Genomic DNA, 72,089 nt, shown 5'->3' on the forward strand with positions numbered 1-72,089 from the left:
TATGCCATCATTGAGAAAGATTAAGTCACGTGTGCGTCCCGCTTTGTGTGTGTGATCTTTGACAATCTGCTTGAAGCCTAGGTGGTTGAGTGCTGAGAGTAGGATGTCACAGTTATGTGATAGATGGGTGTTGTTGGCATGAACATTAAAGTCCCCCATCAAGATGGCCGGTTTATCCTGGATGAAATGTTTACCTGTGAATTCAATTAATGGAGAAGGATCAGTGTCTAGGGTTCCTGGTGGTGAGTAGACTAGGGCTATTTGAAGATGGTTCGAGTTGAAAAAGGCAAGTTCAGTGTTATTTATTGTAGTGGAAAGTTGTAGTGAGAGTCCAAGACCTTTTTTTGTAGCTAGTAGGATCCCTCCACCTCTTTTTTTGATTCTGGGGATGGAGTGTATGTCGTAGAGATGGTTGGGGAGCTGGTTTAATAAGACTGTGTCTGTGGGTTTCAGCCATGTTTCAGTAATGGCGCAAATGTCAGGGTTGGTGTCCGTCAGGTAGTCGTTGAGTAGGTGGAGTTTCTTTGTAATCGACTGGGCGTTGAATAGGGTCAGGGTGAATAGTGTGAGTCCTAGCATTTGAGAGATGGGGGAGATCATAATAGGGATCAATCTCTGGTGTCGGATGCCTAGGGTCTTGGGTTTGTTGGCAGTGAGTTTGGGTGTATAAGGGATTGTGGGTATAGGGAGTGGGTGCATCCTGTGATGTTGGAGGGGTGAGTAGTGACCTAGGTGATGAGGATGTGATGACAGGAATCTTGTAGTCTGAGAGCATACACTAGGCGCTGGTGAGGTCTATTACAACTTTGATCTAGTGCTTCCCACTCTTTGATCTAGAGGTATTAGGGTTTTGATGGTGGTGTGATTCAGGAGGAGGAGGGCTTGATGGAGCACTCTCTTTGTTTGTCTTTGTTTGGCTGGTAGGTTGTTGGTATTTATGTTGAGGTTTAGATCTTTTATTAGGTGATAACTGCATATTAAGAGTAACTGGATAAGATAAATGGATAGGGTCTGACTTCAGGGGCTGCACGAAGGGGCTCACAAAGGGGCTGGCCCCTTTGTCGCGCACCTTTGGCGCGCGACGCTCGGCGCGCGACGCCTAGCAAGGGGTGGATTTAAATCCCAGCCGGGCTGTTGCTGGTTGGCTGGCTGCTAATTTTGAGGGCGGGCCTTGGCGCGTTTCTTTCTTTATTTTTTTTCCCTTTTTTTAGAAGGTATGGGCCTCGGTACCCGTCTGGCGTTGGGGCCCCCCGGGTGGGGAAGGCGAGCACTGACCTGACCTTCCCCCGGTGGGGCTCCGGCGCCGGTTGCACAGGTTTTCGGTCACGGCTGGGAATTAGCTGGACCGGATGGTAGTGGCCCGGAACCTGAGGAAGAAACTATTAAAATGGGCACACAATTCCTGCTTGGCCGGCCATCCTGAGCAGAGCCGCACACTCGCCATGCTCCAACGATACTATTGGTGGCTTACAGTGAAGGAGGACGTACACACCTATGTGTCTTCCTGTGCAAGACAAAAACCTCTTGTAAGACATCCCTGGGGCCTTCTACAATCTCTGCCAGTTCCAGAAGAACCTTGCATGTATATTGTGACCGACTTCATAGTAGACTTGCCACTCTCCAATGGAAACATTACAATTTGGGTCACCGTTGATCGCTTCTCTAAAGTGGCACACTTTGTGGTTCTGCCAGGTTTACCGTCTGCTGCTGAACTAGCAAAGCTCTTCGTTATGCACAATTTTTGCCTCCATGGGATGCTCAAACATATCTTGTCTGACAGAGGTGTCCAATTCACTGCAAAATTCTGGAGAGTGCTTTGTCAAAAATTTGACATTTCACTGGACTTAACCTCTGCTTATCACCCACAATCCAATGTACAAACCGAAAGAATGAACAGAACGGTTAAACAATTCTTATGATCTTATGTGAACGCAAGACAAAGCGACTGGGCAAAATTGCTACCGTGGGCAGAGTTTGCCATAAATTCACATCCTGCCATGGCTACAGGATCCACTCCTTTCCAAGTCATTTATGGTCATCAACCACTACCTCCTCTGCTATTGCCCTTATCTGTGGCCTCACAGCAGCTCAGATGATGCAGCGGAGTTACAACACTCTGGAGACAAAACAAGGAACTGCTCCTTAAAGCAGGACAAAGAGACAAGACCCTATGATGCCCACCATAGGAAGGCACCTCAGTTTCAACCTGGAGACAAGGTCTGGTTGAGTACAAATTTCTCCATCTCAAATACCCTTCGGCATGATTTACCCCTTGCGCGTCAGACCTTACCATCATCCGATGATTGGGAAATTTAATGTACACGCCTGAACTACCTCCCACAATGAAAATACATAAACACCTTTCATGTGGCTCTGCTAAGCCTCTTGTAGTTGTCTGAGTTTTCTAGTAAGACTCCTGAACCAGTAAAACCTGGATACTGAAGAGGATATTGAATATAAGGTTGACGACATCCTGGATGTTCACAAGAAAGGCAAGACTTCGGAGTATCTTATCTCCTGGTAGGGATATGGACTGGAGGAGAATTCATGGGAACCACTTGTCAACATCATCGACAAGGATCTAGTTCGTCGTTTCCATCAGATGCATCCTCGGAAACCTAAACCCCGGAAGGTGGCCTGGAGGGGGCCCTTTGAAGGGGGGTACTGTTGTGCCCGTTGGTCGCAGGCGGCTGTGCCCCCTCTGCCTTATTTCTTTTCTCTCTCTCTCTCGTCTCCTCTAGGAAAGATGGCTGTCTCTGCTTCAGTTCGCTGAACTCTCCGGCATCCCCGGACCAGCATGGGCGATTGCATTTTCCATGTTCCTTGAGGCCTCCTAGGGCACGCACATGCGTTGCCCTTCCTTATGAATAAGTCATGATGGGAACATCAGGGGCATCCCCATTGCATGATGTCACTACCTTTGGGTACTTAGCCTCTGATCTCCAACACTGCTACGAGTTAGCAAGGATTCCGGTCCAGCTAATGTCAGCCGCTTCTGAGATGCCTGCTCAGAACTCCTTCTCCTACAACCCTCCGGGGTTCACTGATTCCACGACGCTATAGGTATCCGCTCCTCGGGGGCCCTCCTTCTCCTATTTACCCTTAGGGGTTATCTTGCTCATTACACCTCAGGACACCCACTCCTCGAGGGTCGTGTTCTCGTCTATTCCCTCCAGGTATCCTGCCTAGCAGGACACCTTGGCACTCGCTCCTCAAGGGCCTTTCCTGCTTCTTCCTGGGTTACCTGCATCTCACGGACCACGGCATTAGCATTCGGCCAGCCTCTCTACCTTTCTTCTACAGAAGCTATCACCTGACAGCACTTAACCAGCTTCGTGAGTACCTCTTTCTTCAGTCTCTCCACCCTATCTCACCATTGACCAGATTCTTGGCGTACTCCATTCTGCGGACCACTACGGGATCTGCCTTCATTAGCTACATTCTCTTGGACTGGGTTCTCAGTGCATCCCACTCTGCGGACCACTACCGTACCCTCCGCTTCCCAGCCTTGGGTGAGATCAACTCGGCACTTGTGTTACCAGTATCTAGACTGAATACTTCATCTGAGACTACTCTGGGGTGAAGAGAGCTGCCCGTCCCTCGGGCAGCACTACATTACTGTACAATAAAGCTTCATTTCCTTGTGTTTGCTTACTCCAGAGTTTAGCCTATTGCTGTGGTTCCCCAAGGGGCCCCTCCCTGTGGGAGGAGTCATCGCCATAATAGCCAGGGGTCTACAACCATGCCTCAAACACAACAGAGGGATTTACGTATATGTGTATTATTTTTCTCTGAAAAACTGCCCATGCAAATTAGCAGGTTTAATTGTGTGTGGATGTTTTTCTTGGAATAATTTTCTGTGAAAGGACACATGTGTTTCCATTTAAAACTTAGGGCAATGTGTGGGTGAAAAGTATCCATGAACTTTGCATCAATGGAAGCAATTAGAAAATTAACTCCTTGAATGTGGCACTCTCTGAGTCAGGGAATGAGGTTGAATTTATTAAATGAAATAATAAAAACTAGATTGATCACTTTCCCATAGCTAAAGTGAAATACAAATTAACACATTGACCAAAGCAAACAGAAGCATTATAAACCCAATACATTAGAATAAACAGCATAAATAAAAGCAAATTATAAAATAGAATAAACCTAGGAGGTCACGTGATGTGGTGAGCCGGACAAGCTAGTCTTGTAGTGGCTCCGGGTGTTGCCCCCCCCAAAAGAAAAAAACGAAAAAAGAGCCTTTCAACCGGCTGCCCGGCAGTGGTATTTATAAGTGCCCAGCCTGTGAACCTCAGGAGCTTTCAAACGGTGAGTGAACGAATCTAGTGATGGCTGCGAAACCCGTTAAAAAAGATAAAAATAAGAGTGGAGAGCGAGAACCTAAAATGGCCGATAAACGCTGAGGAACAGATGGATCGGGCCTAGATGACCTGACAATATCCCAGCTCATGGAAGCGATGCTCAAGGGACTCGAGCCCAAATTTGAAGGAATCTTGGACAATTTTCAAGTTCTTAAAGAAGCTATGGGAGATATAGGAAAGAGAATAGACATTGCAGAAGGGTGGAATGCGGCAGTTGAAGAGGACACACAAGCGCTCACCGCGCGAGTGACTACCCTTGAAACCGAAATAAAAGCGGCAGTGAACAAAGTGGAAGACCTAGAGAATCAGGCCAGAAGGAACAACTTAAAATTCCTTGGGCTTCCTGAAGCAATCAGTGAGGGGGAGTTGAAAGGGATGTTGGAAGGTTGGCTACCAAAAGCACTTCAGATCCTGGAGCTTATCAGCAAAATTGAAAGAGCACACAGGCTCGGGCCAAGTTGTGAGTCAGAACGTAGGCCCCGCTTAGTAATTGCAAGATTTTTGGACTGGACCCAAAAGACAATGATTCTGACGGAGTTTCGGAAGCAAAAAGAACTCACCTACCAGGATCAGAAGATAATTATCTTTCAGGATTTCGCCACAGCGGTTGCTGCAAAAAGGAAATTATTTTCATCTACATGCAATGATTTATTTAACAAAAACATTGATTTTCTCTTCTGTTTCCCGCTACACTAAAAATTTGGAGAGACGGAAAGGTATTCACATTCGAGGGGCCGGACAAAGCAGCGGAATGGATGGCAAACTTGGGCGGAAATCGCTGACAGGACTGAGAATCATTTGACCTAAGCAGTAATGAACTACACGCAGTATCTTTAGTACATATGGCTGGCTGCAGAGAGACTGAGGAGGCAGCACGTGTCCTTTGGGTTTGTGTGGTCTATCTGTTCTAAAGTTTAATGTTTCATTTTAATATCTCAGAGTTTAACGGGGTGGCTTGGGGAGAACTGCTGTAGACTGAGAACAAGGGCTAATGGGGGCAACACCCGAGTGCATAGACACTGACCTCATGCCCTGTTTCAGAGGGGCCGTTGTTCTATTTTTGTTATTATGGGATTTGGGGGAAATGGGGGAAAAGGGCTTTGAAGCAGGGGAAAGGGGGCGGGGGAGGAGGGAAGGGTGGGAGGGCTGGTTCGGTGGGGAGGGTAAAGCTTGATGATTTTGATGGGAGAGGAGTTCTCTATTCACTAGCTGGATGTGTAATTATAAGATGGAGACTTTCCTGGGTATACATGATTCAAGAGGAGGGATGGCTGGGGGTCATGGCTGGGAGGCCAATGTTACAGGAAAATAAGTGAGATGATCACATGGGGGATGGGTAAGATACGCTTTTGCTCGTGGAACAGCAAGTATTGAGTGCCTTGAATAGACAAAAGACTGAAATTGTAACATTACAAGAAACACACCTCTCAGAACTTGAAAGTAAAAAATTAAAACGAAGTTGGGTAGGCCAATGTTTTTATGTACCTGCAGTGGATTGCAAAGCTGGCCTGGCTATTCTAATACATGAAAATGTCTGTTTTGAGCTCTTACAGCAAATTAATGATAATACAAGAAGAATCTTAATACTCATAGAGAAGTTGCAGGGAAAGGAGGTGACTATATGCGCTACCTATGCGCCAAATGTGTATTCCCACCCATTTTTCAAAGCATGGTGGGTAGGTTGCTCCCTATTCAAAAAGGTCCGTTTATTCTTATGGAAGATTTTAATTGCGTACATGAGCACAGCCTAGATAGATCTCAGGCACGTCCTAATAGTAAGACCTTAGGGGACAGGGGTATAGGGTATTTATGCACAGAACTTCACCTTTTGGACATATGGCACACTTTACATTCCACTGAACGTGATTATTCCCATGTATCGAGGGCCCATGCCAGTATATCCCGGATAGATTATATTCTTGTTTCAAAAACCCTGTTCCCTAAAGCTCAGCAAGCGCATTTTGGGAATATAGCAATTTCTGACCATGCTATGGTATGGCTTGATCTTCTGTGGGATAAGACTGAGGCAAACCAATTATGGAGATTCCCGTCACAGTTGGCCAATGATAAAAATTTTCATGACTATCTCAGGAAAAAATGGCACGAGTATGCGATCAACAATCAGGGGCACTTAGACGAACCAAGTCTATTCTGGGAAGCTAGCGAGGCGGTCCTAAGGGGGGATATAACGTCCTATCAGATAGCTCAGTCCAGGGCTATGCACAAACATATTTTACTCCTGGAACAGAGATTAGGCACTGTGAAACATAAATTAGTGCAACACAAGAAGCACAAAGAAGAATATTTGATTGAACTGAGGGAGATGAAGAAATTAATCAACACGGCAAAAAGTCAAGCGGAAGAGAGGATTGCCAAGGAGATAAAGAATGATGACAAAACATTTTTCAGATACATCAGTGAAAAGAGAAAAGTTTCAAAGTGGTATAGTGAAATTGAAATGTGGAAAGGATCAATGTGTGGAGAGAGACGAAGAAAATGGCAGAAATATTAAACAAATACTTTCAGTTCTGTATTCACTAAAGAAGACCCTGGAGAAGGACCATCTCTACTTAACAAGAAACTGTAGGTGGAATGGAGTAGATGAAAATCCATTCACAGTAGAAAATGTATGGGACGAGCTGAAGAATCTGAAAGTGGACAAAGCCATGGGGCCTGATGAGGTTCATCCCAGGATACTGAGATAGCTCAGAGATTGCTGGCGGGTACGCTGTGTGACCTGATCAATAGATCCCTAGAAACGGGAGTGGTGCCGAGTGACTGGAGAAGAGAGGGGTGGTCCCGCTTCAACAAGAGTGGGAAACAGAGAAGAGGCTGGTAACTACAGGCAGGTTAGCCTCAATTCGTTGGTGGGAAAAGTAATGGAGTCACTGTTGAAAGAGAGAAATAGTGAACTATCCTACAGTCCGGAGAATTTCTGGACCAGAGGGCAGCATGGATTCAACAGGGAAGATACTGTCGACAAATCTGATTGACTTTTTGACTGGTAACCAAGGAATTGGATCAAGGAAGAGCGCTCGATGTCATCTACTTGGATTTCAGCAAAGCTTTTGATACAGTTCCGCACAGGAGACTGGTGATAAAATGAGAAGCTTAGGAGTGAGTGCCAAGGTGGTGCCTGGATTGCAAACTGGTTGACAGGCAGAAGACAATGTGTGATGGTAAATGGAACTCTCTCTGAAGAGAGAGTGGTTTTTAAAGCGGTGTACCACAAGGATCGGTGTTGGGCCGGTCCTATTCAATATCTTTGTGACGACATTGCAGATGGGATAGTAGGAAAGATTTGTCTTTTGCAGATGACACTAAGATCTGCAACAGAGTGGACACACCGGAAAGGAGTGGAGAGAATGACTGGATTTAAGGAAGCTGGAAGAGGGGTCAATGATATGGCAGCTGAGATTCAATGCCAAGAAGTGCAAAGTCATGCATATGGGGAGTGGTAATCCGAATGAACTGTATTTGATGAGGGGGGAGGGGGGAAGGCTGATGTGCTCGGAGCAGGAGAGAGACCTTGGGGTGATAGTGTCTAAATATCTGAAGTCGGCGAAGCAATGTGACAAGGTGATAGCAAAAGCCAGAAGAATGGCTGGCCTGCATAGAGAGAGGAATATCGAGTAGAAAAGGGAAGTGATTATCCACTGTACAGGTCCTTGGTGAAGCCTTACCTGGAGTACTGTGTTCAGTTCTGGAGACCATATCTCCAAAGAGACAGAGACAAGATGGAAGCGATACAGAGAAGAGCGACCAGAAAGGTGGAGGGTCTCCATCAAATGGCTTATGAGGAGAGATTGAAGAATCTAAATATGTACACCCTGGAAGAAAGGAGGAGCACGGGTGATATTATTCAAACTTTCAGATACTTGAAAGGTTTTAATGATCCAAAAGACAATGACAAACCTTTTCCATCAGGAAAAAAATCAGCAGAACCAGGGGTCATGAGTTAAAGCTCCAGGGTAGAAGATGTGAATCGTGTCCTCGATCGTCTTAACGATCGATTTCGGCTGGGAGGGGGAGGGAATCGTATCGTCGCCGTTTGGGTTTTTAAAATATCGTTAAAATCGTTAAAATCATGAACCGGCACACTAAAACACCCTAAAACCCACCCCCGACCCTTTAAAATAATCCTCCACCCTCCCGAACCCCCCCAAATGCCTTAAATTACCTGGGGTCCAGCGGGGGTCCGGAACGACCCTCCTGCAATCGAATCGTGTTGTCTTCAGCCGGCGCCATTTTGCGCAGCCATTTTGCAAAATGGGCGGCGCAAAATGGCGCCGGCTGAAGACAACACGATCGATTGCAGGAGGTCATTCCGGACCCCCGCTGGACCCCCAGGTAATTTAAGGCATTTTGGGGGGGTTCGGGAGGGGGGGGGGATTTATTTTAAAGGGTCGGGGTGGGTTTTAGGGTGTTTTAGTGTGCCGGTTTTCCCGCCCTCCCCCTTCCCCTCCCCCTTCCCCCGATTTACGATTTTTTGACGATAAATCGGGGGAATTGTTATTGTATCGTGGCTCTAACGATTTTTGACGATTTAAAATATATCGGACGATATTTTAAATCGTCAAAAAACGATTCACATCCCTACTCCAGGGAGGAAGACTCAGAACCAATGTCAGGAAGTATTTCTTCAGGGAGAGGGTGGTGGATGCCTGGAATGCCCTTCCAGAGGAAGTGGTGAAGACCAGAACTGTGATGGATTTCAAAGGGGCGTGGGATAAACACTGTGGATCCATCAAGTCTAGAGGACGTGAATGAAGAGGGGGTGGCTCGTGGGAATGAAGGCTACTACCTGGAGAAAATACCCTTATTCAATATACATACACATGGTTAATGCGACTCCAACATTGCTCTAAAGCTTCAACGGCAAGAGGAAATGTGGAAAAAAAAAGGATTTACATTCACAAAAAAGCGGGGTGTAGCTTGCTTGTTACGTCAGTTAGTACCCCAAACCAAATAAGCCTGATACTTTACTTTCAATGTATATCTAGCATAGCTCTCTGCTTCAATGGCAGGGGAGAAAGTCTGATACTTCACTTTCAACACATATCCAGCATAGCTCTCTGCTTCAATGGCAGGGGAGAAATTCTGATACTTCACTTTCAACACATTTCCAGCAGAGCTCTCTGCTGGATATGCATTGAAAGTGAATGTAGAAAAATGGATCTATATGCAGACAACCAACAAGGACTGAATTACATAGTCTGGGTAAACAAAAGCATGGGTGTAGCTTGCTTATTGCGGCGGTTACTACCCCTAACTAAGCTAGATATTCACTTAGATGCAATTCCAACACTGCTCTCTACATTAATGGTGGTGTGGAAGGGAAATAGAACCAGAAGGTACTAAGAGCAAAGTGTAACAAGTATGAGAAAAAAATAAAAAGTGCATAGCTTGCTGGGCAGACTAGATGGGCCGTTTGGTCTTCTTCTGCTGTCATTTCTATGTTTCTATGTTTCTAAGAATGATGAGACCCAGAAGGATTATAATGATAGCCTGACCACGTTAAATACGCTGTTATACACAAGAGCGCAAAAACTGCTACATAAAGGTGCACATACATTTTTTCAATATGGAAATAAGACTGGAAGATTATTAGCTAATTTAGTACGGCTGCAAAGGGGCAAAACAATTATTGATAAACTGAGAAATGAGCAGGGTCTCCCCACTACATCCAGCTCTGAAGTGTGTGCGAAATTTAGGTCCTTTTATGAGGCACTCTATACATAAGAACATAAGAAAATGCCATACTGGGTCAGACCAAGGGTCCATCAAGCCCAGCATCCTGTTTCCAACAGTGGCCAATCCAGGCCATAAGAATCTGGCAAGTACCCAAAAACTAAGTCTATTCCATGTAACCATTGCTAATGGTAGTGGCTATTCTCTAAGTGAACTTAATAGCAGGTAATGGACTTCTCCTCCAAGAACTTATCCAGTCCTTTTTTAAACACAGCTATACTAACTGCACTAACCACATTCTCCGGCAACAAATTCCGGAGTTTAATTGTGCGTTGAGCAAAAAAAGAACTTTCTCCGATTAGTTTTAAATGTGCCCCATGCTAACTTCATGGAGTGCCCCCTAGTCTTTCTACTATCCGAAAGAGTAAATAACCGATTCACATCTACCCGTTCTAGACCTCTCATGATTTTAAACACCTCTATCATATCCCCCCCTCAGTCGTCTCTTCTCCAAGCTGAAAAGTCCTAACCTCTTTAGTCTTTCCTCATAGGGGAGTTGTTCCATTCCCCTTATCATTTTGGTAGCCCTTCTCTGTACCTTCTCCATCGCAATTATATATTTTTTGAGATGCGGCGAACAGAATTGTACACAGTATTCAATAGGGATGTGCAGAGCAAAATTTTATGTTCATATTTTTTATGTCCGAAAGGGGGTCCCACTTGCGGCCAATATGGACATAAAAAAAATCCAATGAGTTGGGTATATGTTGGGGCCTCCTGACCCCCCCAAGCTGGCCAAAAGTTCTTTTTGGGCCGAACGAGCCGTCCGGCGAGAACGAGCCGGGAATCATGTGGCGCCGCGTCACTCAGACGCGACGTCACGTGATTCCCGGCAAGTTCGCACCGGACGGCTCGTTCGGCCCAAAAAGAACTTTTGGCCAGCATGGGGGGGCCTCCTGACCCCCTCAAGCTGGCCAAAAGTTCTTTTTGGGCCGAACGAGCCGTCCGGCGCGAACTTGCCGGGAATCACGTGACGTCGGCGTCACGTGATTCCCGGCTTGTTCGCGCCAAACGAGCCGTCCGGCGCGAACTTGCCGGGAATCACGTGACGTCGCATCTGAGTGACGCGGCGCCACGTGATTCCCGGCTCGTTCGCGCCGGAAGGCTCGTTCGGCCCAAAAAGAACTTTTGGCCAGCTTGGGGGGGTCAGGAGGCCCCCCCAAGCTGGCCAAAAGTTCTTTTTGGGCCGAACGAGCCGTCCGGCGCGAACGAGCCGGGAATCACGTGACGCCGGCGTACTCGACGTGCCGCCGACGTCACATGCTTCTCGCCAAGGATTGCAGAAATGGCGTCCTCACTCCTCGCTCCATCACCAGGGAGTTGTGGTAAGTCGGGGGGGGGGGGGATTAAGGAGGGTGAGGGGGTTTATATTTTTATTTTGCCTCAACAATCGCGATTTCCCACATATCGAACATATCTATGTTCGATATGTGGGAAATCCGATCGTTTATGTCGAATCAATTTTTTAAGTAAAAAAAAATATGAGTTGCGTTTTACTAATGCGGTCAATCCGAATGCACACCCCTAGTATTCAAGGTGCGGTCTCACCATGGAGCGATACAGAGGCATTATGACATTTTCCGTTTTATTCACCATTCCTTTTCTAATAATTCCCAACATTCTGTTTGCTTTTTTGACTGCCGCAGCACACTGCACCGACGATTTCAATGTGTTATCCTCTATGACACCTAGATCTCTTTCTTGGGTTGTAGCACCTAATATGGAACCCAACATTGTGTAATTATAGCATGGGTTATTTTTCCCTATATGCATCACCTTGCACTTATCCACATTAAATTTCATCTGCCATTTGGATGCCCAATTTTCCAGTCTCACAAAGTCTTCCTGCAATTTATCACAATCTGCTTGTGATTTAACTACTCTGAACAATTTTGTGTCATCTGCAAATTTGATTATCTCACTTGTCGTATTTCTTTCCAGATCATTTATAAATATATTGAACAGTAAGGGTCCCAATCAGATCCCTGAGGCACTCCACTGTCCACTCCCTTCCACTGAGAAAATTGCCCATTTAATCCTACTCTCTGTTTCCTGTCTTTTAGCCAGTTTGCAATCCACGAAAGGACATCGCCACCTATCCCATGACTTTTTACTTTTCCTAGAAGCCTCTCATGAGGAACTTTGTCAAACGCCTTCTGAAAATCCAAGTATACTATATCTACCGGTTCACCTTTATCCACATGTTTATTAACTCCTTCAAAAAAGTGAAGCAGATTTGTGAGGCAAGACATGCCTTGGGTAAAGCCATGCTGACTTTGTTCCATTAAACCATGTCTTTCTATATGTTCTGTGATTTTGATGTTTAGAACACTTTCCACTATTTTTCCTGGCACTGAAGTCAGGCTAACCGGTCTGTAGTTTCCCGGATCGCCCCTGGAGCCCTTTTTAAATATTGGGGTTACATTTGCTATCCTCCAGTCTTCAGGTACAATGGATGATTTTAATGATAAGTTACAAATTTTTACTAATAGGTCTGAAATTTCATTTTTTAGTTCCTTCAGAACTCTGGGGTGTATACCATCCGGTCCAGGTGATTTACTACTCTTCAGTTTGTCAATCAGGCCTACCACATCTTCTAGGTTCACCGTGATTTGATTCAGTCCATCTGAATCATTACCCATGAAAACCTTCTCCATTACGGGTACTTCCCCAACATCCTCTTCAGTAAACACCGAAGCAAATAAATCATTTAATCTTTCCGCGATGGCCTTATCTTCTCTAAGTGCCCCTTTAACCCCTCGATCATCTAACGGTCCAACTGACTCCCTCACAGGCTTTCTGCTTCGGATATATTTTAAAAAGTTTTTACTGTGAGTTTTTGCCTCTACAGCCAACTTCTTTTCAAATTTTCCTCTTAGCCTGTCTTATCAATGTCTTACTTTTAACTTGCCAATGTTTATGCTTTATCCTATTTTCTTCTGTTGGATCCTTCTTCCCAATTTTTGAATGAAGATCTTTTGGCTAAAATAGCTTCTTTCACCTCCCCTTTTAAACCATGCCGGTTATTGTTTTGCCTTCTTTCTCCACCTTTCTTAATGTGTGGAATACATCTGGACTGTGCTTCTAGAATGTATTGTTTAACAATGACCACGCCTCTTTTTTACTTTGTAGCTGCTCCTTCAGTTTTTTTCTAACAATTTTTCTCATTTTAATCAAAGTTTCCCTTTTGAAAGTTTAGCATGAAGGAGCCTTGGATTTGCACACAGTTCCTTTTCCAGTCATTAAATCAAATTTGATCGTATTAATGATCACTATTGCCAAGCGGCCCCACCCACCGTTACCTCTCTCACCAAGTCCCTGTTGCTCCACTGAGAATTAGATCTAAAATTGCTCCCTCTCTCATCGGTTCCTGAACCAATTGCTCCATAAAGTTATCATTTATTCCATCCAGGAACGTTATCTCTCTAGTGTGACTCGATGATACATTTACCCAGTCTATATTGGGGTAATTGAAGTCTCCCATTATTACTGCTCTAAACCAATTTGGTTTAGCTTCCCTAATTTCTCTTAGCATTTCACTGTCCATCTCACCATCTTGACCAGGGTGGACGGTAGTTACCCCTATCACTGTAGTCTTCCCTGACATACAAGGGATTTCTACCCATAAAGATTCAATTTTGTATTTAGTCTCATGCAGGATGTTTTATCCTGTTGGACTCTATGCCATCCGGATATAAAGCGCCATACCTCCTCCGAGTGCTCCTCTCTGTCATTGCGATATAATTTGTACCCCGGTATAGCAGTGTCCCATTGGTTATCCTCTTTCCACCATGTCTCTGAGATACCAATTAAGTCTATTTCATCATTTACTGCTATACATTCTAATTCTCCCATCTTACTTCTTAGACTTCTGGCATTAGCATACAAACATTTCAAAGTTTGTTTTTTGTTTGGGTGGGTGCAAAAGAGAGGAGGATGAGTTTTTTTGTGATCTCTCCATACCCCAGGTTACTGCTGAATAGCTAGAGCACTTGAATGTACCTATTACGTTAGAAGAGCTTATGGCTGTCATCAAGGGAAATAAAGCTTTTGGTCCTGACGGAATGAGTGCCGAATATTATAAAGTCTTGCTACATCAAGCATTCGGAGCCCTGTTAAACTTTTTTCATGATACGCAACAGAGGAGACATTTTCCAGCAGGGGTGATGAAAGCTTACATTACTGTGCTAGAAAAACTGGGTAAAGGTCTCTCCTCTCCTGCCTCTTACCGGCCAATTTCGTTATTAAATTATGAAGCAAAACTGTTCGCCAAGATTATGGCGGATCATCTGAGTGTTGTATTCCCCTCGATTATTATGGCCCAACAGGCAGGATTTGTTAAGGGGAGGACAATTAGCGCAAACATGACAAAGCTTCTCATAGCCATGGACACATGTCAGAGACGGGGAAGGGAGGCAATTGTGGTGGGCTCTGATTCGGGGAAAAGGGCCTTTGATAGGGTCTCTTGGCCATACCTTTTCTAAGTCATGCTCGGTATGGACTAAAAGGTGCAATAGTTGGAGTCTATAGCTATATTATACAATGATCCGTACTCAAGCAATTTGTGCGAACGAGCATGTTTCCGAAGACTTTTGTCTATATAGAGGCACGAGGCAAGGCTGCCCACTTTCCCCACTATTGTATGTCTTGTCAATAGACCCGTTATTATGGAAGATAGAAGCAGATCTGAGGATAACAGGGTTTTCGGGTGGGCTGCCAGGATTGTACAGTGTCTGCATTTGCAGATGATGTATTGGTAATTTCTTACCGAGCCCCAGGTATCACCACGTGTGCTCCAACATCAGCTCGCTTTTGGTGCATTTGCAGGCCTGAAAATTAACACTGACAAATCTGAAGCCATGGCTCTGGGGGGAGAGGTACAATCAAATTGGATGGGTCTGTTCCCATTGAGGTGGGTAGATTCGGACATGCATTATTTAGTGGAGCAACTGCCAAAACACACCCGTACTTTGTACGGAGCAGATATTGGACCCTTACTTAAAAAGATGGAACAAAACTACGATTGTGGACCTACTCTGCCCCTGTCTCTGACGGGAAAGATATGCTTGTTGAAAATGGTGGAATTGCCCAGATGGATATATGTGCTACAACAACTGCCCGCTTTGGGTTTGACAAAAACAGACCTAACCCATATTAATTGTATAATTAGGGCTTACATATGGGGACCACACTAGGTGAGATTACCATTTACAACCTTAATGAAACCCAAGGGTCAGGGAGGTATGAATTGTCCTAACTGGAGGGACTACAATTTGGCATGTATGCTTTGGCATGTATATGATTGGTTGAATAATACTAGTATATATACCTCTCCAAATGTTGCAAAAATGCTACAGCAAGACTTATCACTAACACACGCCAACACAAACATATTACCCCCATCCTCAGAGACCTACATTGGCTCCCCATTCTCTCCCGCATTCACTACAAAACCCTGAACATAGTACACAAATCTATCCACGGCCCATAATTCCAATTGGCTTGACCTTCCCTTCAATGCCCCCCAGTCTACTCGAGCTACCAGATCTGCCAACAAAGGTACCCTACATGTACCCTCCCTGAAAACAGCCCATCTCTCGTCCACCCGCGACCGCACCCTCTCTATTGCTGGCCCTGCTCTCTGGAACTCCCTGCCCATCCACATGCGCCTTGAACCATGTGTGATCAAATTTAAAAAGAAACTAAAAACACTACTGTTCAATCAAGCTTATTCAGAATAGATCATCCCCTTCACACCATCTCTTGCACCACCTCTTGGTGACCTCACATTCCTTATATTAAGGAGCTAATTATATTGTTAACTGATGCTTGTTCCTGTTTAAACTATTTTTTCATGCTGTTCTTGGTTAACCCTCCTCCCAGTTCTCTTTCCCTGTTGACATGTATTTTCAAGCCTTTTGTTCGAATGTGAACCGGTATGATGTCCCCACTAATACCGGTATATAAAAGTTTCTAAATAAATAAATAAATAAATAAATATGCATGCCCCTCCCATTCTTAAGTGACTAGTGCTCCCCTTTAGGCCTAGTAATATCCTTCAGGTTCGGGGATCAGACTTACCCAGACCATACATGAAAGCTTGCTTTTCAGCTCAGGTAGGGTGGCTTGGAGGTTCCCTCCGCCAAAACAAATTGGGAATGAGGGACATCCATACACTGACAGGGAACCCACAGTTTCCGGGAGGCATGACTATGTCGATGTTTGGTAACCTGGGAGAATCGGGGGCTTGACCAATTTATATCAATTTCAAGATCCGCGTACATTAGCAATTAAGACCTTCCAAGATCTTAAGGATAGCTATGGGATCGAATCAAGAGATTTCTATGGGTATCTGCAAGTACGCCATTCCATACAACAGATGTGGCCTAAAGGGGTAGATCCTTTCCATCCAGCTGTTTTACGAGATTCTTTTTGGCAGATGGGAAAGAAAATTAACTCCAGTGCTATATACATGAAACTATTGAATTTGTTGCCACATAATGACATTTTGGTAACTATACAGCATAAATGGATAAGACAGGCCAATCTCGCCCTCACAATAGAAGATGTTGGCCAGATCATACAGAAAGGGGAGGGTTTCTCAGACAATATTTGTATGCGGGAAGTAGAGTACAAGATATTGCATTGCATGTACATGTCCCGGACATGGATGTTTGCTGCAAAATTATGTGAGTCAGATCTATGTATAAAATGTGATCAGGAAAAGGGTACATTTTATCAAAGTATATGGGAATGTGCTGTAATTGCAGGTTTCTGGACAGCTATATTAAAAGTGGTGGGAATGATGCTAGGCAGGCATATCCCACGAGATCCAAGATTTGTTTATTTCACCTGTTTGGGTAGCATTGCGCCTTCTCTTTCAGAACCTCAGGAACTGTTTCTTGGTAAAGCGCTAATAGCTGGATTACAACTATTATGGCTAATTGGATATTACAAGACAGTCTGCACGTTTTACACTGGAAAAACCGAATGACTAGGTATATGCAATTTGAACATATGCCGTCGCCAAGTCAAAGAAGGCCCTCACAGTGCACGAGGCCATATGGAAAGGATACTGGAGTCAACTCCCAAGTTCCACGAGAGACATTATCACGCAAATTACCCGGACTGTTTAATCAATCTTCATCTCCATCTTGAACGTAGGACTGAGACTCCATCAACTGCGAGATTTTCCGCTGGGGGGGGGGGGGGGGGGGGGGGTGGGGGGGGTGTAACCAGAGGATCTGGGGAGGATACAGAAGTTTGCTAATGATATTGAAGTGTGATTTTGTTTTTGTTTTTTCTTGTGTGTTGCACTTCTAACAAATTTAATAAAAAAAATAATTAAAAACAAATAAATAGAATAACCTAAAAAAATAAAATAATCAAAATTATATGAACATAATTACTGTATAGATGAAACAAAACTGTCATACATAGGGATGGTAATTTTTAAACCAGCACACACCCGCTCTTTGGTGCTCGTGCGTCAGCGCACACCCAGATACACGGCCATTTCATCACTTGCACATGTCTATGTACATATGTTTCAAAATAGCCTGACCATGTGCATATAAGCATCCAATTTAAGTGAGTTCATGCATATATGGGTAAATCCCGCTTCTGCTGTGGAAGTTGGGGAATTTTAAAAGGGGCACGCACCCACGCCATTGCCATTTTTTCCAGTTCATCCACCAGTTCACCCAGTTCATAGCTATGTCCTCCAAACCCTCTGTTTAATAGCCTTAACTCTCCTGTTACCCCAGACCCTTTAAACCACTGAGAAATGGCTCTTTCTGTTTTTGTTTAACTTACACCTCATCCCTAGCAGAAATAAACTTATGCACCATTGGACCTGGGTGTGAGCTCTGGCACATAAGAATTTATGCACATATCTATTGGCCACGCCCAGAAACACCCATGCCCCACCAATGACCTGCCTCTTTCTGAAAACATTTGAGATGTGCACACAGCGAGAGATATGTGGATACCTGCGTGGTTTATAAAATGCAGTCGGCGTGCGCCAGCCTAATTTGTGAGCACATCCCCCCAATTGATGTGGTGCTGGGCATTTAAAATTCACCTCTAAGTATTATAAATGATTTTTAAACCCTTTCCAGAACTTTAAGTGCTCATGTTCAAGGCATAGTTCTTTCACAAGGCGTTCCAAAGAAAAGGCATCACCTGAAAAAAAGTCCATTGCCCCCAGATCTGTGAACTAATGATCAGATCTGAACATTTAGATAAATTCCTACAAAATATAGGAAATGAATGAGATATGACTTCACGCCTAGAGGCTACCAGATGCACTCCAGCCCTGCCCTCAGAGTGCTAATTACCTTTCATACCACTGCTCCCATCAATCCAAACTCTGGCACTCACCTAATTCCACCTACAGCATTCCTCTTACCAGGCTCCAGCACCCATCCCAAAGGTCTACAGCACTCATCCAATCTTCATCAAACATCCAGCCAACCAGCCTTCAGCATTCATCCAATCTTCATCAGCCAACCAGTCTTCAGCACTCATCCAATCTTCATCAAACATCCAGCTAACCAGTCTTCAGCACCTATGCGCCATAACTGAAACATGGCTTAAACATACGGACACTGCACTAATAAACCAACTCCCAACTCAAACCTACAATTTCTTCTCCATTCCCCGACTGAAAAAAGGGGTGGGGGTATTCTCCTTGCAGCAAAGAAAGAGCTGAGACTTACACATACCCAATTAACTCACCTACAAAGATTGAAACAAGGCCTTTTCAAATCAGACCTTCTGCAAATCCTTCTAGTCTATGCCCCCCAGGCCATCTGGACTCCGATGCTTCTCCCATTCTAGAACTAAAAGCAACACACCTAAATCTGGAGTCCCCAGCTATAATACTGGGAGACTTTAATTTACATGTCGACGACCCCATTCTATCAACCAACTGCGAAACATTCCTTAACACCATATCTGCCATGGGTTTCAAGCAGATAATCAACAAACCTACCCACAGAGCAGGGCACACCTTGGATCTCATTTTTGTAAACTCAGCCATCTCTCACTCAGCACTACCAGTATGCAAACCAGTCACCTGGTCAGACCATGCTTTAATCTCTACCACTTTTTCGCTAGCACAAACAAGCAATAAACACGTCCCTCAACCTCAATTTACTTACAGGAATCTTTGCTCTTCCGATGAACTACACGAACACCTTGTCCTAGAATTCCCTCTCATAAACATATCTACTCCTAACTTAGCCCTCCACTCCTGGTCCAATATTACAGAATTGGCTGCAAACAAACTCTTTCCACTGGCAACAAAAAAACTCAAACATAATGCCTCAAAAAGACAACCTTGGTTTAACGAAGATCTTCAAAAACTAAAACACTTTCTTCGACAAAAAGAAACAAATGGCGTAAAGCACCATCACCTCTCTGCTTACAAACTCGTCCTCCACCAATACAGGAGCTCAACATTAAAAACAAACAGGGATTTCTATGCTCACAAGATCCATCACCTTATTTTCGATTCAAAAGCCCTTTTGCTTACGTTTCAAATCTAACACAAAATCAATACACCTGACATTCCACTCAACCAAGCGCATGAAAAAGCAGAGGAGTTGGCCCTTTTCTTCAGTAAAAAAATCTCCAACCTTCTAACACAGCTGAAGGCTAACACTGTAGCGCCATCCAACACATATCTCCATCCAAACAAAGACATCTCTCTACAAACCATTGAACCCATCACAACCTCAGAGATCCAAACAGTATTGAAGAAAATGAAACCCTCGTCACATCCATTTGACCATATCCCATCCAAACTTCTTCTGCTAATACCAGAAACCATCTCTAAAGCTCTGATAGACATTATCAATTGCTCTTTAGCCCAAGGAATCTATCCAGATGACCTGAAAATTGCCTCCATCAAACCTCTCTTAAAAAAGCCGAATTTAATCCCAAAGATCCTACCAACTTTCGTCCAATCTCCAACCTCCCATTCATAGCTAAGGTAATGGAAAAATTAGTTAACTCCAGATTGTCAGACTACCTCGAAGAATACAAAATATTATTCCCTACCCAATATGGATTCCGAAAATCTTTAAGTACTGAATCACTACTCATATCCCTGTCAGATTACCTCATCATGGGCCTCAGTAAAGGTCATGCCTACTTGCTGATCCTTTTGGACCTCTCTGCAGCCTTTGATACTGTTAACCACTCCCTCCTTCTAAATCAATTAGCGAACACTGGAAATAACAGGCACGGCACTAGCCTGGTTCAAATCACTCCTGGGGAACAGAGGCTCAAAGTCAAAATACACAACAAAGAATCTCAGCATTATACCCTTCCTCTCTAGGAGTTCCGCAGGGCTCCTCCCGTTTCACCCATGCTCTTTAACATTTACCTTCTCCCCCCCTCTGCCAACTGTTAACCAAACTGAACCTCAAACACATTTATACGCAGATGACGTTCAGATTGTCATCCCCATCAAAGAATCCTGCACAAAAACTCTAGAATTCTGGGAAAAGTGCCTTCTAGAAATCGACGGCCTCTTCTCCAGTCTAAACCTAATCCTAAAGTTCTTCAAAAACAAACTTCTTCTAATTCCCCTGAAAACAGTAGCATCTCCACTAATCCACCAGCCAGCTTTCACACATCACAAGTAAGAGACCTAGGAGCTATCATCTATAACCGGCTAATCCTAAAATCATTTATAGTCAAACTACCAAGGACTGCTTTCACAAACTTCACGTCCTAAAAAGAATAAAAACCTCTTTCCACTCTCACAACTACAAAGAACAGTCCTGCATCAATAATCTTCTCTAAGTTAGAGTATTGCAACGTGATTCTATTAGGTCTCCCTCAGCACACACCAAACCCCTTTAAATGGTGCAAAACAAACGGCAGCCAGAATATTGACAAACACTAGAAGAAGAGACCACATATCCCCAATCCTCAAAGATCTACACTGGTTGCCTATTCATTATAGAATCCTTATATAAGTCCATTACCACTATCTACAAAGCCATCCATCAATACTCTCCGCTTAAACTACAAATCCCATTCAAAAAATATATACCTCCACCAGACCAATCAGAGAGTCATACAGAGAATCCCTGCAGGTAACCACACTCCAAAACGTCTCATCACATAACCTTCAGAGACAGGGGGCTTTCTCCACTGCAGGACCTATTCTATGGAACTCCATCCCACCTGACCTGAGACAGGAACCGTGCCTTCCAACATTCAGGAAAAGACTCAAAACGTGGTTATTTAGGAAAGCCTCCCCAGACTACAGCTGAACTTTAACATCACCTTGAATCAAAAAGCAGATTTTAATATAACATGGTAATCAATAACTTTTCAAATACCATAACTTTGCAATCACCATTAACTGGCAAATTTGTTCTCTATGTTAAATTCCTATTGCCTTTGCTCTGCCCTAAGTTATGTTATTCCCCATCACCTTTTCATTGCTCCGTTTTGTTATATCCCTGTTTTATTGTAACTGCAACTATTTTCTCTCAGCACCTGTTAATGTTCTTATTTATATCTCCTTTTGCACCCCTAGTTAATTGTAAACCGGCATGATGCGATTCCAATCGCGAATGCCGGTATAGAAAAAACTCAAAATAAATAATTAAAAATAAAATGATCCAGAGTCATTAGTGAAAACATTTGTGCCAGTAATGTTAGAAATCTGGAATAAATGTGAAAGTTACAAATCTGAGCTATGGGCAGTACCCTACAATCTGTAACATTCAGGGAGGGGTGGGAACTCATTTTTTGCCTATTTAGACACAAATAAATCAAATGAATCATTAATAATTTGGATATATGAAATTCCACAAGGCAGCAACAGATCACAACTCCTACAGAAACAAGTTCAAGCAAGAAGTGTACATACAGTCCAAATTCTTAGAATAAGGAGAACATAAGAACATAAGAACATGCCATACTGGGTTAGACCAAGGGTCCATCAAGCACAGCATCCTGTTTCCAACAGTGGCAGGCCATAAGAACCTGTCAAGTACCCCAAAACTAAGAATATTCCATGTTACCGTTGCTAGTAATAGCAGTGGCTATTTTCTAAGTCAACTTAATTAATAGCAGGTAATGGAGTTCTCCTCCAAGAACTTATCCAATCCTTTTTTAAACACAGCTATACTAACTGCACTAACCACATCCTCTGGCAACAAATTCCAGAGTTTAATTGTGCGTTGAGTAAAAAAGAACTTTCTCCGATTAGTTTTAAATGTACCAAATGCTAACTTCATGGAGTGCCCCCTAGTCTTTCTATTATCCGAAAGAGTAAATAACAAATTCACATCTACCCATTCTAGACCTCTCATGATTTTAAACACCTCTATCATATCTCCCCTCAGCCGTCTCTTCTCCAAGCTGAAAAGTCCTAACCTCCTTAGTCTTTCCTCATAGGGGAGCTGTTCCATTCCCCTTATCATTTTGGTAGCCCTTCTCTGTACCTTCTCCATTGCAATTATATCTTTTTTGAGATGCGGTGACCAGAATTGTACACAGTATTCAAGGTGCGGCCTCACCATGGAGCAATACAGAGGCATTATGACATTTTCCGTTTTATTCACCATTCCCTTTCTAATAATTCCCAACATTCTGGTTGCTTTTTTGACTGCCGCAGCACACTGAACGGACGATTTCAATGTGTTATCCACTATGACGCCTAGATCTCTTTCTTGGGTTGTTGCACCTAATATGGAACCTAACATTGTGTAACTATAGCATGGGTTATTTTTCCCTATATGCATCACCTTGCACTTATCCACATTAAATTTCATCTGCCATTTTGATGCCTAATTTTCCAGCCTCACAAGGTCTTCCTGCAATTTATCACAATCTGCTTGTGATTTAACTACTCTGAACAATTTTGTATAATCTGCAAATTTGATTATCTCACTCGTCGTATTTCTTTCCAAATCATTTATAAATATATTGAAAAGTAAGGGTCCCAACACAGATCCCTGAGGCACTCCACAGCCCATTCCCTACCACTGAGAAAATTATCCATTTAATCCTACTCTCTGTTTCCTGTCTTTTAGCCAGTTTGCAATCCACGAAAGGACATCACCACCTATTCCATGACTTTTACTTTTCCTAGAAGCCTCTCATGAGGAACTTTGTCAAACGCCTTCTGAAAATCCAAATATACTACATCTACCGGTTTACCTTTATCCACATTATCAGGATATAGTGTATGGATGTTAGCACGCACTAACTATAAATAGTATGCACTAACTGAAAATGTTACCGATAAGTTAAAGAGTATCAATTGGGAGAGCAATTCGTTAGCTAGAGATATGACTCTGCATTTCCATTGGCTGACTCCTTAGATATTTGTTTATTTTGCCAAGTTTGAAAGGTGGTGTTTGTGGGGGGATCGCCTGTGCCTGGCAACAAATGTAAACAAACAAGTGAGATAATAAAACCATCAAATTCTAGCCAGCAAAAGCATGTAATGCAAATGCATATTTGGAATTTGCCACTCCCTTTGTATTTTATGAAAGGGGTCCTGGCATTTGGGATATGCATACTTTTAATTCCCCTGGTGTGTGGGGGTGACTGGTGAGAAGGTGAGCGACTTGAGTGACTGCATGGGGTGATAGTGAGAGAAAGACTGGTTGAAGTGGTGGCAGGTGAGAGAGAGTCAGCCTGGTATGTAGAGGGGGGTGATTGCTGAGATAAGGAGTAACCGCATATTTCAAAATATCAGGGGCCCCTTTCATAAAATTCAAAGGGAATGGTGAATTCAACATATGTATTTGCATTACATGCTTTTGCTTTCACTGACTAGAACTTGATTCTACAATGATATCACTTGTTTGTTTTTACTTGTTACCAGGCCCTGGTCATCCCCCATTGGGAATGGGAATGCAGAACCATACCTCTAGATAATGAACTGCTCCCCCAATTGACACTTTTAACATATCAGTAATATTTTCAGATAGTGTGCATTAGTGCACACTAACATCCAAACAATTTTAAAACCCAAATCAAATGGATAACAACCTGAAAAAAAACTGACAGACCTCTAAATGGTAATTGTATAAAATTTAGGAAGCAGAGGGTAGAACTAAATGTTAGCTGTATGAATGGAGGAGCACCACAGGGATTAATACTGAGACCTGTACTTTTTAACATATTCATCTGGAAAAGGGAAGAATGAGTGAGATGATTGCAACTGTGAATAAAATAAAATTATTTAAAATTAAAAGAGCAACAGATCATAAGAAAGTGCAGAACAACTTTGCAAGAGTAGGAAACAGCATTGAGTAGCAGATGGAATTCAATGTAATGGCATGTAAAATGGAAACAGGGTATAAGGTCTGTAGGGGTTAGGATCAATAGTCTGTCCTGCTTTCTGATTAGACCACTTCTTGAGTACTGTGAGGAGACCACATGTACAAAAAACCATGGAGATGGCAATTCAAGGGAAACAAACCGAAATAGTGCAGATCCTGCAGAATGAGCAGGACACAGACAGGCTGAAAAAGCTAAATCTGTTCTCTTGAGAAGAAAAAAGGGAATCAAGAGATGCAATGCAAACAATGAGCTCTTTAGTTGTTTTCAGTAAGACAAACAGGTATTGTTTTCCAGAGAATGAAAAACTCACTGTCAAGGGGTTGTTATTTGAAGCTTACATAAAAGATATGGGAGAAGACACTTTTTCATAGTTTAGTGATACCTGAGGTGGTAGATCCAAAGAAGTGGTGGAGTTAAAATTTGCTTTTTGGAGAAGACATAAACGGGTCTTAGTTTCAGTGAAGAGAAGGAAACGACCAGAGATTGAGGAGGATCTGAGACATCAGACAATGCGGTAAAAATGCCAAGCCTGGGTGGACCAAAATCTTCCATTTGCTAACAAAATATAAAAATAAAATAAAATGTTAACAACTTATAAAATGTATAAAGTGATCCTTACGAATTTCCTTGGGGCAATTTATATTTCCCTGGCAAAGTCTTTTAAATGGCGTGCAATATATTCACAGACTCTGATAAGGGACAATGAGCTATCGGCTCTTAATTAACTCCATATTATCACTCAGTGACAGAAACATGAAAAATCACAAGAGGTCTTCATTCATTTAAGAGTCTCTCTTACAGGTTCAAGCTACATCTGCAGTTTATGTCAATGACTAACCACCAAGATAAAACTCACAGCATGTATCAGATAGGAGCTAAGCCATGATGGTACTTACTTTGTTGTTCCTTTTACTGCAGGAAAATATGTGAAGAGCAGATGTTCTTCTATAGTAAGGCTTTCCGTACTTATAATTCCCCCAATTATGAAATCTCCATCTTTGTAAAATCTTCGTATTACCTCCCCATTACGGCCTAGTTTACATTGACACTCAACAATCTTCCACAAGGCATTATAAAACATTAATAAAAACAGAGCTGTAGGAGCTCTCATCTTTCAATCTGTGCAGCAGATTATCCAGTGTGATGTTTGCCTTTCCTGCTCTGGCAATTATTTCCTGAGCATGGCAGAAGGATGCTCTAAGATTCTGGGTGGGTTTCTATGAATGATGGGCAGAGAAGTTAGACAGGCAATACGGACCCTGAGGTGAGCTCTCTATTTATAATCTAGATCCAACAGCTGTGAAGAAACCATGTGGTATTTATTGGGTCCTGATTGAAAATGTTAAGTCTCAAGAGAAATCTGCTCATAACCTGTGCATTTAATATTAAATATAGGTTGTTTTAAATAGTTCCTTACAGATGTTGTGTGTTCAATAACAGAGAGACAAATATTAATTTGACTGGAAAGGTTATGCATTTGGTTTATGGGACAGTGGTTAATGTATATAGAATAATATTTCAGTCTTAGAAACTGATTATATAAAGTTTTTGCCATTTTCATAAATATGAAGTAACTTCACATTGTTGATTCAATATATATCAATAACTAACAAATCAATTGACTGTGTTCCTAGAAAACATCAGCAGGATGCTTCCTTCTAATCCAAACTATGGCAGTTTATTTATGTTTCAATTTTCCAAAATACTCAGTCACTAAAAGCAATATTATTTATTTATTTATTTATTTATTTATTTATTTGAGGTTTTCTATATACCGACCTTCGTTTAGTAACTTTGATAAGATGAGGAAAATAGTTAGAAAAAAACTGAAAGGTGCAGCTGCAAAGGGTTAAAAGTGGTTCAACAGGCTTGGACATTGTTTAAAAAATACAATCCTAGAGGCGCAGTCCATATGTATTCCGTGCATTAAGAAAGGTTGAAGGAGGCAAAACGATTACCGTCATGGTTAAAAGGTGAGGTGAAAGAGGCTATTTAGCCAAAAAAAATCCTTCAAAAATTGGAAGAAAGGATCCATCTGAAGAAAATAGGATAAAACATAAGCATTGTCAAGGTAAGTGTAAAACATTGATAAGACAGGAGAAGAAAGAATTTGAAATGAAGATGGCAATAGAGGCAAAAACTCATAATAAAAAACTTTTTTAAATATATCCAAAGCAAGAAACCTGTGAGGGAGTCGGTTGGACCATTAGATGACAGAGGGGTTAAAGAGGGCTCTTAGGGAAGATAAGGCCATTGCAGAAAGACTAAATGAATTCTTTGCCTCCGTGTTTACTATTAGGATGTTGGGGAGATACCAGTTCTGGAGATGGTTTTCAGGGGTGATGACTCAGACGAACTGAACGAAATCACTGTGAACCTGGAAGATGTAGTAGGCCAGATTGACAAACTAAAGAGTAGCAAATCACCTGGACCGGATGGTATGCATCCTAGGGTTCTGAAGGAACTCAAAATTAAATTTCTGATCTATTAGTTAAAATTTGTAACCTATCATTAAAATCATCCATGTATCCGAAGACTGGAGGGTGGCCAATGTAACCTCAATATTTAAAAAAAGGCTCCAGGGGCGATCCGGGTAATTATAGACCAGTGAGCCTGACTTCAGTGCCGGGAAAAATAGTGAAACTATTCTCCAAGATCAAAATTGTAGAGCATATAGAAAGACATGATTTAATGGGACACAGTCAACATGGATTTACCCAAGGGAAGTCTTGCCCTAACAAGATCTGCTTCATTTTTTGAAGAAGTTAATAAACATGTGGATAAAGGTGAACCGGTAGATGTAGTGTATTTGGATTTTCAGAATGCGTTTGACAAAGTCCCTCATGAGAGGCTTTCTACGAAAACTAAAAGTCATGGGATAGGAGGCGATGTCCTTTCGTGGATTACAAACTGGTTAAAAGACAGGAAACAGAGAGTAGGATTAAATGGTCAATATTCTCAGTGGAAAAGGGTAAACAGTGGAGTACCTCAGGGATCTGTATTGGGACCGGTGCTTTTCAATATATATATAAAATGATCTGGAAAGGAATACGACGAGTGAGGTTAATCAAATTTGCGGAAGATACAAATTGTTCAGAGTAGTTAAATCACAGGCAGACTGTGATACATTACAGGAGGACCTTGCAAGACTGGAAGATTGGGCATCCAAATGGCAAGATGAAATTTAATGTGGACAAGTGCAAGGTGTTGCACATAGGGAAAAATAACCCTTGTTGTAGTTACACGATGTTAGGTTCCATATTAGGAGCTACCACCCAGGAAAAAGATCTAGGCATCATAGTGGATAATACTTTAAAAGCGTCGGCTCAGTGTGCTGCAGCAGTCAAAAAAGCAAATAGAATGTTAGGAATTATTAGGAAGGGAATGGTTAATAGAACGGAAAATGTCATAATGCCTCTGTATCGCTCCATGGTGAGACCGCACCTTGAATACTGTGTACAATTCTGGTTGCCGCATCTCAAAAAAGATATAGTTACGATGGAGAAGGTACAGAGAAGGGCAACCAAAATGATAAAGGGGATGGAACAGCTCCCCTATGAGGAAAGGCTGAAGAGGTTAGGGCTGTTCAGCTTGGAGAAGAGACGGCTGAGAGGGGATATGATAGAGGTCTTTAAGATCATGAGAGGTCTTGAACGAGTAGATGTGACTCGGTTATTTACACTTTCGAATAATAGAAGGACTAGGGGGCATTCCATGAAGTTAGCAAGTAACACATTTAAGACTAATCGGAGAAAATTCTTTTTCACTCAACGCACATTAAAGCTCAGGAATTTGTTGCCAGAGAAGGTAGTTAGTGCAGTTAGTGTAGCTGGGTTCAAAAAAGGTTTGGATAAGTTCTTGGAGGAGAAGTCCATTAATGGCTATTAATCAATTATACTTAGGGAATAGCCACTGCTATTAATTAAATCAGTAGAATGGGTTCTTCTTAGTGTTTGGGTAATTGCCAGGTTCTTGTAGCCTGGTTTTTGGCCTCTGTTGGAAACAGGATGCTGGGCTTGATGGAACCTTGGTCTGTCCCAGCATGGCAATTTCTTATGTTCTTATGTTCTTACAATCAACAAAAATGTAGCATCAGCGCTAAAAACGAGAAAATAGCGATTAGCAGCAGTGCTTTACAAAAATTACATTCAACTAATAGAGAAAGAACTAGCATTATAGAGAAATATATTTAACATGTAGGCAATTAGATAAAAAACGGAAAGATAAATAATTATTCATTTACATAGGTTACATAGGTTTTTACATAGGTCTCAATAAACCATTTACATAGGTTACATAGGTTTTTACATAGTTCTCAATAAACCATTTAAAATGCCAGTGTTATTTTCAATGCTGGGGGATAAGTTTGATTATAAATGAGGGGACCTTAAAGGGGAAAGCTTTTAATGAATAGTCATGTTTTTAGTTTTTGTTTGAATTTTTGGGCATACTTCCTGACGGAGATCAGGTGGCATGCTGTTCTAGCATGAAAGGTCCGGCTATGGTGATTACACGTTTCCTGGTTGCTTCAAGTAGGTCTGCTTTGTGTGAAGGTGTGTGTAGTGTGGCTGCATGTTGCGTTCTAAGGGTTCTGGAGTGTTTGCGGAAGTGTAAGGCATTATTGAGCCATTTCATATTTTCGTTGTGTAGAGTTTTATGTATAGTGATAGGATTTTATACATAATTCTTTGTGTAATAGGCAGCCAGTGCAGGTCTTTTAGAATGGGTGAAATATGTTCCGACTTTCAAGTGTTAGTGAGAAAGCGTGCAGCGGTATTCTGCAGCATCTGTAAAGGCAAGATAGTGGTTTTGGGTAGGCCTAGAAGGAGGGCATTGCAGTAGTCAATTTTTGCAGAGATGAGTGCTTGCTGTGCGGAAATCACATTGATATAATAATGGTTTCAATTTTTTGAGGGTATGGAGTTTATGGTAACCATCTTTTATAGTGTTGCTGATGTGTTTTTTAAAGTTGAGGTGATTGTCTATTGTGACCCCAAGGTTTTTTACATTTTGTGAAAAGGTGATTGTGGGGAGTAGGGTGTGTGCGGATGATTCAATGGTATTGCCTGTGTTAGGGGAGATGATCATGATTTCTGTTTTGTCAGGGTTGATGGCAAGGTTAATACTTGTAAGGAGTTCGCTAATAGTTGCAAGGGCTGTTTCCCAGGTTTTGAAGGCCTTGTTAAATGAGTCAGTTATAGGGATGATGATTTGTACATCATCGGCATAGATGAAATACATAAGGCCGAGTTCTGAAAGGAGGTGACATAAGGGGAGGCTGTATATGTTAAAAAGGGTAGAGGAGAGTGCGGCACCTTGCGGCACCCCGTGGCTTATATTATATGGTTGTGACTCTTTGTTCCCAAATTTGACTTTGTATTGCCTTCCATGTAGGTAGGATTCAAACCAGTGAAGGGGGGTATCAGCAATGCCGATTTCCTTGAGATGGTTGAGGAGGGTATTGCGGTTTATAGTGTCAAACGCCGCAGATATGTCCAGCAAGGCTAAGAGGTAAGAGTGTCCTTTGTCTAACCCAGTGAGGATTGAATTAGAAAGGGAGAAAAGTAGGGTTTCGGTGCTTAGATGCTTTCGAAAGCCAAATTGTGATGATGAGAGAAATCCATGCTTTTCTAAGTGGTCTGTAAGCTGTGTGTTCATGATTTTTTCTAGAATTTTCGCTAGGAAGGGTAGATTGGAGATGGGACGGTAATTGGTTAGGATAGCAGGGTCTGCTTTGGGTTTTTTCAATATAGGCTTGATTATACTTGTTTAGCTGGATGTAACTTCTCCTTAGGGTCAGGGAACAATTGATAATGTCAGCAATGGGGGTGCTATAATTTATGGGATAGACATAAGTAGTTTGTAGGGATAGTATCACTAGGGTGTGTGGCAGGTTTCATTTTTTTTTATGGTATTTTCAATTTCCAAGGAACCGGTGAGTTCAAAGGAGTTGAAAATGGCATTAGGGATTTGCGGAATAGTTTTGCAGAATAGTTTTGGTTGGGGGGTTGTAGCTCGGAAAACGTGTTATGATATGATAAAGAATGTAATTTTGAATTTATTTTTGTACAAAAGTGTTACTTAGCAGGATAAATTGACGCATCTGACTATAGTGAATTATTCTATACTGGCTGAACTGGCTGAATTTTAGGAATGTGCATTTATTTAAACTGAATGCACAAATCTCAACAATAAGGGCAATATTGTTTCATTTAGGAGTCCCCTGAAATGAAATCTAGCCCCCCCCCCCCCCCCAAATGAAAAGAACCTTATTTGTTGCACATGTTTTTCAATGAATGCTTCGTGACTAGAACTAGGCCCAAGGCCGGGGCCTTACCTAGTGCATAGGTTGAGGCCCAAAGCAGGATATCTCGGACTAGGCCATGGTCCAAAGCATGGGCCGGGGCCTAGGCCAAAGCCAATGCCAGGGCCTTTGCTGAGACCTAGGACTCCCAAATGTCCTAAAAAAAAAGGATGGTGCATCTATTTTTACTGGATTCGTTTACTGGTCTCCGACTCAAATGGAAGAACAAGACAGAGAGCTGATTGAAGACATCCAAAAGGTGGAAAGGAAGGTACTTGTGTTGATTGTTGGAGATTTTAATATGGCACATGTAGACTGGAGGATCCTTTCTATGGAATCTAACAGAAATAGAGAGATAGTGGATGCCCTGCACGGGGCTCTGTACAAACAAATGGTAATGGAACTCTCGAGGGAGGGAGCTATTCTTGTTACGGGAGTGGACCCTTGGGCCGGATGAGACTGATGGTGTTGCACTGTGGGGACCAACAGTTGTCATCGCAGCCAGGAGGTGGTGCTGAAGAGGTGTTCCGGAGAAGGCTTCACTACTGGAAGCCCAAGGTACCCCCAGGAGGAAGCCTGTATGGACCCGGGTCTCTTGGACTTAGGTGTGATCTTATGCGAACAAGGACCAGAGGAGCAGCCCGAAGAGATAGTCGACAGAAGCAGCTGAGCCGAGGAGGCCAGAAGAGATTTCACCCTTGGAAGCCAGCGGCCCTCCCGGGAGGATCCTGTGAGGGCCCAAGCCGCTGGCACTTAGGTGAATCCTCTGGGCAAGCAGAGAACCGGATACCTGCAGAAGAGGTGAGGACTGAAGCCGGAGTCCAGGGACAAGCCAAAGTCAGAAGTCCGAAGTCAGATGCCAAAGACAAGCCAGGAACGGAAGCTGAAGCCGGAGTCAGAGAACGAAGAAGAGGCAGGAGCCATAAATCAGAAGCCAAAGACAAAACCAGGGATGGAAGCTGAAGCCGGAGTCAATGGATGAAGCAGGTCAGGAGCCAAAAGTCAGAAACCGAAGACAAAACCAGAGATGAAAGCTGAAGCCGGAGTCAATGGACAAAGCAGGATCAGGAGTCAGAAGTAAGAAGCCGAAAATAAAACCAGGGATGGAATATGAAGCCGAAGTCAATGGATGAAGCAAGGTCAGGAGTCAGAAGCCGAAGACAGTCAGGAGTCCTGATGCAGCAACTAGCAACTCAGACTGAGTGAACCTTGTTGCAAGGCGAGGTCTAGAGGCGGCTGCAGGGTTTAAATAACCAGGCAGCATCTGATGTCATCATTAGGGAGTTCCTGAGCTGGCCCCTATAAATTTTGAACCCCGGCGCGCGCACGTGCCTAGGGGGCAGGGTCAGTGACGGATGATCGGTGGTGTCCCCCTCGTGGAGGGAACGCCGCAGCAGCCTGCGTTTCGGGCCTGGATGCCGGAGAAGACTTCCAGCGGCCCGGGCTGGCCGTGAGGTAAGCGGTGGTCCCGGGACCGTAACAGTACCCCCCCCTTCTATGCCCCCTTCCTGGGGCCTGGGTTTAGCTGGATGATCCACATGGACCTGGTAAGGAGGGGCTTTGTCCAAGATGTTGGAGGCTGGTATTGCGTTCGTGCCTGCTCTTGCCCTCGCTCCACCCTCTCTACCTCTGAGGCGACTCCCTTCAAGTCTGATGGGCAGTTGTTGCCGCGGCTTCTCCTAGCCATTTCTTTCCGGAGTCCCCTGGCTGTCCTGACGCTGTGGATCCGCCATGTTACTGATTATGTATGGTGCACGCGTGCTCCGAAGTTTGTACCAGCAAGGGCGCGAACCTCGGGGGCATCCCCCCGTAGTGACGTCATTCGCTTCCAACATAAAAGGTCTTTTGCTTACGCTTACGAATTGAGTTAGCAAGGGATTGATTGTGGGGATCATCTCAAACCACTTCATTCTCCGCTGCTCTGCTTCCTCGAACTAACCAGGGGTTACCACTCCTTGGGGCCTCGCTCTCTCTTCTTGATTTAAGATTGCTAAGAAGGGATCCGGTACTCGCTCCTCGAGGGTCTACGTCCCTGAATGCTCAGAAGACTCCCTTTTGCCTGGAAGCGATTGCAGATGTGAACATTGTGAGTTTCTATTTCAGATTACCGATAGGAACCGGTACTCACTCCTCGAGGGCCCATGTTCCTAGAACTCTGAAGATTCTCTTCTGTCTAGACGTTATCGCAGGTATGGAGATTGTGAGTTATTATTATAGATTGCAGATAGGAACCAGTACTCACTCCTCGAGGGCCCATGTTCCTAATACCCTCCACTCTCTTCTATTTCAGAAGCTATTTCATACACAGATATTGTGAGTTCTTATTTCAGATTGCATATAGGAACCAGTACTCACCTAGAGGCTCCTGTTCCTGAATATACTAACTATTGTCTATTGCCTAGAAACCATTACAAAGATAGATAACTGTGAGTTACCAGGGAGCTGTTCCTGGAACCAGGTACTTGCTCCTCGAGGGCCTAACTCTTTCCAGCTTCTGAGCCTTCTTAATAATCTATGTGAGTGAATCATCTACTTCTGTTTATGTATCCAGCATACCCTGTCTACTCACTATCTATGAGTCTCTCTCTACAGCTCAGCAAACCCGAAGACAGCAGTTCCAGTATCTAAGGGACTTCAGCCCTGCCATGCACATCAGCTCACTACTGCCACCTCTGGAGGTTCTACTACCTATCTAATAAAGAATTATCTGTATCTGTCTCCATACTCCAGCCTAGTCAGTGGTCCCTCTCATGATATCCTCCTGAGGGCACTGTCATCTGCCATCGGCCCAAGGATTCACCATTCCACATTCGAGTGCTCATCTCTCACACTTCAAGAGCTGAGTACAACAAACTGCTACCTTGCAGTCTAACCCTCAACTGTTGCTATCATCTCCTTCCTCAGGAACTGTATCATAACCAATTGCTACTTCCTAGCAGGAACCATACAGATGGCCAACACCTCCCTTCAGGGGAACTCTCATATATCAGGTTGCCACTCTGTGCGGAGATCCACCACAGATACTAACTCCTCCCCTCTGGAAGAATAGATCTTATATGGTTGTTGACTTCTCCCCTCTGGGGAGGAACTCCATAACAGTTTGCCAACAGATTGCTAACCCTAGCAGAGTCGCTAACATATTGCTAGCTCCTCCCCTCAGGAGGAGCAAACCCTAACAGATTGCTAACTCCTAGCAGAAATTACAACAGCTGGCTCCCAGGAATTCTCCTCCAGGCCATAACCCTCCCAAGAGAGGAGGTACTCCCAACGTCTAAGGTGGAATCGCATATCTAGTACACCTTTGACTTGATAGACTGTATCCTCATATGCCTCAAGAGTGGACGGTGCAGGGGTCTTCCTATGGAAGACAGACAGAACCAGTGGCTTCAGTAGAGAGAACATAAGAACATGCCATACTGGGTCAGACCAAGGGTCCATAAAGCCCAGCATCCTGTTTCCAATAGTGGCCAATCCAGGCCATAAGAACCTGGCAAGTACCCAAAGAACCTGGCAAGTACCCAAACATGGAAGATGTTGTGTACTCTGAGTGCAGGTGGAAGGCGGAGGCAGAAGGTGGAACTCACAATATCTGTGTATGAAGGCGGAAGGCACAGGTGGAAGGCAGAGGCGGTAAGAATCTTCTTCCACTCGTTCCATGATAGAGAATGGGCCAATGAACCTTGGGGCCAGGCGCATTGAGCGAAGCCACAAGCGGAGGTGTTTGGTGCTCAGCCACACTTTATCCCTGGGGAGAAATGGCGGGGCAGGATGTTGTAAGTGGTCTGCATACTTCTTTGCGATAACCGCGGTGTGTCAAAGTTTCTCCTGGGTGGATCTCCAGAGATGACGTAATTGTTGGCCGTGAGTTGTACGGCTGGAGATGGCACTACCAATGGCAAGGGCAAGGGAGGTTGAAGCCTTTTTCCATATACCATATAGAAGGGAGAACTGCCATTGGCAGAGTGTTTGACGTGGTTGTATGAGAACTTCGCCCATGGGAGTAGGGCCACCCAATCATTCTGCAAATCTCCCACGAAGGATTGGAGGAAGGCCTTCAAAGTCATGCGATCCCCTTGGCCGTTAGCTTGAGGGTGGAAGGCGGTCATGAAGTCTAGCTGGACCCCAAACATTTTACAGAGCGCCCTTTAATATTTCACCATGAATTGAGAGTCTCGATCTGAGGCGATGTGATGGGGGAGTCCATGAAGTCGAAAGATGTGGTGGGTAAACAGGTTCGCAAGTTCAGGTGCAGTGGGCAATTTAGCAAGAGGAACAAAGGGGGCCATCTTGGAGAACCTGTCAATTGTAACCCAGATCACCATCTTCCCTTCAGAAGAGGGCAGGTCGACAATGAAGTCCGTGGATAAATGGGTCCACGGCTAGGCGGGAATGGGCAGTGGCTGAAGAAGCCCCCAGGGGCAACCTGTTGAGCACAGGTTGGGCAGGAGCTGACACAGAGCCGCACGTCCTTCTTAAACTGCGGCAACCAGTAGAACTCGGAAAGTAATTCCTGGGTTCTAGCTACCCCCAGGGTGGCCTGCGGTCAGAGAGTCATGGGCCCAAGATACAACCTTCCTCTGGAGGTGTACTGGTACTACCGTCTTCCCCATAGGGACCACGTTGGATGCCGCGAGGAGCACCTTGGCCGGGTCGAGTATGTATTGTGGCGAATTAGGAGTGTCCTCTGTCTCCGCTGTATGGGAAAGGGCATCCGCCCGGACGTTCTTGGCCACTGGTCTGTAGCGGAGGGGGAAGTTGAAGTGGCTAAAAAATAGGGACCACCGAGCCTGTCGGGTATTGAGGCATTGGGCGCGACATAAACATTCTAGGTTCTTGTGATCCGTATACACGATCACTGAGTGCTGGGCTCCCTCCAACCACTGGCACCATTCCTCGAAGGCCATTTTGATGGCAAGAAGTTCCTTGTCTCCTACGCCATAATTGTTTTCTGCCGGTGAGAATTTCCTGGAAATGTAGGAACATGGCAGGGATTTGCCGTTGCTGGATATTTGACTCAGGATGGCTCTGACCGCTATGTCAGAGGCGTCAACTTCCACGATGAACTGACGTTGGGGGTCTGGGTGATGGAGACATGTGTCCTGAAGGAAGGCTGTCTTCAGCTCTTGGAATGCTCGTAGCACCACTGCAGGCCAATTTCTGGCATCGGCCCCTTTCTTAGTGAGGGCTGTAAGAGCTGCCACCATCCCGGAGTAATGGGATATAAATTGCCGGTAGAAATTGGCAAAGCCAAGAAAGCGCTGAAGCGCCTTGACCCCCACAGGCAGAGGCCAATCCTTGATGGCTGTCACTTTCTCAGGGTCCATATGGAACCCCGGGGAGGACACAATATATCCAAGGAAGGGTAAGGATTCTCGCTGGAATTGACACTTCTCCATTTTAGCAAAGAGCTGGTTATCCCGAAGCTCATGCAGTACCCTGCAGACATCTCGGCGGTGCGTGTCCAAGTCTTTTAAGTATATCAGCACGTCATCCAGGTAAACAATGACTGACGTATGTAACATGTCCCTTAGTACCTCGTTCATGAGGTTCTGAAAAACCGCAGGGGCGTTGCAGAGACCGAAGGGCATGACCAGATATTCGTAATGGCCATCACTTGTGTTGAACGTGGTCTTCCACTCGTCGCCTGGCCGAATTCTCACCAGATTATACACCCCACTGAGATCCAACTTCGTGAACACCTTGGCTCCTTGTAGTCGATCTAGTAGTTCCGGGATCAATGGTAGTGGGTATCGGTCACGCCATGTAATGCTGTTCAGACCACAATAATCAATATAGGGTCGGAGAGACCTGTCCTTCTTAGCTATGAAGAAGAACCAGGCTCCGGCCATGGACTTGGACGGTTGAATGAACCCTCATTCCAAGTTCTCTTGGATATATGCAGACATGGCTCGTGTCTCTGGGAGCAACAATGGGTATACTCATCCTCGAGGTGGCATGGTGCCCGGGATCAAGTTGATAGCACAGTCAAAAGGTCGGTGCTCCGGAAGAAGCTCATCCTTCTCCTTTGAGAAGACATCAATGTAGTCTTGGTAGTGTGGTCCATGGCCTTGCAAACTGTTACGGGAGTAGACCCTTGGGCCAGCTGAGCCTGATGATGTTGCACTGTGGGGATCCACAGTGGTTGTCGCAGCTGGGAGGTGGCGCTGAAGAGGTGTTCCAGAGAAGGCTTCACCACTGGAAGCCCGAGGTCCCTCCAGGAGGAGCCTGTAGGGACGCGGGCCTCTTGGACTTAGGTGTGATCCTATGTGACCAAGGACCAGAGGAGCAGCCCAAAGAGGTAGTTGACAGAAGCGGCTGAGCCCAGAAGACCAGAAGAGACTTCACCCTTAGAAGCCTGCTGCCTTCCCGGGAGGAGCCCATGAGGGCCCAAGCCGCTGGGACTTGGGTGAATCCTCCGGGAAAGCGTAGAACCGGATACCTGCAGAAGAGGTGAGGACTGAAGCCGGAGTCCAGGGACAAGCCAAGGTCAGAAGTCCGAAGTCAGATGCCGAAGACAAGCCAGGAACGGAAGCTGAAGCCGGAGTCAGAGAGCAAAGCAGAGTGAGGAGCCAGAAGTCAAAAGCCGAAGACAAAACCAGGGATGGAAGCTGAAGCCGGAATTAATGGACGAAGCAGGTCAGGAGCCAGAAGTCAGAAGCTGAAGACAAAACCAGGGATGAAATCTGAAGCCAGAGTTAATGGACGAAGCAGGTCAGGATCCAGAAATCAGAAGCCGAAGACAAAACTAGGACGGAAGCTGAAGCCGAAGCCGGAGTCAATGGACAAAGCAGGGTCAGGAGTCAGAAGTCAGAAGCTGAAGACAAAACCATGGACGGAAGCTGAAGCTGGAGTCAATAGACAAAGCAGGGTCAGGAGTCAGATGCCGAAGACAGTCAGGAGTCCTGATGCAGCAACTAGCAACTCAGACTGAGTGAACCTCATTGCAAGGCGAGGTCTAGAGGCGGCTGCAGGGTTCAAATAACCCAGCAGCGTCTGATGTCATCATTAGGGACTGTCCAGGATTTCCCGCGCTGCCCCCTTTAAATCTTGAACCCTGGCGCGCTCGCCTAGGGGGAGGGGTCAGGGACGGAAGGTCGGTGGCGACTCCCTCTTGGAGGGAATGCCGCGGCAGGCTGTGTTTCGGACCTGGACGGCCAGAGAAGACTTCCAGCGGCCCGGGTTGGCCACGAGGTAAGCAGAGGTCCCGGGGCACGGCCCAGGAACATAACAATTCTCGACTTAGTGCTCACAAATGGGGATAGCATCTCAAATATCTTGGTGGCGGCCCACCTTATCCCCAGAGAACATCAAACGGTATGGTTTGATATTGCAGATAGGATACAGAGAAGTCGCATGAAGACCTAAGTTTGAACTTCAAAAATATGGACTTTGTTGAAATGGGAAAATTCCTGGACATGGAACTTGAAGACTGGGAGAAAATGGGAGAATTGAAACAATTGTGGGCCAAACTAAAAGGATCAATTACAAAGGCAACTAATATTTATGTTAGAAAGTAAACAAAAGCAAGAGAAATAAGAAACCTATCTAGTTCTCAAAGCAGTGGCTGAAAAAATAAAAATAAAAAGAGCAGCATTCGAGAAATATAAAGGATCTCTAAAAGAGGAACACAGGGAAGAATATCTGGTTAAACTGAGAGAGACGAAGAAAGTAACCAGGAAAGGAAAAAGTCTGGCAGAAGAAAGGATTGCCAAAGAGATAAAAAGAGGTGACAAAACATTTTTCAGATACATCAGAGAAAGGAAAAAGGTCCGAAGTGGTATAATAAAACTGAAAGTTGAAAAGGATCAATGTGTGGAAGGAGACAAAGAAAAAGTGGAAATATTAAACAAATACTTCAGTTTGGTATTCACTAAGGAAGACCTTGGAGAAGGACCGTCGCTGGTTAACAAGGTTGTGGATGGAGATGGATTTGAAGAAACCAAGTTTACGGAAGAGAATGTATGGGAAGAGCTAGGAAAACTGAAAGTGGACAAAGGCATTGGGCCTGATGAGATTCATCTGAAGATACTGAAGGAGCTCAGTGATGCACTGGGGGGTCCCCTGAGTGACCTGTTCAATAGATCCCTGAAAACAGGAGTGGTGCCAAGTGACTGGAGAAGAGCGGTGGTGGTCCCACTTCACAAAACTGAGAGCAGGGAGGAGGCTGGAAATTACAGGCTGGTTAGCCTCAACTTGTTGGTGGGAAAATTAATGGAGACTCTGCTGAAATAAAGGATAGTGAACTACCTACAATCTGGTGGCTTAATCAATCTGTGACAGCACGGATTCACCAGGGGAAGGTCCTATCAGATGAATATGATTGATTTATTTGATTGGGTGACTAGAGAATTGGATCAGGGAAGAGCGCTCAATGTGATTTACTTGTATTTAAGTAAAGTCTTTGATACGGTCCTGCATAGAAGACTCATGAACAAAATGAGAAGCTTGGGAGTGAGTGCTAAGGTGGTTGCATGGATTTCAAACTGGTTGACAGATAGAAGACAGCATGTGATGGCAAATGGAACCTACTCCGAAGAGAGAATGGTGTTAAGTGGAGTGCTGCAGGGATCAGAGTTGAGACCAGTTTTGTTCAACGTCTTAGTGAGTGACATTGCAGAATGCGCAGAAGGTAAATGTTGTCTATTTGCGGATGATACTAAGATCTGCAACAGAGTGGTCATGCAGGAAGGAGTGGAGAGAATGAGACATGATTTAAAGAAGCTTGTTGAGTGGTCAAAGATATGGCAACTGGGACTTAATGCCAAGAAGTGTAGAGTCATGCATCTGGGATGTGGTAATCCAAAGGAACTGTATGCAATGGGGGGTCAAGCGCTGCTGTGCACGAAACAGAAAAGAGACCTTGGGGTGATAGTGTCTAGCGATCTAAAGATGGCGAAGCAATGTGACAAGGTGATAGCTAAAGCTAGAAGAATGCTGGGCTGCATAGAGAGAGGAATATGTAGTAAGAAAAAGTAAGTGATAATCCCCTTGTACAGGTCCTTGGCGAGGTCTCACTAGGAGTACTGTGTTCGGTCTTGGAGACCATATCTCAAAAGTGACAGAGCCAGGTTGGTGACAGTCCAGAGAAGGGCGACCAAAATGGTGAAAGGTCTCCATCAAATGACTTATAAAGAGAGGTTGTAGGACCTAAATATTAGAGATGTGAATCGTGTGATCGATCGTCTTAACGATCGATTTTGGCTGGGGGGGGGAGGGAATCGGATTGTCGCGGTTTTGTTTTTTTTTTAAATCGTGTAAATCGTGTAAATCGTAAACCGGCACACTAAAACAACCCTAAAACCCACCCCGACCCTTTAAAATAAATCCCCCACCCTCCCGAACTCCCCCAAAATGTCTTAAATTACCTGGGGTCCAGTGGGCGGGTCCCGGTGTGATCTTCCACTCTCGGGCCACGGGTGCGTTAATAGAAATGGCGCCATTTTGGTTCCTGTCCCCCGACGTCATGAGCGCAGGAGATCGCTCCCGGACCCCCGCTGGACCCCCAGGGACTTTTGGCCAGCTTGGGAGGGCCTCCTGACCCCCACAAGATTTGCCAAAAGTCCAGCGGGGGTCCGGAAGTGACCTCCTTTACTCGAATCTTATTGCCATATTGCAAAATGGCGCCGGCCATACGGCCATACGGCCAGCGCCATTTTGTATTGCAATGGCGCCGGCGCCATTTCTATTAACGCACCCGTGGCCCAAGAGTGGAAGATCACACCGGGACCCCCCCACTGGACCCCAGGTAATTTAAGACATTTTTGGGGGGTTCGGGAGGTGGGGGATTTATTTTAAAGGGTCGGGGTGGGTTTTAGGGTTGTTTTAGTGTGCCGGTTTTCCTGCCCTCCCCCTTCCCCTCCCCTTCCCCCGATTTACGATTTTTGATGATAAATTGGGGGAATTACTAGAGTATATCGCCTCTAACGATTTTTGATGATTTAAAATATATCGGACGATATTTTAAATCCTCAAAAAACGATTCACATCCCTACTAAATATGTATACCATGGAGGAGAGGGTAAGCAGAGGAGATATGATACAGACCTTCAGAAACTTGAAAGGTTTTAATGATGCAGGATCAACAACAAACCTTTTCCGCTGGAAAAAAATCCAATAAAACTAAGGGTCACTTAATGAAATTCCAGGGAGGTGACAGAATCAATGTCAGGAAATATTTCTTCACGGAGAGGGTGGTGGACGCATGGAATGCCCTGCTGGAGGAGGTGGTGAAGACAAAAATGATGGAAAATTTCAAAAGGGCATGAGATAAACACCATGTATCCCTAAAAGCAAGGGGGAGGGGCATGAAATAAGAGGCATGTGGATAAATTGCTGGTGTGGCGGATACTACCATTAAAAAAATAAGCCTTCGCATGGGAGTAACTTGCTAGTGTGGCGGATACTACCCTTAAAAAGTAAGCTTTCATACTGAGATGCAGCTCTATCATTGCTCACTGCTTCAACAACAGGAGGGAAAAGAAGAAAGAGGAATTTGATTCAGATAACAACCAACAAGGACATTGAACTGTACAGTCTGGGAAAACAAATAAGCATGGGGGTAAGTTGTTTGATGTGACAGTACTACCCTTAACCAAAAAGCCTGATACTACACTTCTGATGCAACTCCAGTATTGCTCTGTGCAGCAACAACAAGGGGTAAGGAAATTGAAATCAAGAAGTAACCAACAAGAGCATGGGGGTAACTTGCTTTATGCGGAAATTACTAACTTTAACCAAAAATCCTAATACTTCACTTTTGAATCAACTCTAACAATGCCCCCTGCTTCAACAGCGGTGGGAGTGGGGTGGGAGGGAAATTGGGCTCAAATAGTTAACAAGTTCCCTGAACTTGGCCGTCTGAGTAACATAAGTATGGGGAACTGATAACTATGGAAGCTGGGTGGGCAGACTAGATGGGCCATAAGGGCCTTTTCTGCCATCACTTCTATGTTTCTATGAACAATCACTTACCTGATCTGTCGGGGATCCATGAAAGTGGTCAGGCTGGATACTGATGCTGGGGCCTTGACCTGGATCCAGGACTGATGCTGCAGCATGGCCCAGAGGCCAGGGCCCAATATTGTGGCCTTGGCCCAGACCCAGGCCAAATGCCGAGGCATGGGCAAGGGACTGAGTCCTGATGCCTGGGCTGAATCCTAGGCCAAATCCTGGACCTAGAATTGCTATTGATGCCTTACATCAAAATGGTGCTGTTCACTGGGGTGAATGCACTGATGTAAATTAACTCTTGTGCCAGTTTAGTAGGCAGTGTCAGTTGAAGAAAAAAAGAAGACATTGTTGGATCTGCTCTGAGGTTTGGGCTATGGGTTTGGACCTGATCCTAGGCCAAGGCCCAGGCTTGAAGATCCAGCCTCCAGGTTGAGACCCCATCAGACTAGGCCATGGCATCATGTTTTGGCATGAGCTCGCGCCTAGGCCGAGGCCATTAGAGTTGGGACCCAAGCTTCAGGCTGAATACTGGCATCAGCCTGGGTCTGAACTGAGGTCCTAACATCAGGTCCTAGTCTCTAGGACAGGCCATGGCATCAGGCCTGGTCCCAAACTCTGCCCTAGGCTAAGATCCAGGCATCAGGATCCAGTCTCTGGGCCGGGCCACAACATTAGGCCAAAGCCCAAGTGTCATGACCTGGCCTTTGGGCCAGATCACTGCTTTGGGCCTGGATCTGAGTCAAGGCTCTGTTAGATGGACTCAGCCTTCTGGCTGGCCCATGGCATCAAGACCTGGCCCCTAGGCTGGACCGTGGAATAGGGCCTAGACACAACCTGTTGCCTAGGCTGAGGACCAGGTGGCAGGACACGGTCTCCGGGCTGGGCCCTGTTTTACACCTAGGTTCAGGATGAGGACCCATCATCAGGACACTGTTGCCAGGCCAGACTGCTGCACTGGACCTAGGCACTGGCTTTGGCCTTGGCTGAGGACCAAGCATCGGCCTTGTCTAGGATGAGGCTGAGGTCACTGTGAGCTCCTGCGGCGTCATCATACAGAAGTCTGAAGTTGCGGCCTAGGCCTAGGCCTCACTGTTAGATCCCCACAGACCAAGGTAAGTGGGGGTCCAGGGGTATCTTGTCTCCAGCATTTTTCCAGGTGGGTATGTGGGAAGAATGGATAGGAGGCCATGTTTTTTTTTTTCTTTTGTCTGTTTCTTTTGTTTTTTCTTTTTGATTATTTTTTTCACACAAATGTAATGAATCAAACATTTCACAAATGAATTCTTTGGGGAAAAAATTCCCAAAAATGAATTGAAAATGAAAACAATTTTTTTCATTATTGACACCCCTACTGAAAACAGAATCTGGCTACCTTTAATTAGGTGGCAATACAAGAAAATATATTGGATTAGGTCATGGGCAAGGCCAACATTTATTTCTTTTTGGCTTTTCCAGACTCTGTAAATGGAAGTCCATAAGCACAAAAGCTTATAGTTTAAGCAATAAAATTTCTTATCTTCAAATCCTTAAGGTGAAGGAAAATGTGGATAATGTTGCCATCACAGAAACATGGTTCAATGAGTTCTGTGAATGGAATATACTCATAGAGGCCTACAATCTGTTTAGGAAGGATAGGGTTGGCAGAAAAGGAGAGGAGTATCTATTTAAAAAATAATTTCAAAGAAACTGAAATGTAGGGAGCTTTGGGGTAAAAGGGAGGCATTCTAGGCTGCATTGGAGAGAGGTTATGGTACTTCCAAGTGGAGTATCTACTACATGGTAAGAATGCACCTTGAATAATGTGTGCAGTTCTGGTCACTGTTCGGCTTGCTTCGCAATCGAACATCCATAAAATTGCATTGTAGATTGACGTTTCATGCTTGAACGTTTGAAATACCGGGAGCTGATATACAGGGACATTCCGATTTTGGAAATGCTTTCTAAATGGTGAGCAGCCACCTCCTGGTACAGACATTCTTATCCACTTTTCGAACGTCTGTTAGCTTCTTAAAGGACGCTCAACCCGTTTTCGCTGGTGATATTTTTTTGGCACCATTAAATCCCGCCTTTTTTTTTGGTTTGATCTGGGGCAGCAATCTGAGAGGCCTTTCTCTCTCTGTCCATGCTATCTGGGACACCTGTGTTTCTTTGTCCTTACTATAGTCTGTTTTTCTATCCATGTTCTGAATTTCCTTGCATTTGAGCCCCTGGAAATCGATTTTGCAACACGTAATAAAGTTACGTTAGCTTCTTAAAGGACGCTCGATCTGTGTATGCCGATGATTCTTTTTTCAATGCAAAAAGAACATCATAACTAATCACTGTTTATTTGATTGTGGTACCTCATAACATATAAGGCCTCTCGATTTTTATCAGAGAGTGCTCTTTAAAGAAAACAAGTCACATTTCAAGCGTTCACCATATATTGGTTTTACGCTAAAGAGACTTATATTTATCATTGTAATCATAGGTATCACCAATCATACTTACTTTTGTGGAAACTAATAGTTTTTTTAAATTTTTAAATTTTTTTAGAGTTGGATGTGAACAAATTACTTATCATTGTACGCTTAGCGTGCTGTGACGACCGCTTTTCTGAAACACCGGTAAGAACCCGACACGTCCGTGTTTCGTGTACTTCTTCAGGGGTTTTAACTTTTACCACGGTGTCTAGATGAAATAAATGAGAGGTTAGTTACTTGAACCATGCATTCACCAAAAACAATTTTTTTATAATACGTCACCCATTTTCAGCAGCATACATTATTAGAAGCTTGTCCCATCACATAACCGCCATTTTGCGTGATCACAGCTTGACAAAGCAGGATCCGCCATTGCTTTACCGCGCTTAATTTAAAGAGAACAAAGAGTCATATGCAGACCAATTAGAAACGACCCGGAAATGACGTGACGCAATGTGGATTAAATCATTGATGACCACTCAATGGTATCGTTTAACCCTGCTGGAATTTCTGTTGCCAAAGTAAAAATCCATCATTGCTCACGATTGTTTAAATGATTCATCATATCTCCTCCCCTAGGATTCATTTGCACTTGCTCCAAGACAGTCCACTGTAATTGGTCAAATGTGTGAAAATATTGAGAGCAATGTTTAACTATAGGAGCTTCAATGTTTGCCGTGTTAATACGGCTCCTATGCTCTCGTAATCTGATTTTTATTTGTCTTTTAGTGCGGCCCACATATAACAGCGGGCATGGGCATTGAATCAAATATATTATCTGTGTTGATTCACACGTGGTATTTGCGTTTTTTTTATATATTTTCTGTGTGATAGGATGCTGCCATTCATGTCCCTCCATAGTGTGCTCGCACATATCACATTTTCCACATTTGAGATGTGTTCCATTAATAACTTTAGGTCTATTATCCAATAGAGATGTATGCACTACATAATCCTTGATATTTTTGCTACGCTGATAGGATATCAAAGGAGCTTCTATAAAGTTAGGATGGAGTTGTAAAATATGCCAGTGCTTTCTGATGCTTTGTACTAGCAAGTAAGACTTATCTGTGTGAGGTAACACGCAGATATTGGTTGTTATTGGTTCTTTGGTTCGGTATTGAAGAAGTGAATCACGAGGAGAATAATAAGCACGTTTATAGGCTTTATATACCGCTGGAAAAGGGTATCCTCGCTCAAAAAATCTTTTTGCCAAAATTTGAGCTTGAACTTTAAACTCTTTATTGGATGAACACAATCGCCGTGCTCTAAAAAATTGGCTTACTGGCAAGCCATTTTTAAATGCACGAGAATGAAAGCTATTGTAACGAAGAAGATTATTCCTATCAATGTCTTTACGATAGATAGTAGTGTGCAAAGTGGTGACTTGTTTTCTGATCAATATGTCTAGGAAAGGAAGTTGAGTATGACTTGATTGTAAAGTGAATTTTAAATCTGGGTCTAAATTATTTATCCACGTCAAAAATTCTGTCAATTTTGTTTCTTCTACAGTCCAGAAAAATAAAAGGTCGTCAATGTATCGAATCCAGAAATTAATATATGAAAACCAAGTGGAAGAATATATGAATGTGCGCTCAAAACGGTCCATGACCAAATTGGCTATTGAGGGGGCCACCGATGACCCCATCGCTATGCCATGCGTCTGTAAAAAGAATTCATTGTTGAATTGAAAAAATTTTTTTGCAACACAAGTTTTGCTATTTCAAACACAAATTGAAATGGAATCCGACCACCCTCTAATTTTTCTTTTAGACATTCTTCCACTACAGCCAGCGCTGTTGATTGGGATACGTTGGTATAGAGAGATATGACGTCCATGGTAACTAATATTGTATCAGGAGAATGGATTACCACTTCTTGTAGCTTGTTCAAAACCTGGGTTGAGTCTTTAACGTAAGACCGCATGTTTTTTACAAATGGTTGCAAAAAAGAATCCAAAAAAATCGCTAAGGGCTCTAATATAGATCCATTACTTGAGATAATGGGTCTAAGTGGGGGATTATCTTTGGATTTATGGACTTTCGGGACCCCATATAACATGGGGATGCGTGGATGTTCCACCTTTAAAAAGCGTCGTTCTTTACGGGTCAAAAAAGAAGATGTTTTTTCATCCAGGAGATTTTTAATAATGTCAACAAGCTGTGGAGTAGGATCTTCCGATAAACGTTGATAATACTTCGTATCTGTAAGTTGATTGGACAGAGATTGAATGTATTGTGTGCGATCTTGCACCACTATACTCCCACCCTTATCAGCTGGCTTAATAATAATGTCTGAATTTTCTGACAGGGATTGTAATGCCTGATATAGCTCAGAAGATAAATTAACATATGGGTGTGTAGATATTCTTTCGAATTCTTCGATGTCTTTAAGAATTAAAGATTGAAATGTGCTAATATTAGGGTCCATGGGTCCAGGGGGAATCCAATTAGATTTCGGGCGCACTATAGATATAACATCAGGAGGTACCATATTTATATCACAATATAATTTCACTTGTAATTTTCGGATGAAGCGAGCTATTGCCAATCTGCTTTGGAAAGGATCGTGGCTTTTAAAGGGGACGAAGGATAATCCAAGATTTAATACTTTATCCTGTGCTGAGGTGAGTGTGTGGTTAGAGATATTTATTATGGAGGATCGTGACGTGAGCGAGATCTCGTTTGAGGGCCCAGCCACTGTGCATGGGCTTGTGACACGGGATCCGTGCGAGTTGTTCTGCGAGGTTGCCATCTGCCTCGTCTGCCGCGGTTGCTTCGTCCTAAAAAAGGCTGATTATAAGTTCCACGTTTTTGTTGTCTGTTAAGCTCACCATCATCAGAGTTACTAGAACCACTACCCTCAGATTCAGCAAAGGTAACGTGACGTTCTGGCTTAGGGTTGTCAGGATTAAGCCAACGGTAAACATTATTAGTGGAGTAATCTCCTTCGTCTCTCTGTATTTTTTTAATTTTAAATTGTTTGAGGGATGTTTTGAATTCCTCAAGTTTGGTTTTATTTTTATCCACAATTTCTTGAAGATATTCAGGTGAAACTTCAGCCGTTATATGATCTTGTATTGATTTAATCTGATCCGTCGTTTCTTGAATTGATATAGTGGTACGTTCCACAATTAAAACCATTAAATCAATGGAACATTTATTGAGGATAGAGATCCATCGTGCCATGAAAGTATCATCCTCTTGAAACACCAAAGGTGCTTTGGTCGTTCGTAGACCTCTCGGGATCATTTGTTGATGTAAATATTATACAAGTGTGGCTGAGTGAAGCTCAGATCTTATAAGTTTCTTATGTAAGTCACTGTATTCCACTTCAAAGTCAGTTTTGGCAGGAGCCGCTTCCGTGGTAAGTAAAGCTTGCTGTTGTAACAAATTTGATACATGGTCTGCTGAATAGCTAAATGTCTCTTTAAGTTTCGCCGGATCCATAATACAGTAATATTTAACAAGAACAAACAATTGAACTGTGTAAAGTATGATGTAGTATTAATATTCAATGCAAAAAGAACATCATAACTAATCACTGTTTATTTGATTGTGGTACCTCATAACATATAAGGCCTCTCGATTTTTATCAGAGAGTGCTCTTTAAAGAAAACAAGTCACATTTCAAGCGTTCACCATATATTGGTTTTACGCTAAAGAGACTATGATAAGTAATTTGTTCACATCCAACTCTAAAAAAAATTAAAAATTTAAAAAAACTATTAGTTTCCGCAAAAGTAAGCATGATTGGTGATACCTATGATTACAATGATAAATATAAGTCTCTTTAGCGTAAAACCAATATATGGTGAACGCTTGAAATGTGACTTGTTTTCTTTAAAGAGCACTCTCTGATAAAAATCGAGAGGCCTTATATGTTATGAGGTACCACAATCAAATAAACAGTGATTAGTTATGATGTTCTTTTTGCATTGAATATTAATACTACATCATACTTTACACAGTTCAATTGTTTGTTCTTGTTAAATATTACTGTATGATGATTCTTTTTTGGCACCATAAAAGCCTGCCTTTTTTGTTGTTTACTTATTTTGGGGCAGCAATCTGGGAGGCCTTTTTCTCTGTCCATGTTCTCTGGGGGGCCTGTGTTTCTTTCTTTTTCTATCTGCCCATGCTCTCTCAGCGGCCTCTCTCTCTCTCTATCTGTCTGATCTGTTTTCTAATGTATCATTGCAGTTCTTGAAAATGCCAATAACTGGAGTACAATAATTTTGTTTCCTGTCTCTGTTTTGGCAGCGAGCAACTTAAATGGAGAACAAAGGTCGAAACACTGGTGGTCAACTGGACTGAGATCAGAATGGAATAGAAGAAAACAAATCTTACTTCCAGATGAAGAGCAGGCAGGCCCCAGTGGTGTCCAACCTCCACAGAAGTATGTACATGATGTGTGCTTCTTTGATGCAGAGAAGGAGCAGCTCTGCCGGTGCATCTGCAAGAACTACAGGTCGCTCTTCAAATCAAAGTGTTAGAAATCAACCTGAAAGCAAATCTGGAGACTACAGGGGCTTCAGTAGAGCAGCAAGTAAAGAGGTTGGCATGCCTATCATCTGCCTGGATGACCTTGCCAACAACATGGTGACCAACCTGATTGAACGGCAGCAAGGTCACAACACTGCTGTTGCGGAGGGGTGGACTGGAGTCCAATCGGTCCTCCAGCAGATGCAGCGGGAGAATGTAGAATTCCAGAACAACATCACTGCAGTGGTGGGACGACTGGATGTGGCTGTGGAGGCCTTAAGCCAAGCCTTCACATCAGTGACGCCACAGTGACAGTAATATTTTTCTTTTTGCAATAAAATAGTTCCGTGATTTTTAAAGGCTGCAATGTCTAGCATTTTTCCTGTGTTTTCAAGTTGGCTATTTTTTACTTTTCTATGCTTTATTTGACTATGATTAAGCATTTCCCCAAACATGGGAAGCCTGTTAATAATAACACAGGAAATAATGGCATAACTTCAGATTTTATTCCTTTTTCTCACCACTTCCCCAACCCCTAGACATTGCCACCTAAATATCCCTACTCCTTGCCTGGTATCTTCATATACACTCTCTCCATTTCCCACCTGTCTGTGGCATTCCCCTTGTCATCATCCTCTCCCCTAAACTCTGCCCACTGTATTATATTTTTGCCCTTGCACATTACAGGGACATTGCAATGGAGAAGGCACAAAGAAGGGCTAAAAATGATAAAGGGAATGGAACAGCTCCCCTATGAGGAAAGACTAAAGAGGTTAGGACTTTTCAGCTTGGAGAAGAGACGGCTGCGGGGGGATATGATAGAGGTGTTTAAAATCATGAGAGGTCTAGAATGGGTAGATGTGAATTGGTTATTTACTCTTTTGGATAATAGAAGGACTAGGGGGCACTCCATGAAGTTAGCATGGGGCACATTTAAAACTAATCAGAGAAAGTTCTTTTTCACTCAATGCACAATTAAACTCTGGAATTTGTTGCCAGAGTATGTGGTTAGTGCAGTTAGTATAGCTGTGTTTAAAAAAGAATTGAATACGTTCTTGGAGGAGAAGTCCATTACCTGCTATTAATTAAGCTGTCTTAGAAAATAGCCACTGCAATTACTAACAACAGTAACATGGAATAGACTTAGTTTTTGGGTACTTGCCAGGTTCTTATGGCCTGATTTGGCCACTGTTAGAAACAGGATGCTAGGCTTGATGGACCTTTGATCTGACTCAATATGGCATGTTCTTATGTTCTTAGCACTGGAGGCCGGTGCTAGTCATAATACTGGAGAGCCAACAGGACCAGCACCAATGTCTGATTCTTAATGTTGATTTATATCTTAAAAAATAAAACTATTTACTAATGTACAAGGAGGTGGTTGGGATGGAGTGCAGGGATTTTGCATGTTTCCTGGGGGGACGAGGAGGAGCGTCATTGGTGGGGTGGCGGGGGCCCACTTGTCCGGGTCCGGGACAGGACCATCAGCAATCCAGTTCCTGCTATTGTTGACAGAAGCTCAATCATCTGCTGCTGGCCATGTACCAGCTCTGCCAAATTGGCCCCCCACATACACCAGGAGCCCTTGCATTGTGTCTATCCTGCAGTCCAGCCGACCTAGCAGTGCTAGGTTAGTATCCAGGTATGCCTGGATTGAAGAAGGCCTTCCTTCCTCACCAGGCACATCCTCGGATGCTGCCTCTTGATTCTGCTGATTGTGGGCCGCAGATGGAGGGCTCCTCATCATCAATGATGACTACCTCCTCTTCCCTCTGGGAAACGGGGTGGGAAATGGGCAGGGGGGCTGGGGGGCTGGGTACTGGGCCATGGCGGTGTTGGGGGTGGCGGTGTTGGGGGTGGCAGTGTTGGGGGTGGCAGTGTTGGGGGCAGGGGTCAAGCATCCGATGGAGTTGGGGGTGGTTACCATACATCTGGTTGTATGGGGGGAGGAGATTTGGAGGTGGCGATGTTGGGGGTGGCAGTGACTGTTCAGGTTCCCCTTCCAGCTCCTTTTCAACAGCCTCTTCTTCCTCCGAGCTCAAGGTGTGTGAAATAGGAAATATCAAAAAAGTGTTAGGGAAAAGGAAGATGGAAGGATGGATGGATGGAAGGAAGGATGCATTGATTTAGAACTAATAAGGTTTAATTATAACAGATATAATTAAACCTTATTAGTTCTACTCACAAGAATAATTGTATTGTGGGAAAGAGAAGTCAATGGACAAGCACACACATCAATCGCCATATTATCAATTTAGGAGGTGGAATAATCATCTGTAATTCCTAATATACTCACCATCTGGCTGCCCACGTCATCAGCTGCCTGGCTGGTGCTCAGGGCAACACTTAATGATCAAGCGTCCTACCCAAGAAAGGTGAGTATGGTGAGGCCTTGAATTGTAGTTTGAATTGTAGAATGGATGGGAGGTGCAGGCCCAGCATTAAATACTATATATAGTAATGTTTGAATTTTTTATTCCTACACAACAAGCGAGGTGAGTATGGGTGAGGCCTTGAATTGTAGCTTGACTTGTAGAATGGATGGGAGGTGCAGGCCCAGCATTAAATACTGTATATAGTAATGTTTTCATTTTTATTCCTGCCACCAGCTGGAGGCATTGAAAAAGAGGGCCAGGCGTCTGTGCCGGGAGGAGAAGAAGTGACTCCTGACCCTCCACACAAGACGTGGGCAGCCAGATGGTGAGTATATTAGGAATTACAGATGATTATTCCACCAGCGCTCAGGGTGAAAGAAGAGGTGGCTCTCATCTGCTACCATCAACATAGCTAGCAGCCACACATCACCCTCCGAAAAATTTTGCCGGTGGCCTCTGACTCGTGGCATCCTACCCAATGCTGAGATATGCTTAAAATGGACGTTTTAGGCATGGTTGCGGGGCATGGACATCGTAAGACATGCGCAGAAGGAACTGCGTGTGATAAAGAACTGCGTGTGATAAAGAACTGCGTGTGATAAAGAAAAATGTCATCCAGGTTCGGGGTGGCCCTTAAAGGGACTGAACGGACATTGAAATCGGCGGCCCAAGTCTGGCACCTTTAAGGGACGCCCCGGTCTAAAGCATCCATTCCTGCAGCCCCTCATGGATGTCGATGACTATGTTGTCCCTTAAAGGCACCAAATAGGTTTCCAAACAATCTGAGATCAGTGACCCAGTTCAGACACCCCAGACTAGTGTCCATTCATGTGGCCCCTCGTGGACATCGACAACTACTGCGTTCCTTAAAGGGGTTGATTTGGGGGCATACAAAGGGCCTTTCATGTGGCACCTCATGGATGTCTACAACCATGGCATCCTTTCTAGGGGCTGGACTTCAGTGGCCTGTTTGTCGCACTCAAGGGATGCCTTGGACGTAAGCGTCCAAGTTCAGAACGTCAGTAAGGATGTTAAGGAATTACATTAAACCACAGAAACAATCAGCTGCAGAAATGTTATTTATTAACTATAAAGAAGTCATAAAATCAAGATAACATTTGAAAATCCTTGAACATCCTTCAGTGCCTGTCAGACTCCAATTACAACTCCTGAAATAGAAAACACAAAACAATGAATGATTAAGAAATATCTTTGACGCTTTCTTTGGTGATAAGTATTATTGTTTAAAAAGTTTTCTGGGATTGTGACTGGATATCTTGGTTTTTTCAGTATTACTTGGAAAGACAATTTGTTTGCTTGAAGACCGAAAATTCATCAGCATACCTGAGATATTGTTTTTTATTGAAAATATATAAAAAATGAACAAAATATAAGTGTTATTAAATAAAAGCAAAGTGACCCGATATCATAAACGAGTCTGCTGTGAATACTGACTCTGGATTTAAGGGTCCAACAAATTTGATGGCAGTTAGGTGTGTTATAAAGAATACCAGTAAACCATTGTTTTGATTTTGTTTAAGAAATATTTTAGACAGAGGAGAGGGGTTATTTGTAAGACCTCTAAGAAACTTCATGTGAAATACTTCTCATTGACCCTTCAGTGAACCTCCGAGCCTCACACTGTGTTGTCCACTTCTGCAGCTGGTAGTACAGTGAATCTGGGGGAAAGTTTTCAGGGACGTCCACTTCCAGCCCAAAGCGCAATGCAAGGCTATGTAGCATGCAGCAGGCCATAATAATGCATGCAACCTTTTTATGACTGTACAGGAGGGTACCACATGCCCGATCCAAGCATCTGAATTGTCCTTTCAGCATGACAAATATCCGTTCAATGACAGACCTAGTGCTGGTATGTGCCTCGTTGTACCATCTTTCCACCACAGTGTGCGGGGCCAGGAGTTGAGTCAGCAACCATGGCTTACAGCTGTAGCCAGCATCACCTATAACAGAGGTAATAAATATTGCATGTTTGACACTGACAAAACAAACACCAGGAAACACATATATACATAATAGAGATGTGCATAATTTTTTGTGTTTGTGTCATTCTTCGTTTTTCGGCCGCCATGGAAAATGTCGTTTTTTTTCAGTTCGGGTCTTTTTTTTCGTGAAAAATTGATTTTTAGTTAGTGCGCGCTAATTCCCCATTAGATTTTGTTACTTTTTTGTTACTTTTTGATAGTTTTTGTTAGTGCATGCTAACGGGAGTTAGGGCGCACTAATGGGGAGTTAGCGCGCACTGACTCCCGTTAGTGCACACTAATCATAAAAACAAATTTTTGCGAAGAAACGGGAAAATCCTGATCTTTTTTGGGCTCCCTGAAACATGCTGAATTGGACAATTTCGTTGAAATTTTCCAATTTGGCAAAAACGAATGCACATCTCTAATACATAATAGTACCAAAATACTTTAGGATAAACCAATTAACTTCTTGTTGCGCATTACTCTTTGCCACCTGGTTCTCTATCAAGACTACGGTTACCTACTTTTACTTACCGAGCAATCAGCCATCACCGTATTTCCCTTCGGGAAAATTGGTTCCAAGAGAGGAATGAGCAAGGATGTAGGAATCGTGGCAGCTCCCTGGAAACCTCGAAACTACATTCAGGATCCGTTAATGGGCATCACTTACCATCTGAACATTCATCAAATAGAATGAATATGGAATGTACTCTCCTGTTCCAAACTGGGGGTAAGTGTGATATAGGTGCAGTCTATTTGTTATGATTCAATGAATTGGTAAACCTTGGGCCGCAATGACAAGGTAAAAAGGCTTACCGTGGTTCCTCATTGGCGGGAAATGAACCTTAGGGCCAGCAGCAGGAGTTACCAGCAGGGCAGTGGTATAGACAGTCTGGAGTTGAGGCAGGCAGCAAAGCGACAAAGTCCATTATCCAAAGCAGGGTCAGAGGCAGGTGGCAGGCAAGGCAAAGTCCAGTATCCAAAGCAGGGTCAGAGGCAGGTGGCAGGCAAGCCAAAGCCCAGTAACCAAAGCAGGATCAGAGGCAGGCAGCAGGCAAGGCAGAGTCTAGTATCCAAAGCAGGGTCAGAGGCAGACAAAGTCCAGTATCCAAAGCAGGGTCAGAGGCAGGAAGCAGGCAGGCTTAGTGTAGGGGACAGACACACACTAGATCTTTTATTAGACAATATATTAAACCACCAGAGCTGGCAGTAGTGAGCTGGAAGTGCCCGGCTGGGCTGTAGTCCCTCAGGTACTGGAACAGTGATCCCAAGGTGGCTGAGCTCTAGAGAAACTAAGAAGGTGAGTAGGCAAGACATGCAGAGTTCAGGAACAAGTCCTTAATGGTAACACTCACACAATAGTCTCTTGAGGCAGCCCAGGAGTTTTTATGCATTAGGCCCTCGAGGAGTGAGTACCTGGTTCCAGGGAAAGCTCTGAGAGATAGATAGAAACTCACTGATGTTATAAGCAACAACGACTTCTTAGTAAGCATTATATTAAGCCACCAAAGGTGGCAGGAGTGAGCTGGAAGGCAGGTTTCAGAAAGGAAGGCCTTCTTAAGCTTGGAAAAAGCATCCAATGCCTCCACAGACCACTCTCTGGTATTGGCTCCTTTGTGAGTTAGTGCGGTCAATGGAGCAACTAATTGAGAGTAATGAGGAAAGAAGTGTCTATAAAAATTGGCAAAACCCAAAAATTATTGTAGGGAGCGCAGACTGGAAGGATGGAGCCATTCCTGGATGCAGGCCCCTTTATCCGGATCCATTTGTAACCCAGTATTGGAGATAATGTATCCTAAAAAAGGGAAGGACTCCACTTCAAAAATGCATTTTTCCAAGTTTACATAGAGCTTGTGGGCTTGCAAGTGTTGCAGTACTTGTTGGACATCACCACGGTGAGATTGCAGATCACGGGAGAATATCAACACATCATCCAGATAGACTACTACTTTATTATATAATAGATCCCAAAAAATTTTATTCATCATGGACTGAAAGACTGCAGGTGCGTTACAGTCTGAAAGGCATTTCTAAAAATTCAAAATGTCCATCCCGAGTATTAAATGCAGTCTTCCATTTGACACCCGGCCTGATGCGAACTAAGTTATACGCCCCTCATAGATTAAGTTTCATAAACACTAAGGCACCCTGTAACCGGTCCAGTAATTCAGGAATGAGAGGTAATAGGTAGCGATCTTTCCTGGTTATGGCATTTAATCTTCGATAATATATACAAGGCCATAGTGTACCATCTTTCTTGGCCACGAAGAAAAAAACAGCTCCAGCTGGTGAAGTAGATGGGCGAATGAATCCCCGGTCTAAATTATCCTGGATATATTGGGCCATAGCCTGAGTTTCAGGGAGAGATAGCAGATATACCCTTCCCCAAGGAGGTATGGTCCCGGGAAGCAGGTTGAAGGCACAATCAAATTGTCTATGTTCAGGAAGAATTTCTGCATTTTCTTTTGAAAATACATCAGCAAAACTGGCATATTGTGAAGGGAGGTCTCCTGAAGTGGTAGCAAGACATACAGTAAGAGGACGTGTCACTGGAAGAAGGCATTGCTGTTGACATTATGAGCTCCATTTGGTTAACTGAAGTGTTTCCCAGTTGATCGCAGGGGAATGTTTTTGGAGCCAAGGAATTCCTAAAATGATCGGATGAACAGCTTTGTCAATGACGTGAAGAGAAATCTCTTCCATATGTAGTATACCAGTCCTTAGGTGCAGTGGAAGAGTAGTCTGAAGGATTCGTCCAGGGAGTGGGTCTACGGATATTGAAGAAAGTATCAAAGGTGTATCTCGCGGCATGGGAGGTAGACCAAGGTGTTTTACCAGATTACTCATAATGAAATTTCCCCCTGCCCTGGAATCCAGAAGGGCTAATGTCGAGAATTCTTGTTGGGTTTGAATTATCTTTACTGGAAGGATGAGCCGGGCAGCAGAGCTAGTACAACCTAGATCCATCTCCCTTGTTGGTTCTAGGCTCTGGAGTTTCCCCCTTTCTCAGGATAATTGGCCAAAAAATGTCCTTTGCCAGCACAATATAAACATAAACCTTGGGTTTGGTGACGCCATCTTTCTTTAGTTGTTAAAGGCCTCCTCCCTAGGTGCATTGGTTCTTCAGCTGAGGGCTCATAGCCATTGATTCAGAACCTGTCAGAGGCTGAGAAAAGAAGGGTGCAAGAGTGATTGGTCTACATGGTCCGCGCAATTCTCTGGCAAGTTGCTGAAGGCATCGATCAATTTTGCCTGTTAGACAAATCAAATCATCCAAAGAGTCAGGGAAATCTCAAGCAGCTAACTCATCTTTGATGTGGGTGGCTAGTGCTTCCAAAAAAATACTTCATAAACTGTCCTCTCGCCAATTCAATTCAGTAGCCATTGTCTGAAATTCAATGGCATAATTGGATAGCGTACGACTACATTGGCGTAAATGAAGAATGTTTGACCCGGTGGTCGTCAAACGCCTAGGATCATCAAAGGTGCATTTAAAAACTTGGAGAAAACATTGATGGTCCTGAAGAATGGGATCTCCTCTTTCCCATAACAGAGATGCCCGGGCCAGAGCCTTGCCGTCTAACAAGGATAGTATAAAGGTGGTTTTAACTGTATCTGAAGGAAAGTGTGCGGGTTGCAGTGAAAAGTGCATTGAGGATTGGTTAAGAAAACCTCAACATTGTCCTGGATCACCTGCATACCAGGAAGGGGCCGGTAGCCGCTTAGGAGAGGTATTGTGTGCCGGAATAGTAGGTGGTCCACTGGAGGGCCCAGAAGCATCTAGCCGAGAGTTCAGATGTTGCAGAGATGCCGCCAGGGAGTCCAGGCATTGTTGCTGCTGCTGTATCTTTAATAGAGATGTGGTTCGTTTTTCGCCCGAGTTAGGAAATTCAACAAAATTTCCTAACTCGTTGTGGTTTCGGAGGCCCCCAAAACCCGAAAAGAATTTTCCTCGAATTTCGGGGAAATTTCGTTTTTCGGGTTTGCATGGGGAGAGGGACACTTTTTTTTTTTTTTAAATTAAAACCCACCCCAAGCATTTAAAATCAGTTTTCTACATAAATACAAACTACCACCCCCCATCCCGATCCCTCCCCAAGACTTACTAAGTACATCCCTGGTGGTCCAGCGGGGTCCCTTGGGGAGGTCAAGAGCCCCCTCCTGACCCCCCCCCCCCAAGGCTTGCCAATAATCCCTGGGGGTCCAGCGGGGGTACGAAAGTGATTTCGTTGTCGGCTGCCAGTAATCAAAATGGCGCCGATAGCCTTTGCCCATACTATGTCACAGAGGCTTTCGGCGCCATTGGTCAGCTCCAGTCACATGACAGGAGCACAAGATGGCGCCGATGGCCATGTGACAGGGGCTGACCAATGGCGCCGGTAGCCCCTGTGACATGGTAGTTCAGAGGCTATTTGGCACCATTTTAAAGAGCACGGCTTGCAGTAGCACGGGCACGGAGGGCAAATGGAACCCGGAACCCCGCTGGACCACCAGGGATGTACTTAGTAAGTCTTGGGGAGGGATCGGGATGGGGGGGGGGTAGTTTGTATTTATGTAGAAAACTGATTTTAAATGCTTGGGGTGGGTTTTTTTAAGCTTCCTTTGCCGTTTCGTTTTTTGGCCCAGTTTCGGGTTTCCTCGTTTCGTTTTTCAAAAAAACGAAACGAGAAAACCCGAAATTTACCACGAGGTATCCGAGTCAAAAAACGACCCGGCAGAAAAAAACGAAGCACATCTCTAATCTTTAATGCTAGGCCTGGAATAGCCTGCAGACCAGAGAGGTCCATCGGGTTCATGGCCTTACAATCTGATATGATTCAATAAATCGGTGAACCCTTGCGCCGCAATGACAAGGTAAAAAGGTTTACCGTGGTGTTACAGTTGGACACTGCTGGAGAGATAGTGGACCCTTGAGCCGACCTACCAAGGAAGGCAGGGTAGGCCGGTAGGCAGAGCCACAAGCCGGAGGGGTTCACCCAGGAACCAGGGACCCCCCGGGAGGAGCCCGTAGGGTCCTGGGTCCTCGGGACTTGGAAGTGAGACAGAAAGTCCAGAGGCTGAGATAGGCATAGGCCGGGACCAGAAAGAGGAGAAAGGAAAGGAAGTCCAAGGTACTCGGAAGGCAGGGGACCAGCTGCACAGGGCCGAGGGCCAGCTGAAGGCAGGGCAGCGGGTGGCTGCGGAGTCTGTAGCAAACCAGAGTCTGAAGCAGGCTGTAGGCTGAGGCAGAGTCGGAAGCAGGCCGGAGTCAGTGGCTGGCTGCGGGCTGAAGCGGAAGTCAGAAGCAAACCGGTGTCGAAGGCAGGCAGCAGGCTGAAGCGGAGTCGGAGGCAAACCGGAGTCGGAGGCAGGCAGCAGGCTGAAGCGGAGTCGGAGGCAAACCGGGGTCGGAGGCAGGCCGCAGGCTGAAGCGGAGTCGGAGGCAAACCGGGGTCAGAGGCAGGCAGCAGGCTGAAGCGGGGTCATAGGCAAACCGGAGTCGGAGGCAGGCAGCAGGCTGAAGCAGAGTCTGAGGCAAACCAGAGTCGGAAGCAGAAAACGTGAAGATCACCAGGAACGCAACTAAGAACAACTACGGAGTTGTGAACCTCATTGCAAGGCAATGAGAGAGAGTTTGAGCGCCGGTTATATCGGGACTTGGGCGTGACGTCAGCAGCATGGGCGGGGCCAGGCTTCTGGGAGTTGAGCGGTCAAGAGGGACGTCCTCGCGCGCGAGGCTGACGAGAAGCAGTCACGTAATGGCGGCCGCCACGTGGAGTGAGAGAAGCCCCCAGGGTCCGGAGCGGGTGGAACGTGGTGATCCCTGAAGCGGAGGTAGGCGGGCTTGGACCCTAACAGAAGGGAAGCGGTAGGGACTGCAACAGTACCCCCCCTTTACGGCCCCTCTTGAGAGGACCGGGTTTCTCCAGGTGATCACGGTAGAACTGTTGCAACAAGGATTTATCCAGGATGTTGCGGCTGGGCTCCTAGGTGTTATCCTCATCGCCGCAACCCTCCCATGCGAGTAGATACTCCCACCTCCGGTTGTAGAAGCGAACATCCAGGACCTCACGTACCTGGTAAGTGGGATCATCGTCGATGGCAGTAGGTGAAGGATCCGGAGGTTTTCGGTAATAACGAGAGAGGACTATGGGCTTTAGCAGGGATACGTGGAACACATTGTGGACTCGAAGAGAGGACGGCAACCTCAGTCGATATGAAACTGTGCCTACTCTCTCGGTGATCCGGAATGGTCCACAGAACCTGGTCACAAATCTTCGTGAGGGGAGGCGGAGATGAATGTTTTTGGTGCTAAGCCAAACTCGGTCTCCTGGCTGATAGTTAGGAGCCGGTCGTCGGTGGTGATCAGTCGCCTGCTTGGCAGAAGAGGCTGAGCGGATCAGTTTGTTCCGGGTTTTGTGCCACAAGGGCTGTAGCTGACGGGCCGTTAGCTGGGCGGCTGGAGAGGTGCTGGAAGTAGCAAGGGGAAGTGGAGGTCTCAGCTGTTTCCTATAGACTAGCTGGAACGGTGAAAGTCCGGTGGCAGCATGAGCTTGATTGTTATAGGCAAACTCGGCCCAGGACAATAGTTCTGACCAGTTGTCCTGCTTTTCATTGGTGAAGGCTCGAAGGTAGGTCTTCAGAGACCGATTCATCCTTTCAGACTGTCCGTTACTCTGCGGGTGGAAGGCCGTGGAAAAGCTGAGTTTCACCTTGAAGCATTTACAGAGAGCCCTCCAGTAGTGTGCGACAAACTGGGGCCCTCGGTCAGAAACTATGTCTTGCGGGAGGCTGTGTAACCTGAAAATATGCTGGGCGAAGAGGAGAGCTAGTTCTGGGGCAGAGGGTAACTTAGTCAATGGAACAAGGTGCACCATCTTCGAGAAGCGGTCGACGGTAACCCAGATAACTGTTTGACCGCAAGATGGAGGGAAATCCACCATAAAGTCTGTAGCGAGATGGGTCCAGGGCTCTGTGGGAACCGGCAGAGGCTGTAGGAGACCGCATGGGGGTCCAGAACTGGGCTTTTGAGGGGCACAGGTGGGGCAGGAACTAACATAGATGCGAACATCCTGCCGCATGTTGGGCCACCAGTAAAAGCGGTTAAGGAGTTCCAAGGTTCTCTCGCGTCCTGCGTGCCCTCCAGTGAGGGAGTCATGAGCCCAGCGTAAAGTCTTTAAACGGTCTCGTCGAGGAACCACGGTCCTATCTTGGGAGAGGACCGTCAGGGCGGACAGGCGAAGTTTACTAGGATCCAGAATGTACTGTGGGGGTTCTTGGTCTTCTTCCGACAAGGAAGTCGGTGAGAGAGCATCAGCTCGGAGATTCTTAGCCGCCGGCCGGTACTGTAAGACAAAATCAAAGCGGCTAAAGAACAGGGCCCAGCGGGCTTGGCGAGGGTTAAATCATTGAGCCTGGGACTAGAACTCCAAGTTCTTGTGGTCCGTATATACGGTGGTCGTGTGCCTGGCCCCCTCGAGCCACTATCTCCATTCTTCAAATGTGAGTTTGATTGCCAACAGCTCATTGTCGCCGATGGAGTAATTTGTCTCAGTGCGGGGAGAACTTCCTGGAGAAGTAAGAGCATGGCAAGAGTTGTCCGGATTCAGAGTGTTGACTGAGGACCGCTCCGACGGCTATGCTGGAGGCGTCGACCTCGATGATGAAAGGCCTGGCTGGATCGGGATGACGGAGACAGGTGTCCGTGAGAAACACTTCTTTCAAGTCGGTAAAGGCTGCGACCGCAGCGTCCGGCCAGTTCTTGGCGTCGGCTCCCTTGCGAGTCAGGGCAGTAAGGGGAGTGACCCGATGCGAGTACTGTGGAATAAAATGTCTATAAAAGTTAGTGAAACCCAAGAATCTCTGAAGGGCCTTGAGACCCTTGGGTTGAGGCCATCTAGTTATGGCAGATACTTTTTCGGGGTCCATCCATAAGCCGGTGGAGGAGATGATGTACCCCAGGAAGAGCAGGGCCTCAGCTTCGAAAACACATTTTTCTAGCTTGGCGTAGAGGTGATTGTCTCGAAGAGCTTGCAGATCTTGTGTGATGTGGAGACGGTGAGTTTCCAGATCTCTGGAGAAGATGAGCACGTCATCAAGATAGACAATCACATGAGAGTGGAGCATGTCGCGTAGGACCTTGTTCATGAGATTCTGGAAGACGGCGGGGGCGTTGCAGAGGCCAAAGGGCATTACGAGGTACTCGTAATGCCCATCCCTGGCATTAAAGGCCGTCTTCCACTCATCCCCGGGGCGAATACGGACAAGGTTATAGGCCCCTCGGAGGTCGAGCTTGGAGAAGATGCGTGCTCCCTGAAGGCGATCCAAAAGCTCAGGAATCATGGGAAGCAGATAGCGGTCCCGCTTGGTGATGGCATTCAAGCCACGATAGTCTATACATGGGCGGAGGGAGCTGTCCTTCTTGGCCACAAAGAAGCCGGCTCCGGCAGGTGAACGCGAGGGACGGATGAAGCCTTTGGCAAGGTTCTCAGTCACATACTGGGACATGGCAGCAGTCTCTGGCAAGGACAAGGGATACACCCGGCCACGGGGAGGCATGGTGCCTGGTAGCAGGTCAATCGGGCAATCAAAAGGCCGGTGTTGCGGAAGTATTTCAGCCATTTCTTTGGAGAAGGCATCGGCGAAGTCTCGATAGGGCTTGGGCAGCAGTAGGGAGGAGCAGAGGTGCAAGGTTTTCAGTGGACGTGGGAGACGTAAACAATGTTCAAAACAGAAGGAACTCCATTGGGTTAGCTGAAAGTTATCCCCATTGTATAATGGGTGAGTGCTGTCGCAACCACGGAAGTCCAAGCACCAAGGGGTGCACAGCTCGCTCCAAGACTAGCAGGGAGATCTCCTCCGAATGGAACAGGCCCGTCTGGAGAGTCAAAGGGGCTGTGGAGCAGGTGATGGTACCAGGAAGTACCGTGCCCCTGATAGAGGAAATCCATAGGGGAGGAACCTTCCGTTGCGTGGGGAGAGACAGCTGATTCACCAGATCGGCCACAATGAAATTCCCCTCAGCACCAGAGTCAACGAAAGCCCGGATCTTGAGTTCCCCACCCGGGTATTTAAGAGTCACTGGCAAGGTACATAGAGGAGCTGATCCTATAGAGCCTAGGTGTAGCTCCTCGGTATAACCTAGGCATGGTCGTTTCCCGGACGTTCCGGGCAATTGGCGAGGAAGTGCCCTTTGCCCCCGCAGTAGAGACAGAAGCCCTGCAAGCGGCGCCTCCTCCTTTCTTCGGGAGTTAATGGGGATCTACCCAATTGCATGGGTTCTCCACTGTTGGCAGAGGCTGGAAGAACCTTAGGAGCCAGAGTTTGGGTGGCAGTGGACGACTGCGATGATGTATTACGATAGGAGCGGGTCTCCTTATCCCGCTGCTGAAGACGGCGATCCACCCTGCCAGCGATGTCAATTAAGTCATTTAAGTCCTCCGGGAGGTCCCGGCCTGCTAACTCATCTTTGATGCAGCTGGCAAGCCCCTCCAGGAAGATTCCCCTAAGGCAATCATCCCGCCAGCCAACTTCCATGGCCAGCGTGCGAAAGTCTATGGTGTAATCGGCCATCGAGCGTGTCCCTTGCCTGAGGTGCAAGAGCTCAGAGGCCGTGGTGGTCTGGCATGCAGGATCATCAAAAGCAAGGCGAAAGTTGAGGACAAATTCCTGCAGATTCTGTAGCAAGGGGTCCTGACGCAGGCAGAAGGGCAAAACGCACGTAGCACTGATTCAAGAAGCCACGGCATGTCTTGATATCCCTGGCATACCGGGTCGGCGTGGGTAGCTGAGTCACTGAAGCTGCACTGGGTGCTGGAGCCGGAGAAGGAGCAGGAGGCTGTTCCAGAGGAGAAGCCTCCAGGCGAGAGACCAGCTGTTCCACAGTAGCGGCAAGCGTGTAGATACAGTGCTGTTGCTGCTGGATGCGTTGTGCCATCCCCGGGATGGCCTGCAGGCCTGGGGCCTCCGCCGAGTCCATGGCCTTGCAAACTGTTGCAGTTGGACACTGCTGGAGAGACAGTGGACCCTTGGGCCGACCTACAAAGGAAGGCAGGGTAGGCCGGGAGGGAGAGCCACAAGTCGGAGGGGTTCACCCAGGAACCAGGGACCCCCCGGGAGGAGCCCGTAGGGTCCCGGTCCTCGGAAGTGAGACAGAAAGTCCAGAGGCTGAGATAGGCGTAGGCCGGGACCAGAGAGAGGAGAAAGGAAAGGAAGTCCAAGGTACCCGGAAGGCAGGGGACAGGCTGCACAGGGCCGAGGGCCGGCTGAAGGCAGGGCAGCGGGCGGCTGCGGAGTCTGTAGCAAACCGGAGTCTGAAGCAGGCTGTAGGCTGAGGCAGAGTCGGAAGCAGGCCGGAGTCAGTGGCTGGCTGCGGGCTGAAGCGGAAGTCAGAAGCAAACCGGAGTCGGAGGCAGGCAGCAGGCTGAAGCGGAGTCGGAGGCAAACCAGAGTCGGAGGCAGGCAGCAGGCTGAAGTGGGGTCGGAGGCAGGCAGCAGGCTGAAACGGAGTCAGAGGCAAACCGGGGTCGGAGGCAGGCAGCAGGCTGAAGCGGGGTCAGAGGCAAACTGGTCGGAGGCAGGCAGCAGGCTGAAGCGGAGTCCGAGGCAAACCGGAGTCGGAAGCAGACAACGTGAAGATCACCAGGAACGCAACTAAGAACAACTACGGAGTTGTGAACCTCGTTGCAAGGAGATGAGAGAGAGTTTGAGCACCGGTTATATTGGGACGTGGGCGTGACGTCAGCAGCGTGGGCGGGGCCAGGCTTTCGGGAGTTGAGCGCTCAAGAGGGACGTCCTCGCGCATGCGCGAGACTGACGAGAAGCAGGCACATAATGGCGGCCGCCACGTGGAGTGAGAGAAGCCCCCAGGGTCCGGAGCGGGTGGAATGCGGTGATCCCTGAAGCGGAGGTAGGCGGGCTTGGACCCTAACAGAAGGGAAGTGGTAGGGACCCAACACGTGGCTCCTCATCGGCGGGAGATCAACCTCAGGGCCGGCAGCCGGAGTTACCAGCAGGGCAGTGGTATAGACAGTGTGGAGTTGAGGCAGGCAGCAAAGAGACAAAGTCCAGTATCCAAAGCAGGGTCAGAGGCAGGCGGCAGGCAAGGCAAAGTCCAGTATCCAAAGCAGAAATCAACGTAAGGCAAGCAAAGCTGGAGACACACCAAGCTGGACCTATTGCAAATCACTGGCAATCCTTCACAAGCCTCCTTACATAGTCCTGGGTGAGGAAGTGGTTCCTGGGAGCCTGGAACTACTTCCTGTTGCTGCTCCTATAAGTGGGGGGAGGAGCCAAGTGCCTGTGTCAGATTGGGTCTAAGGATACCCCTGTGGGAGCCATGCTGCTGGCTCCTTGCTGCCTTAGGCGATGATGAGGACCATGCAGAGAGTATCGAAGAGACCCGCCTCTGCCACTGCCGGTAGGTGCGGTCGGCCGTGGGGGTCGGCCCCCGCCGATCACAACACTATTGCTTCCAATGCATTGGGCATCCTAGCTATGTCAAATAATCCATGCCAGATCTCCTGCAGGAAATAAATATACTATCGCATACGTTTCATCATATCCCTCAAGACTTGTCCAAAGTGCCACGAGACTGAGGACTGATTCATCCCGCAAATCAGTCCAACTATATTCTGGAAACTTCCTGTCGCAAAAAAATACAAGGCACACAGAAGTTTTGCCAGCCCTGGGACAGCATGGTTGTGAGAGGCAATAGGATCTGGAGGCTGTAGGGTCTCAATTGCTCTAGAGCTGAGATGGTATCTTCGCACCACTTCAGACTCAGGTAATCCTAGGAAATTTGTGTGTGGCCGAATAACACGCTGCCTGTAGGATCTATGGATGGCTCCAGGCTGCATCTGGAAACATAATAATGTAAGGAACATAAGACATACTGGGTCAAAGCAAGGGTCCATCAGGTGTTTTTCTAACAGTTAGGAACCATTATATCCGGTTCGAACCATTATATCCGGTTCGATATAATGACTTGAGATGAAATGGAACCTTAAGGAAACTACTTTTGCAGACCCAAAATTTTGTCGGAAGAGCCGCTGCCCCTGAAGCAGGACCAGGACGGTCCGAAACACGATCGTGTCGGGACATTGCTATAGATGAGTATACCTTTGGGACATTTACAATTCACAAGAGTAAAGTATTTTAAATGTTACAAAGTGGTCTATATTTAGAGAGTTTGGCTCCGTTTCAATAAATGATGCAACTAATTGTGCGACATATACATTGACCAATAATGGTTTGGGTCTATAAATATTTTAAGAAAAACAAAAACTAAAAAAAAAAAAATTCTAAAAATTGACCTCCTGATTTAATAAAAGCAATTTGGACCTGTACACTACAAAAATGAGTCTGTATGCTTAACAAACTCACGTAGTTCAGAGGTCCTACAGATATAGAGATAACATAATTGATTTGTTCATGTGGTTCCACATTGTGATTAATGATTGATGATACCAGTTACCTTTTTATAGTTTGATGTGTGTTGTACAAGTTTGGAGGTTCTGGAGTAAAAGTATTGTGTGATTGGTTTCTAACAGTTAGACCAACCACATACTCAGCTTACAAAGAACAGTTTCAAACAGTTGCAAATAAACCTGGAACTAAAGGACTGAAGGGTTATTTAAAGACGCAAAATTAATGAACGTTCAACTGTAAAACATTGATGTCACCAACATCCAACTCCAGGGTATCCTAATGGCCCAACAACTGGACGTGAATTCAACAGATTTCAATGAAAATTTGAAAGGAAAGAGTCATTTCCTAACCTCTGCCAGCTCTGCATAGTTTGCATGATCTTCCGGTCTTATGTTGTTGGCAGGGTTATTTTGCTATTGCCCATGTAGTTGCCCTAATTCTTCCTCGCAGATGCAAGAAAAAGGTCAACATGACAAGGAAATGAACAGTATCCATTACAGAAACAGAAACCCCCAGGAACCGCCAGCTATCAGCACAATAACGCCAGTGTAAAGCAGGCGCAAAATTTAGAGCGCCAAAAAACTCGCTAAAGACGCACAAACTTTCAGTGCGCATTACTGCAAGAGGTACTAATACCTAATTGGCACATTTAAATAAGATTTGCATTCCATTGGAGCTATTCTCTTTGTGCAGGTTTTCCGCATGCGTTGATATGAAAAACCAGATATTGCATATGCGTTCCCTCTGCACTCGAAAAACATGCGTTCAACCACGTGTTCGCCACTGCACTAAGCCGAATGTCTCGTATTGCATCAGTTCCTTTGAGTTTTCCTGTAAATTTGTTTTCTAATTTTTTTCTTTCACCCTAAGTTTTGAAGCAAAAATCAGAGTCTCTGCCTCTAACTAAGATCAAACAGAGGAATAAATGAGCAAATCAGTCACTGCTCAAAGTATTCTTAGTTTCAAATTAACCTAAACAAAAGTAATGAAATGCAATCATGACATGCAGTTCCCAGCTGGGATAGGTTAGCTGAAAAAAAGTGCTGAATTATGATTGGTCCTACTCTGCCTTCTCCCTTACCCAATGGTCTCCATTCCATCCGGCTTGGAGTATAAAAAATGCATTGCATTTATCCCCCCATACATTTTAATGGGACTGAAAAAAAAATGAGCCTTTTGGATTATTCTGGTTCTGCACCCATTTATTTTGTTTTCATCTAATTGAACATTTATTCATTTGTCCGATTTCACCATTCATACTGAAACAAATGCACCTCACTAGAAGTTGCTAGTCATAAGCTCAGAGGGCAAAATATTATAGAACTAGATAATTTGTTATCCACAAAATTGTTTTCCACATTGACTTATTTTTTTCTGGTGTATCAAACAAATATATACATTCAATAATTACTGTCATTATCCTCCTTAGTAGGTATACTGCTGAGATTAGATTGTGACTTTGGTTAAAAAAAAAAAAGCTTTTCAAAGGATATAGTAAAAACAACCTATAATTAATATTAATAAATAACTTGGAAACAGATGGCCCAAAAGGATTTCCTTTGGAGGAGCAGGGCTCTATAAAGGTCACAGCTGAGGGATATTTTCTAAAAATAGGAAATTCAACTAACTGCAGCACGTCTGTATCAGAGTCCGTCTGCATGTGGGTTATAAGATACTTGGAAAATAGAGAATATTTTCAAACATAATGGAAAGATATGATTGATGGGTATAGCCAAGAAAGCTGCAATCTCACCTACCAAACTTGTGATTACTGACGGGGCTGAAAGACTAAAGGTTTCTCTTTGAGTAGCATCATATAATCTGAAAGATGGTAACCTATAGGGCACTCAGCTTGCTGTTGTGCGTGGCTGTCATTTGGAAGGCCACCAAAAATCAGTGTACACTGAAACGTGCTTACTCAGTTGAAAGATACCACCAAGAAGGAGACATCATAATTGGGGGTATTGTAATTGTTAAAAGTTTTTATCCCAATAAACCCCCATCTTTCAAGACTCCATGGCAACTCAGAGGACAGCTGAGGTAATTAACTTCATAATGTAATTGCTAAGAAACACATGGGAGTTTCATTTTGTTTGGTCACTGACATGAACAATGGCTTTAATTTGACCTGTAAGAAGGCTCTGTATGTGCAGGTGCCGTTCTTTAAATGTTATGCTTTCCTGCCAGTATTCTGTGGGATATTTTGGATTGAACGTTGGCCTGAGGTGCTACTATGCACCACATGGTCTGCCTGCATGTATCTATTAATGTGCTAACAATAGCCTCAGAAAGATGTAAGCAATGCATGAAAGATCAGATTAGTAGCCCAGTGATTAGAGCAGAGGGTTGGATACCAGGAAAGCCAGGATTCAAACTCTGCATCTCACTTTCCTCAGTTGCTTTGATTGTATGCTCTCTGGGGCAGGGAACTATCTACGCTTCCTGACTGTAAATTTTATTGAGCTTTCAGCAGCACAGATTAGGTACTAAACCTTAATCTAACTGAATTTATTTTCTTGACCAAAGCGGGACAAAAGAGTTGAAACCAATGAAACAAGATAAGCATGTCCTTAATATAAAGGTAATGAATAAATACAAACAATAAAACAAGATTAAATTTGTTTCTAATGTACAATACTACAATATTATAGACATAGCTCCAAGTTCTTTCCCTGCTGAGAAATATCTGAGCCATAAACAAAAGCAGAATACAAAATTTATGAAAGGTTCTTAAGAAAAGACTTGAATAATTTATTTCTCTGGACTCCTCAGCTCTTTACATTCTGTGTACCTTCTCATGTGTCAGGCACAAATGGAAATCCAAATGCAGTAATCATCACTAATCTATGACCAATAGTTGCTTGGAGGAAAGCATAGCCAGGAAATAGCTGAAAGTGGTTTGGGTGATATTTCCCATTTCATGTACTGCGCGTGATGTTTCACAAAGTCACCACACAATCTCTCGGGTTGTTTCCCCCCCTCTTGAAGAACTAATAAGTTCTGCCTTGAAACCCCTAACCTGCTGGTCCTCTTGCATCCCCAGGAACTGAGAATCCTTCACTGAATTGAAACAAGGCAGAAATATATGAAAGTGAAAATCTATAAAGCCATGATAAGGCAAGGTTATCCTGCAAGATTTTTTGAAAAACACCTGTTTGTATTCAGGTAGTTACATTTAGTGTTTAACACTTTAACTCCTGGAGTGTACACATCATTTCAAAAGCATTGAAGGATCTTTGTGAACCACACACACACATAAGAACATAAGAACATCTGGCCTTGTGGCCAGAGAAATTGAATTTTTAATTTGTTAGCCATAATACAGACTGAATTCTTTCTGATATTGTTCTATTTTCTGCTGCATCTCCTCTGTTGTTGCATGATTTGAAATCCCTATCTAGTTAATCTAACATAAGAACATAAGAACATGCCATACTGGGTCAAACCAAGGGTCCATCAAGCCCAGCATCCTGTTTCTAACAGTGGCCAATCCAGGCCATAAGAACCTGGCAAGTACCCAAAAACTAAGTCTATTCCATGTTACCATTGCTAGTAATAGCAGTGGCTATTATCTAAGTTAAGAAAATTAATAGCAGGTATTGGACTTCTCCTCCAAGAACTTATCCAATCCTTTTTTAAACACAGCTATACGAACTGCACTAACCACATCCTCTGGAAACAAATTCCAGAGTTTAATTGTGCGTTAAGTAAAAAAAGAACTTTCTCCTATTAGTTTTAAATGTGCCCTTTGCTAACTTCATGGAGTGCCCCCTAGTCTTTCTATTATCCGAAAGATTAAATAACCGATTCACATCTACCCGTTGTAGACCTCTCATGATTTTAAACACCTCTATCATATCCCCCCTCAGTCGTCTCTTCTCCAAGCTGAAAAGACCTAACCTCTTTATTCTTTCCTCATAGGGGAGCTGTTCCATTACCCTTATCATTTTGGTCGCCCTTCTCTGTACCTTCTCCATCGCAATTATATCTTTTTTGAGATGCGGCGACCAGAATTGTACACAGTATTCAAGGTGTGGTCTCACCATGGAGCGATATAGAGGCATTATGACATTTTCCGTTTTATTCACCATTCCTTTTCTAATAATTCCCAACATTCTGTTTGCTTTTTTGACTGCCGCAGCACACTGAACCGACGATTTCAATGTGTTATCCATTATGACGCCTAGATCTCTTCCTTGGGTAGTAGCACCTAATATGGAACCCAACATTGTGTAATTATAGCATGGGTTATTTTTCCCTATATGCATCACCTTGCACATCCACATTAAATTTCATCTGCCAATTTGATGCCCAATTTTCCAGTCTCACAAGGTCTTCCTGCAATTTATCACAGTCTGCTTGTGATTTAACTACTCTGAACAATTTTGTATCATCAGCAAATTTGATTATCTCACTCGTCGTATTTCTTTCCAGATCATTTATAAATATATTGAAAAGTACGGGTCCCAATACAGATCCTTGAGGCACTCCACTGCCTACTCCCTGCCACTGAAAACATTGTCCATTTAATCCTACTCTCTGTTTCCTGTCTTTTAGCCAGTTTGCAATCCACAAAAGGGCATCACCACCTATCCCATGACTTTTTTACTTTTCCTAGAAGCCTGTAGCTAGTGTTATTAGAATCCTGGGTAGTATGATTGAAATAATTGTGACCTAGATTCATCAAAATGCTGTAAATAAAGCAGAAATATGGCCTGTTAGCATCCGTGATAAAAATGAGGGTGTTTAGGGAATTTACTGATAAGCCGCATTGCATATGTAAGTTTTGGAACTCACAATGTGCGTAGGGTGGACAACTGACCTGGTTACCTTGCCAAATCTGGTCAAACAAGGCCGGGGCCAATCAGTGGTGAGAACGTGAAGCCGCTCCAATCAGCTGCCCTCTCTTTTCTGGTGCAGTCGCAGGAGAGACAGAGACAAGTACTCAGGGCTGCCTGCAAAGAGTCTTGGGTCCTTCACCTGCCATCGTTCATATTCATTTGAAGCACGAGTGCCCTGCAAACTCCCTGGCCTGCTGTTCCTTTCCTTTCCTGCTGTTCTCAAGTTGGCCCTCGATTGTCTGCAAGGCAGCTTCTGCCTCTGTGCTGCTTACTCGTCCTTGTGGGGCTCGGCTCTTCTCTTCAACTCCTGTTCCTGCAGCACAGTGACTCCCGCGGCCATGGCGCAGAATTGCCGCTGATGCGTATCTGTGATTTCCTTAGCTCGGCGCAGTTGGACAGAATTATACAGCACAGCTCACTCCAAATTAAAGGCGAGTACATTTTTTGTACCTCCCACCCTGCTCATTTACACAGCCTACTGCTTTCATCCTCTGAGTTCTGGGCTGACCAAGGCATCTCAGTGAGTTTCAACCAGGTGGCCCTATAAAAGTAAAGCTTTACTGCTGCTGTTCTTGTACAATTTGCATCCCGCTTCAAAATATGAAGGTGCCATGCGTTGCTGGCTGCTGGTACTTAATTCAGAAAATTCTTCATGAGATCAAGTTATACCTTCATACCATGCTATTAGTAACATAGCTATCGTGACTGTGAGCCATGATTATTAGGCTTCATAAATCATTAGGTAACTTGATCTCTGGTTCGTATCTGCTTGCACTTGCTAACGCTTGTGCTACTTGCGCTGGTGCCGGATACTGTCCACTTTCAAAGATGAAAATTTAACCGTGCCTCTTAACTTGTGCTACTGTATGCCACTTATCTTGCGCTGCTGGATTTAGTCTGGCCAAAATTATAAAGCCGACATCTAGACGTTTCGGAGCGACAAGGCTCCTTCTTCAAGGGCTTGTCATTGGCGGGAATGAACTGCGGAGCACTGTAAATTTGCTGTAGCACCTTCACACCGTTTAGAGCCACCAACACTTGTCAAACAGTGCAGAGTGCACAGCAGTCATCCTCTGCAGCAATGCAGAATTGAAACTTCTGCCATTTAAAAAGAACTTTGGCTATAATATCAACCAGTACGAGTGATATTTCAGTTTACTGCAAAGCAGATTGGATCGCAGTTACAGTGCACCGTCCACAGCTAGCTGCATGGTAAACTCTTATCATTGAACAGTTCGCTGACATGACATTTCACAAATTTACGGTGCCCCGCAGTTCATTCCCACCAATGACAAGCCCTTGAAGAAGGAGCCTTGCCGCTCCGAAACGTCTAGATGTCGGCTTTATAATATTGGCCAGACTAAATTCAGCAGCACAAGATAAGTGGCATACAGTAGCACAAGTTAAGTGGCACAGTTAAATTTTCATCTTTGAAAGTGGATAGTATCCGGAACCAGCGCAGTAGCACAAGCGTTAGCAAGTGCAAGTAGACACGAACCAGAGATCAAGTTACCTAATGATTTATGAAGCCTAATAATCATGGCTCACAGTCACGATAGCTATGTTATTAATAGCATCGTATGAAGGTATAACATGATTTCATGAAGAATTTTCTTACATAGCAGGTCCTATATTTATATTGATTTTGTTTTCATGCTAAACATTCTGGGTCTTACAACAAGTGATACTTAATTCAGTACATAAGAACATATCTGCCATACTGGGTCAGACCAAGGGTCCATCAAGCCCAGCATCCAACAGTGGGCCAACAGTGGGTCCAACAGTGGGCAACCAAGTCACAAGTACATGGCAAGTAGCCAAACATTAAATGAAC

This window comes from Rhinatrema bivittatum, chromosome 16 (assembly GCF_901001135.1).
Source record: "Rhinatrema bivittatum chromosome 16, aRhiBiv1.1, whole genome shotgun sequence".
NCBI classification, from domain to species: domain Eukaryota; kingdom Metazoa; phylum Chordata; class Amphibia; order Gymnophiona; family Rhinatrematidae; genus Rhinatrema; species Rhinatrema bivittatum.